Below are 72,089 nucleotides of genomic sequence, written 5' to 3' on the forward strand. Positions count from 1 at the left end.
TAACGTCCAGCGGGGGGCAGTCTTGTACCACGTTCTCACACCTTCCCCACCTGTCTGTATATACTGTAACCTCCAGCGGGGGGCAGTCTCATACCACGTTCTCACACCTTCCCCACCTGTCTGTATATACTGTAACCTCCAGCGGGGGGCAGTCTCGTACCATGTTCTCACACCTTCCCACCTGGCTGTATATACTGTAACCTCCAGCAGGGGGCAATCTCGTACCACGTTCTCACACCTTCCCCACCTGTCTGTATATTGTGTAACCTCCAGCGGGGGGCAGTCTTGTACCACGTTCTCACACCTTCCCCACCTGTCTGTATATTCTGTAGCCTCCAGCGGGGGGCAGTCTCGTACCACGTTATCACACCTTCCCCACCTGTCTGTATATTGTTTAACCTCCAGCGGGGGGCAGTCTCGTACCACATTCTCACACCTTCCCCACCTGTCTGTATATTCTGTAACCTCCAGCTGGGGGCAGTCTCGTACCACGTTCTCACACCTTCCCCACCTGACTGTATATTGTGTAACCTCCAGCGGGGGGCAGTCTTGTACCACGTTCTCACACCTTCCCCACCTGTCTGTATATTCTGTAACCTCCAGCGGGGGGCAGTCTCGTACCACGTTTTCACACCTTCCCTACCTGTCTGTATATTCTGTAACCTCCAGCGGGGGGCAGTCTCGTACCACGTTCTCACACCTTCCCCACCTGTCTGTATATTGTGTAACCTCCAGCGGGGGGCAGTCTCGTACCACGTTCTCACACCTTCCCCACCTGTCTGTTTATTGTGTAACCTCCAGCGGGGGGCATTCTCGTACCACGTACTCATAACTTCCCCACCTGTCTGTATATATTGTAACCTCCAGCGGGGGGCAGTCTCGTACCACGTTCTCACACCTTCCGCACCTGTCTGTATATTGTGTAACCTCCAGCGGGGGGCAGTCTCGTACCACGTTCTCACACCTTCCCCACCTGTCTGTAATATTGTATAACCTCCAGCGGGGGGCAGTCTCGTACCACGTTCTCACAACTTCCCCACCTGTCTGTATATTGTGTAACCTCCAGCGGGGGGCAGTCTCGTACCATGTTCTCACACCTTCCCCACCTGTCTGTATATTGTGTAACCTCCAGCGGGGGGCAGTATCGTACCACGTTCTCACACCTTCGCCCACCTGTCTGTATATTGTGTAACCTCCAGCGGGGGGCAGTCTCGTACCACGTTCTCACACCTTCCCCACCTGTCTGTATATTGTGTAACCTCCAGCGGGGGGCAGTCTCGTACCACGTTCTCACACCTTCCCCACCTGTCTGTATATTGTGTAACCTCCAGCAGGGGGGCAGTCTCGTACCACGTTCTTACACCTTCCCCACCTGTCTGTATATTCTGTAACCTCCAGCGGGGGGCAGCCTCGTACCACGATCTCACACTTTCCCCACCTGTCTGTATATTGTGTTACCTCCAGCGGGGGGCAGTCTCGTACCACGTTCTCACACCTTCTCCATCTGTCTGTAATATTGTATAACCTCCAGCGGGGGGCAGTCTCGTACCACGTTCTCACACCTTCCCCACCTGTCTGTATATTGTGTAACCTCCAGCGGGGGGCAGTCTCGTACCATGTTCTCACACCTTCCCCACCTGTCTGTATATTGTGTAACCTCCAGCGGGGGGCAGTCTCGTACCACGTTCTCACAACTTTCCCACCTGTCTGTATATTGTGTAACCTCCAGCGGGGGGCAGTCTCGTACCACGTTCTCACACCTTCCCCACCTGTCTGTATATTCTGTAACCTCCAGCGGGGGGCAGTCTCGTACCACGTTCTCACACGTTCCCCACCTGTTTGTATATTGTGTAACCTCCAGCGGGGGGCAGTCTCGTACCACGTTATCACACCTTCCCCACCTGTCTGTATATTGTGTAACCTCCAGCGGGGGGCAGTCTCTTACCACGTTCTCACAACTTCCCCACCTGTCTGTATATTGTGTAACCTCCAGCGGGGGGCTGTCTCGTACCACGTTCTCACACCTTCCTCACCTGTCTGTATATTGTGTAACCTCCAGCGGGGGGCAGTCTCGTACCACGTTCTCACACCTTCCCCACCTGTCTGTACTATTGTATAACCTCCAGCGGGGGGCAGTCTCGTACCACGTTCTCACACCTTCCCCACCTGTCTGTATATTGTGTAACCTCCAGCGGGGGGCAGTCTCGTACCACGTTCTCACACCTTCCCCACCTGTCTGTATATTGTGTAACCTCCAGCTGGGGGCAGTCTCGTACCATGTTCTCACACCTTCCCCACCTGTCTGTATATTGTGTAACGTCCAGCGGGGGGCAGTCTCGTACCACGTTCTCACATCTTCCCCACCTGTCTGTATATTGTGTAAACTCCAGCAGGGGGGCAGTCTCGTACCACGATCTCACACCTTCCCCACCTGTATGTATATTGTGTTACCTCCAGCGGGGGGCAGTCTCGTACCACGTTCTCACACCTTCCCCACCTGTCTGTAATATTGTATAACCTCCAGCGGGGGGCAGTCTCGTACCACGTTCTCACACCTTCCCCACCTGTCTGTATATTGTGTAACCTCCAGCGGGGGGCAGTCTCGTACCATGTTCTCACACCTTCCCCACCTGTCTGTATATTGTGTAACCTCCAGCGGGGGGCAGTCTCGTACCACGTTCTCACACCTTCCCCACCTGTCTGTTTATTGTGTAACCTCCAGCGGGGGGCATTCTCGTACCACGTACTCATAACTTCCCCACCTGTCTGTATATATTGTAACCTCCAGCGGGGGGCAGTCTCGTACCACGTTCTCACACCTTCCTCACCTGTCTGTATATTGTGTAACCTCCAGCGGGGGGCAGTCTCGTACCACGTTCTCACACCTTCGCCCACCTGTCTGTATATTGTGTAACCTCCAGCGGGGGGCAGTCTCGTACCACGTTCTCACACCTTCCCCACCTGTCTGTATATTGTGTAACCTCCAGCGGGGGGCAGTCTCGTACCACGTTCTCACACCTTCCCCACCTGTCTGTATATTGTGTAACCTCCAGCGGGGGGCAGTCTCGTACCATGTTCTCACACCTTCCCCACCTGTCTGTATATTGTGTAACCTCCAGCGGGGGGCAGTCTCGTACCACGTTCTCACACCTTCCCCACCTGTCTGTATATTGTGTAACCTCCAGCGGGGGGCAGTCTCGTACCACGTTCTCACACCTTCCTCACCTGTCTGTATATTGTGTAACCTCCAGCGGGGGGCAGTCTCGTACCACGTTCTCACACCTTCGCCCACCTGTCTGTATATTGTGTAACCTCCAGCGGGGGGCAGTCTCGTACCACGTTCTCACACCTTCCCCACCTGTCTGTATATTGTGTAACCTCCAGCGGGGGGCAGTCTCGTACCACGTTCTCACACCTTCCCCACCTGTCTGTATATTGTGTAACCTCCAGCGGGGGGCAGTCTCGTACCATGTTCTCACACCTTCCCCACCTGTCTGTATATTGTGTAACCTCCAGCGGGGGGCAGTCTCGTACCACGTTCTCACACCTTCCCCACCTGTCTGTATATTGTGTAACCTCCAGCGGGGGGCAGTCTCGTACCACGTTCTCACACCTTCCCCACCTGTCTGTATATTGTGTAACCTCCAGCGGGGGCAGTCTCGTACCACGTTCTCACACCTTCCCCACCTGTCTGTATATTGTGTAACCTCCAGCGGGGGGCAGTCTCGTACCACGTTCTCACATCTTCCCCACCTGTCTGTATATTGTGTAAACTCCAGCAGGGGGGCAGTCTCGTACCACGATCTCACACCTTCCCCACCTGTCTGTATATTGTGTAACCTCCAGCGGGGGGCAGTCTCGTACCACGTTCTCACAACTTTCCCACCTGTCTGTATATTGTGTAACCTCCAGCGGGGGGCAGTCTCGTACCACGTTCTCACACCTTCCCCACCTGTCTGTATATTGTGTAACCTCCAGCGGGGGGCAGTCTCGTACCACGTTCTCACACCTTCCCCACCTGTCTGTATATTGTGTAACCTCCAGCGGGGGGCAGTCTCGTACCATGTTCTCACACCTTCCCCACCTGTCTGTATATTGTGTAACCTCCAGCGGGGGGCAGTATCGTACCACGTTCTCACACCTTCCCCACCTGTCTGTATATTGTGTAACGTCCAGCGGGGGGCAGTCTCGTACCACGTTCTCACACCTTCCCCACCTGTCTGTATATTGTGTAAACTCCAGCAGGGGGGCAGTCTCGTACCACGATCTCACACCTTCCCCACCTGTATGTATATTGTGTTACCTCCAGCGGGGGGCAGTCTCGTACCACGTTCTCACACCTTCCCCACCTGTCTGTAATATTGTATAACTTCCAGCGGGGGGCAGTCTCGTACCACGTTCTCACACCTTCCCCACCTGTCTGTATATTGTGTAACCTCCAGCGGGGGGCAGTCTCGTACCATGTTCTCACACCTTCCCCACCTGTCTGTATATTGTGTAACCTCCAGCGGGGGGCAGTCTCGTACCACGTTCTCACACCTTCCCCACCTGTCTGTATATTGTGTAACCTCCAGCGGGGGGCAGTCTCGTACCACGTTCTCACACCTTCCCCACCTGTCTGTATATTGTGTAACCTCCAGCGGGGGCAGTCTCGTACCATGTTCTCACACCTTCCCCACCTGTCTGTATATTGTGTAACCTCCAGCGGGGGGGCAGTCTCGTACCACGTTCTCACACCTTCCCCACCTGTCTGTATATTGTGTAACCTCCAGCGGGGGGCAGTCTCGTACCATGTTCTCACACCTTCCCCACCTGTCTGTATATTGTGTAACCTCCAGCGGGGGGGCAGTCTCGTACCACGTTCTCACACCTTCCCCACCTGTCTGTATATTGTGTAACCTCCAGCGGGGGGCAGTCTCGTACCACGTTCTCACACCTTCCCCACCTGTCTGTATATTGTGTAACCTCCAGCGGGGGGCAGTCTTGTACCACGTTCTCACACCTTCCCCACATGTCTGTATATTGTGTAACCTCCAGCGGGGGGCAGTCTTGTACCACGTTCTCACACCTTCCCCACCTGTCTGTATATTGTGTAACGTCCAGCGGGGGGCAGTCTCGTACCACGTTCTCACACCTTCCCCACCTGTCTGTATATACTGTAACCTCCAGCGGGGGGCAGTCTCGTACCACGTTCTCACACCTTCCCCACCTGTCTGTATGTGCTGTAAGGATTCGCAGTATATCTCTGGGATGAGGGGATGAAAGCTTGAAAGGGAAAAATTAAAAACATTTTACATTTAAAACACCAAAATGTATCGATCGTTCTGCAGCTTAAATGGCGCAATACCAATGGTTAATTCAGCGGTGAAATATTGTATCGCGTCAAACTTTTCAAGTGCTGTAATTCTCTCATTTACAAAGATTTACATTCAAACCGTCCGTTAATGAAATAATAATTTCTCCTCACATCTAAGTTCTCTCCCGCTGATTCTCGCTGCTGTTTGCTTCTGACTCAATGTTTAATTGAAATAAATATCAAATACTGATAAAATGATGAATAAATAATGCAATTTACATTAGATTAGTCGTGCGGGGAGATCCCAAACACTGCGCGTTCCAGCGGACACAACAGAATACTGATCTGGAGTCATCACTAGTCAAAGCCGATCAGATACTGTAATATATATATATATATATATATAGTACTCAAAGGTTGATAGTTGGCGCACAGAACCTTCCTCTAAATGTTCATATAGTTTGTAGAATCTTTTATTTTGTCCTATGCTTTCCGGGGTGGCTGCCTAGTCTCCAGATGATCCGCTGTTCAGACAGATCTTAATGAATTCTAAAAAACGAAAGATGAGAAAGGCGCCTCCTAGTGCAGTATAGACAGAAAAATTAACCTCCACCAAAGAGCACCCTAAAATAGGATGTGTACCGTATTTAGTGGTCTTATAACCTCTTTTAAGCAACGTGTTAAAAGATCCAGATATTCCCCGCTTCTGACAATAAATTCCTGGATGTAACGGTCACTCAGGTTTCTATAGCTTCAGCTCGCACAATGCAAGAGGTGAGAAAACTTAAAAACCATAGTGTAATACAATTTTTAACATTTTATGGACATTACACAAAGTAGTAGTTGCCCGTACCATAAAAAAGTTTTAAAACAGCTCATCTGATTGCAAGTGTCTTAATCCGTCACTCAACGCGTTTCGTCCGTCGCTATACTGCAGGACTTCCTCAGGAGAGTATACAGAAAGACCCACCAGGGACTCTATTTCTGCTGCGGGGTACACTGGGCTCCACAAGGAATGGACAATGGGGTGTAGAGTAGGATCTTGATCCGAGCCACCAACAGACTCAAAGCTTTGACTGTTCCCAGAATGCACAGCGCCACCTCCTCTATAACCCCGCCTCCCAGCACAGGAGCTCAGTTTTGTAGTTGGTGCTGCAGTAGCAGGCACATAACAGAGGGGCTGCTCCAGGCAGCACTAAGAAGAGCTTTTTTTCTGAGGAAAAAAGTGAAGACTTCAAGGGCAGCAGCAGTGTTATATGTCAGAAGACATTCACTGCTGCAGCTCCAGCTCTCCCCAGCGGCGCTGTACACTCCCGAGCCCTGGTTGCCGGGTAATTACAGCAGGAGGCTCCGGTTTTCTTTTGTCAGGCACACACGACGGGGGCTCTCCGGGATCGCGTGGCCGCGCTTCGGGAGGTGGTAAGTGGGCCCCGCTGTTGTCTTTATCGCGATCCGGCGTAGTCAGTGGGAGGCGGGCCGCGCGCACTGGCGGTGGACACTTTGGCAGTACAGGCGATCCCACTAGATCACCAGGGCTTGGGTGCAGGTCAGGTTTTCTCTATAAACCGTTTTATTAGAGCCCGCAGTACCCGGTGGTTTTGCCAGCAGGGGGATAGAGCTTGGACCTGAAGCCCCTCCCCCAGCCCCAGGGCACCATTTCCAGCAAGTGTTTCCGCCCTGGAGCTGCATATCTGTCTCTCCCTCACTCCCTGTCAGTGTCTGGGCACCATTATTCCTCAGCTCACTGTTCCTGGGACTGCTTGGGCAAATCCTCCTATGTAAAGCCGCCTGGTTGTCAGCGCTGTGACTTTACATGACACTTAAGTATTCTACCTGCCTATTAGTCAGTGTTAGTAAGAAAGAGTGTACTTAGTCAGGGTTTATAGTACAATTACCCTGTGATATACATCCAGTTCTTACTGTGTAGTGTTATATCTATTGTTATATAGCTGTGTAAGCTGGTCCAGTGCAGTATTATTGTTAGTAATAACCTCTGCATTGTACAGACTGTGACTATCTGTGTGCGCATTGATAGCTGAGTGGTGTCCATTTCGTGTCTTTCACTCATCCTGCTATCCCTATATTCTATAACCTGAGGGGGCTTGGTGCGTCAGATTTTATATTGATATAGGATTTTCACAAAGATGTACTTTAATACGTATTTTTCTCTGTGATTTAGTCACCATATCTCTCCTTTATCTCTGCTGGTGCTGACTACACTGCGCAGGGGTTTGGGTAAGAGGTATTGTGCTACTGATAATTGTACTGTGTTACCTGATACTGCAAGTGATATCATGTCTGCTTCTGAGGGTAACGGTTCTGGGGCTGAACACACTGCCGGTGTTGCTGAAGCCACAGATCCCTTTGAGGAGAATATAGCAGCTGTGGGCTCTGGTTCTGGGGGCTCCTTGCCACCCAGTGGGACGGTGGCAACGGGGGCAAATAATGATCTGCCGTGGGCCGCTTTTTCCACGCTTCTGCATACGCTAGTTCATAAACTGACACCCCATATGGGACCCCCAATGCCGATACAACTGTTTGTGGTCCCTGCAGCTAACCCGCCGTGGGCGGACGATTTATCTGCTCAATTAAAGAAGTTGAACCAGTCTCTGACTACTAAAAAGTCTGACCGTCTCTCGCCTACGTCCAAGGGGTCCTCTAAGCGAGCGCTCGTCTCCTCACAATCCACTGCTGTCACTGACACCTCGTCGGATGAAGACGGAACTTACACTGACTCCACAGGTTCTGACTCAGATACGGCTGATGGGGAGGGTAGTTCACATGTGGATGTTCCTGATCTTTTGGAGGCTGCCTGCACAAAAGACATAGGTATGATCCTTTTAATTATATACAAAGTCAGTTTGGGGGTGAGCTTTTGGGGCGTGGAGCTCCCTATATTGCTCTGGCTGGGCCACCTTGGGGCATCACCACCTTACATTTACTTTTAACACTTATATCACATTGTGTTTGTTTTATATTTATGTAGCTTTTTTCACATATTTTTTACACTTATAACACTGCTCAGCTAAACTTCACATTCTAACACTTTACTGCTGTCCTCTTCTTTTCTTTTACATTCAGCAGCCTCTTTCATTTGCTTAACACTGATCTTTCACTCCTATCCTTTTTTTCTGTGTGAGGCCCTGGGGTGGTTTGGCTGGGGTGGTCTGGGGGTGCTCTGCGTCCCAGAGGTGAACCCCTATAGTGTTAGGGACCTGTCCGATGAGGTCACCGTGAAGCAGGTGGGCAGGCTCATATACTGGCCAATATATGCCAAGAACCTCAAATATTATATTATGGTTATAATAATTTTAATGGTGTATGGTGCACCTGCACCCTTTGTTCCTATGTTGTAGTATTACAGTACTTAGTCCCAGCAAGGTAGCACATCCCATTATAATAAGCTAGGGTGTGTAGTCCAGGCCCCGTTTCCATATAGTCTTTTGGAGGCTATTAAGTTAATTTTACAGATTACGGATGATCCCGAGCCATCCGTTCCTCCTAAGAAACCAGATAGGTTCAAACATCAGAAGGTGATTAAACTAGTTTTACCTCACTCTGACCACCTAATTGATATACGTTAGGAACCTTGGGAAAACCCGGGTACGAAGTTTGTGCCTCAAAAGAAGATGCTGGCTCGCTATTCCCTCCCGCCGGAGCTGTCTAAGAATTGGGAAACGCCTCCTCCAGTAGACTCGCATGTGGCTAGGATGGTGGTTTCCTCAGCTCTACCTGTCATTACCGTCACGTCTCTAAAAGAGCCTACGGATAAACATGTGGAGGGTTGTCTTAAAGCGATTTACACCCTCACGGGTGCTGCACAAAGGCCCACTATTGCAGCTACTTGGGCTGCAGAGGCCATTGAAGCATTTGCCTTGGAGTTAGATCCTGAAATCTCCTCTGACCATGCTAGACAATGCTTGTCTTATATTGTCACAGCTTCTCGTTATATTAAAGAGGCGGCTTCTGATGCCGGTATCCTGGCAGCCAAGACCTCTACTACGTCAGTCCTGGCTCTCCGGATATTGTGGTTGAGATCCTGGTCTGTGGATCTGGACTCTAGAAAAACCCTGGAGGTACTCCCTTTTAAGGGAGATATTCTGTTTGGGGAGGACTTGAATAAGATAGTGGCTGACTTGGCTACTGCCAAAACTGCCTGCCTGCCAAGTACTGCTCCTTCGGCGTCGAAGGCTAAAGGTATTCGCCCCTTTCGTCCTTCAGGTAAAGCAAAAGGTCAGGCGTACAACAAGCAGGCCCGCACTTCCAAACCTGATAAGCCTAAGCCCAAAAGAGCCTGGGCAGCCCGTCAGCCAGCTTCCAAGACAGATAAGCCTGCCGCATGATGGGGCGGACCTCCCCCTGGGGGATCCCAGGGTAGGGGTCCGGCTTCTAGGGTATACCCAGGAATGGTTGAAGACCACTTCAGATGCCTGGGTACGGGAAGTCGTCACTCGAGGTTACGCCATAGCCTTCAAAAACCGACCCCCTCATCGATTTTGCCAGACAGATGTCCCGTTGGACAAGACAAAGGCAAACACTCTACATTCGGTGGTACAGACCCTCCTGGATACAGGTGTCGTAGTACAGATGCCCCTTGCTCAGAGGGGCCGGGGGTACTATTCTCTGCTGTTTCTAGTCCCGAAACCGAATGGGTCCTCCCGGCCCATTCTCAACCTCAAGGCATTGAACAGGTTTGTGAAGGTTTCCAAGTTCCGGATGGAAACCCTTCACTCTATAGTTCTGGCCTTGGAACCTGGGGACTTCATGGTCTCCCTGGATATACAGGATGCTTACCTGCATATTCCTATAGCAGTGTCTCATCAGCAATACCTGAGATTTGCGATTGGCAACTGCCATTACCAGTTTCAGGCGTTACCTTTTGGTTTAACAACGGCTCCGCTTCTTTACAAAAGTCATTGCGGTGATGACGGTGGTACTCCGCCGTCAAGGGGTCAGGATACTGCCGTATTTGGATGACTTGTTAATCCTGGCAAATTCCCCAGAACTTCTCCTGCGTCATCTAGATATGACGGTCCGGTTTCTGCAAGCCCACAGGTGGCTCATCAACTGGAAGAAGTCATCCCTGATCCCTGCTCAGAGCATGGTGCATCCGGGGACCACTATTGGACACTCACAACCAGCGGTTATTTCTGTCTCATGAGAAAGTCTTGAAAATTCAGGACAGGATTCGTTGCTTCCTATCTCGTCCGCAAGTGTCGATACATTCGGCAATGCAGGTGCTGGGCTTCATGGTGTCAGCATTCGACATGGTGGAGTATGCTCAGTTTCACTCTCGCCCTCTCCAGAGGCTGATTCTAGCCAAATGGGATGGCCTGCCTCACCGGATCCGGTCTCAAATGATCTCATTGACTCCGGAGGTCCGTCTGTCGCTGCTCTGGTTGCTCCGGGACCATCAACTGTGCAAGGGACGTCCGTTCTGGATATCCAACTGGGTCCTGTTGACGACAGATGCCAGTCTAAGAGGTTGGGGCGCGGTGCTGGAGCAACACTCCCTTCAGGGGCGGTGGACTAAGGAGGAGTCCCTCCTCTCGATCAATATTCTGGAGTTGCGGGCGGTCTTCAATGCCTTGAACCTAGCCCAGCATTTAATTCAGAACCGTCCTGTTCAAGTACAGCCGGACAATGCCACCACAGTGGCTTACATAAATCATCAAGGTGGCACTCGAAGCCGCCTAGCAATGAAGGAAGTCTCACGGATTCTACAGTGGGCAGAACGCCATCTACCGGCCATATCGGCAATATTCATTCCGGGAGTCCTGAATTGGGAAGCGGACTTTCTCAGTCGTCAGGACGTACATGCCGGCGAGTGGGGCCTCCATCCAGAAGTGTTTCAACTCCTAGTAGGGAAAGGTGGGGCCTTCCAGACGTAGATCTGATGGCGTCTCGACACAGTCACAAGGTTCCGGTCTTCGAAGCAAGAACAAGGGATCCTCAAGCAGCATTCATGGATGCGCTGGCGGTACCGTGGAGGTTTCGGCTGCCGTACGTGTTCCCTCCGGTGTCACTCCTGCCCAGGGTAATTCGGAAGTTCAAGCAAGAAAAAGGAATTCTGCTTCTCATAGCTCCAGCGTGGCCCAGACGGCACTGGTTCTCAGACCTGCAGGGCCTATCGTCAGAGCGTCCAATTCTACTTCCACAACGCCCAGACCTCCTCGTTCAGGGCCACTGTGTCTACCAGGACCTAGCCCGGCTGTCTTTGACGGCGTGGCTCTGGAAGCTTCCGTCTTAAGGGCTAAAGGGTTTTCTGAGGCGGTCATTCAAACTATGTTGCGGGCCCGGAAACCAGCTTCGGCTCGGATTTACTATAGGGTCTGGCATTCTTACTTTTGTTTGGTGCGCATCTAACGATTATGACACTTCCAAGTTTAGTATAGCCAAGTTGTTGGCTTTTCTTCAGCAGGGCCTGGACTTAGGCCTGCGTCTGGCCTCCCTCAAGGTTCATATTTCTGCCTTGTCGGTGTGGTTTCAGAGAAAAGTTGTGACCTTACATGATGTGCATACCTTTACTCAGGGTGTGTTGCGTATCCAGCCTCCCTATGTCCCGCCTGTGGCTCCTTGGGACTTGTCGGTGGTTTTGGAGGCGTTACAAGAGTCTCCGTTTGAACCTCTTGGTTCAGCTGATCTTAAGTGGCTTTCCCTTAAGGTGTAGTTTCTGCTGGCTATTGCCTCTGCTGGAAGAGTGTCGGATTTGGGTGCCTTGTCCTGTAGTTCCCCATATCTGATATTTCACCGTGACCGGGCGGTTCTTAGGACTTGTCCCGGCTATCTACCTAAGGTGGTTTCTTCGTTCCACCTTAATCAGGAGATTGTAGTTCCAGCACTTGTTTCTCCTGCTCTGTCTCCCAAAGAGAAGTCTTTGGATGTGGTACGGGCTCTCCGTATCTATGTGAAGAGAACTGCTTCTATTAGGAAATCTGATTCTCTCTTTGTACTGTTTGGTTTTCACAAACGTGGCTGGCCTGCTTACAAGCAGACCCTGGCCAGATGGATTAGAATGGTGATTGCACATGCTTATGTGAAGGCTGGTCTCTCTGCTCCTGTTCACATTAAGGGCCATTTTACTCGGTCTGTTGGACCTTCTTGGGCGGCCCAACGTGGTGCGACCCTTGAACAATTGTGCAAGGCGGCTACGTGGTCCTCTGTGAACACGTTCATAAGGTTCTATGCCTTCGATACTGCCGCTTCCCAGGATGCTTCCTTTGGACGCCGGGTTCTTGTGCCCGTTACAGTGCGTCCCCTCCCATAAGGAACTGCTTTAGGACATCTTCATTGTCCATTCCTTGTGGAGCCCAGTGTACCCCGCAGCAGAAAACAAGTTTTATGGTAAGAACTTACCTTTGTTAAAACTCTTTCTGCAAGGTATTTGTTCGATTCTTGGGGATGCTAAAATTTGAGGCAGTGACGTGTCACCGGTTGGTCCACGTCTCTGCCACTGAAAATCAATTTCAATGCAGATCTATGCGCTCCTTAAATTTCCATGTGGTCTGTCCAATGTAGTATAAACCACAAGGACAGACCACCACATACACGACAAAAGATGTATTACATGTCAGTACATATCTAATATCATAGACCTTCTCAGAATGCAGACGTTTACATTTCTTACATTGTAATAAAAACTTACAGTCGTTGCAACTATAGCAACCAGGGCGGTTTCCTATATATATTAGGTAATACCAATTCATTGCGGCCAGAAATATCCGACATAACCAGTCTGTTCCACAGATTGGTGCCACGTCTGAACGCAGCCACTGGTCTAAAGGCCCATACACACTGGTCGATATATTGGCTGTTCTCTTGAACGGCCGATATATCGCGGGACCGTCGGCCAGTGTGTATGGCCGATACGTCTGTGAACTCCGTCGTTCACAGACGTATCGCGTCGGCAGCGCTGCACAGCCGATGGCCAATATATCGAACTATATATTGGCGCGTCGCTGTGTGTGTACGGGGCGGTCGGCCGACCGCCCGTACACATGCTGCGGCGGCCGGCGGTGATTGACAGCTGAACTGGGCGGGCGTGTGTACACGCCCGCCCAGTTCATGACGTCAGTCCCCGACGGATCAGGCAGTGTGTATGCACAGCACACTGCCCGATCCGTCCATAGATATATCTGCAGATCAATTGATCTGCAGATATATCTATTAGTGTGTACCCACCTTTAGATTACAAAACACTGGCAATTCTCTATCCGAAGGAACAATAGGCCATAATGCCTCTGATGCTCTCTTGATGATAGAACTATCCGTAGTGTAGTCACTACTCCAAGGTAAAATAGTATCAGGGTCCCTACGGGCTGGATTCAATAATTGATCCCTAGACATATTTAATACTTTTTCTTTCTGCATTTTCAAAGTTTTCAGATCATAACCTTTATCTCAGAAATGATAAATTACATCCATATGCAGTCGGTATTACAGGCAGTAGCATACAGGCACTCTCAGCATAGCAGACTCTTGATAGGGTCCAGTGGTCCCTAGTCTAACCCACACAACCCGGCCTATCACTTGGGTAGCTATTCCACCGTCAAGAGCAAGGTGTCTGTCCTGGAAACCCTTGCATCAGGAATCCAAGGTGCTGCTGATCACACACCTGGGATTCTGCTACTGCTTCCAAAACCTGGTCTGGATCCTCCACATTACTTCCACATGGAAAACTGCTGTCTCTGCCACAATCTCTCTCTCTCTCTCTCTCTCTCTCTCTCTCTCTCTCTATCTATCTATCTATCTATCTGTACACACAGCCATCGCACATTGTAGTATTATAGTGTCTTCACTAGTGTAACCAGCACCATAATCTCACTAGTGTAACCAGCACCATAATCTCACTAGTGTAACTACCACTGTAACCTCACCAGTGTAACTACAGTACCACAATAACCTCACTAGTGCAACCACCACCGTGACCTCACTAGTGTAACCAGCACCATATTCTCACTAATGTAACCAGCACAATAATTTCAATAATGTAACCACCACCATAACCTCACTAGTGTAACTACCACTAGAGAAGTGCACCAACCCCTGTGTTTTGATTTTGGATCTGTATTAATTTTGGGGGTCATTCATACACATTGGGGTACAGAGTCACAATACTTATACAGTATGTTATGGATATACAGTGGGGTACAGCACAAAAGCAACAACTTTTTTTTAACATTTTTAACTTTTTAAAACCTGTTTTTACTTTTTTATATTTCTTTTTTTTAACTTTTTTAAAACTTTTTGCAAATAACAGCTCACACTTATTTATGTGATGTGTAAACACCACCATAACTTTCCTCGTGTAACCACTATAGCCTTACTACTGTAACTGCCGCCATAACTTCACTAGTGCAACCACCACTATAAACCTATAACTACCAGCACATAACCTCACTAGTGTAACCGCCACTATAAACCTATAACTACCAGCACATAACCTCACTAGTGTAACCACCACTATAGCCTAACTACTATAACTGCTGCCATAACTTCACTAGTGCAACCGCCACTATAAACCTATAACTACCAGCACATAACCTCACTAGTGTAACCACCACTATAGCCTAACTACTATAACTGCTGCCATAACTTCACTAGTGCAACCGCCACTATAAACCTATAACTACCAGCACATAACCTCACTAGTGTAACCACCACTATAAACCTATAACTACCAGCACATAACCTCACTAGTGTAACCACCACTATAGCCTAACTACTGTAACTGCCGCTATAACTTCACTAGTGCAACTGCCACTATAAACCTGTAATTACCAGCACATAACCTCACTAGTGTAACCACCACTATAGCCTAACTACTGTAATTGCCGCCATAACTTCACTAGTGCAACCGCCACTATAAACCTATAGCTACCAGCACATAACCTCACTAGTGTAACCACCACTATAGCCTAACTACTGTAACTGCCGCCATAACTTCACTAGTGCAACCGCCACTATAAACCTATAACTACCAGCACATAACCTCACTAGTGTAACCACCACTATAGCCTAACTACTGTAACTGCCGCCATAACTTCACTAGTGCAACTGCCACTATAAACCTATAACTACCAGCACATAACCTCACTAGTGTAACCACCACTATAGCCTAACTACTATAACTGCTGCCATAACTTCACTAGTGCAACCACTACTATAAACCTATAACTACCAGCACATAACCTCACTAGCGTAACCACCACTATAGCCTAACTACTGTAACTGCCGCCATAACTTCACTAGTGCAACCGCCACTATAAACCTAGAACTACCAGCATATATCCTCACTATTGTAACCACCAGTATAGCCTAACTACTGTAACTGCCGCCATAACTTCACTAGTGCAACCGCCGCTATAAACCTATAACTACCAGCACATAATCTCACTAGTGTAACCACCACTATAGCCTAACTACTGTAATTGACTCCATAACTTCACTAGTGCAACCGCCACTATAAACCTATAACTTCCAGCACATAACCTCACTAGTGTAACCACCACTATAGCCTAACTACTGTAACTGCCGCCATATCTTCACTAGTGCAAACGCCACTATAAACCTATAACTACCAGCACATAACCTCACTAGTGTAACCACCACTATAACCTAACTGCTATAACTGCTGCCATAACTTCACTAGTGCAACCGCCACTATAAACCTATAACTACCAGCACATAACCTCACTAGTGTAACCACCACTATAGCCTAACTACTGTAACTGCCGCCATAACTTCACTAGTGCAACTGCCACTATAAACCTATAACTACCAGCACATAACCTCACTAGTGTAACCACCACTATAGCCTAACTACTGTAACTGCCGCCATAACTTCACTAGTGCAACCGCCACTATAAACCTATAACTACCAGCACATTACCTCACTAGTGTAATCACCACTATAGCCTAACTACTGTAACCGCCACCATAATTTCACTAGTGCAACCACCACTATAAACCTATAACTTCCAGCGCATAACCTCACTAGTGTAACCATCACTATAGCCTAACTACTGTAACTTCCGCCATAACTTCACTAGTGCAACTGCCACTATAAACCTGTAATTACCAGCACATAACCTCACTAGTGCAACCACCACTATAGCCTAACTACTGTAACTGCCGCCATAACTTCACTAGTGCAACCACCACTATAAACCTGTAACTACCAGCACATAACCTCACTAGTGTAACCACCACTATAGCCTAACTACTGTAACTGCCGCCATAACTTCACTAGTGCAACCACCACTATAAACCTGTAACTACCAGCACATAACCTCACTAGTGCAACCACCACTATAGCCTAACTACTGTAACTGCCGCCATAACTTCACTAGTGCAACCGCCACTATAAACCTATAACTACCAGCACATAACCTCACTAGTGCAACCACCACTATAAACCTATAACTACCAGCACATAATCTCACTATTGTAACCCCCACTATAGCCTAACTACTGTAACTGCCGCCATAACTTCACTAGTGCAACCGCCACTATAATCCTATAACTACCAGCACATAACCTCACTAGTGTAACCACCACTATAGCCTAACTACTATAACTGCCGCCATAACTTCACTAGTGCAACCGCCACTATAAACCTATAACTACCAGCACATAACCTCACTATTGTAACCACCAGTATAGCCTAACTACTGTAACTGCCGCCATAACTTCACTAGTGCAACCGCCACTATAAACCTATAACTACCAGCACATAACCTCACTATTGTAACCACCAGTATAGCCTAACTACTGTAACTGCCGCCATAACTTCACTAGTGCAACCGCCACTATAAACCTATAACTACCAGCACATAACCTCACTAGTGTAACCACCACTATAGCCTAACTACTGTAACTGCCGCCATAACTTCACTAGTGCAACCGCCACTATAAACCTATAACTACCAGCACATAACCTCACTAGTGTAACCGCCACTATAAACCTATAATTTCCAGCACATAACTTCACTAGTGCAACCGCCACTATAAACCTATAACTACCAGCACATAACCTCACTAGTGTAACCGCCACTATAAACCTATAACTACCAGCACGTAACCTCACTAGTGTAACCATCACTATAGCCTAACTACTGTAACTGCCGCCATAACTTCACTAGTGCAACCGCCACTATAAACCTGTAACTACCAGCACATAATCTCACTAGTGTAACCACCACTATAGCCTAACTACTATAACTGCTGCCATAACTTCACTAGTGCAACCACCACTATAAACCTATAACTACCAGCACATAACCTCACTAGTGTAACCACCACTATAGCCTAACTACTATAACTGCTGCCATAACTTCACTAGTGCAACCACCACTATAAACCTATAACTACCAGCACATAACCTCACTAGTGTAACCACCACTATAGCCTAACTACTGTAACTGCCGCCATAACTTCACTAGTGCAACTGCCACTATAAACCTGTAATTACCAGCACATAACCTCACTAGTGTAACCACCACTAGAGCCTAACTACTATAACTGCTGCCATAACTTCACTAGTGCAACCGCCACTATAAACCTGTAATTACCAGCACATAACCTCACTAGTGCAACCACCACTATAGCCTAACTACTGTAACTGCCGCCATAACTTCACTAGTGCATCCGCCACTATAAACCTATAACTACCAGCACATAACCTCACTAGTGCAACCACCACTATAGCCTAACTACTATAACTGCTGCCATAACTTCACTAGTGCAACCGCCACTATAAACCTGTAATTACCAGCACATAACCTCACTAGTGCAACCACCACTATAGCCTAACTACTGTAACTGCCGCCATAACTTCACTAGTGCAACCGCCACTATAAACCTATAACTACCAGCACATTACTTCACTAGTGCAACCACCACTATAAACCTATAACTACCAGCACATAACCTCACTAGTGTAACCACCACTATAGCCTAACTACTATAACTGCTGCCATATCTTCACTAGTGCAACCGCCACTTTAAACCTGTAATTACCAGCATATAACCTCACTAGTGCAACCACCACTATAGCCTAACTACTGTAACTGACGCCATAACTTCACTAGTGCAACCGCCACTATAAACCTATAACTACCAGCACATAACCTCACTAGTGTAACCACCACTATAGCCTAACTACTGTAACTGACGCCATAACTTCACTAATGCAACTGCCACTATAAACCTGTAATTACCAGCATATATCCTCACTAGTGTAACCACCACTATAAACCTATAACTACCAGCACATAACCTCACTAGTGTAACCACCACTATAGCCTAACTACTATAACTGCTGCCATATCTTCACTAGTGCAACCGCCACTTTAAACCTGTAATTACCAGCATATAACCTCACTAGTGCAACCACCACTATAAACCTATAACTACCAGCACATAACCTCACTAGTGCAACCTCCACTATAAACCTATAACTACCAGCATAATCCCAGCAGTGTAGCTACCACCATAACATTTGGGGATATGCGGATGTGGTGCGGAGAGACATAGAGTGAGGTAAGTACACATATAGGGAGCACTTACAGCCAGCACCGGTCACAGAGGACCTGCAGGGGAGATCAGGACACGTGGATGGGCCCAGGGCTATGCCCTGTATCAGCCAATATCTGCCCAGATGAGTTGCCCAGTAATACTGAAACTGGAAGGATGAAGGTGGCGCTTCCGGTAACGACTCGTCCTCTGCTCACCACAGGCCGGAGCACTGACCCCTGACCCCAGCATTACATCCGTGGAATGACATTGCTCTCATTAATGCTGTGGAGATATTTAGCAGAGGCCGGGGATCAGTAGCCAGCGAGGGCCGTCTACTCAATCAGCAGATGTTCCTATGACAGAGCAGACGTCTCCTATGATAAATTGCCTACAATTGTACTCATTAAAACAAGGGCACTCTGCAAAATGAAAATTGCTAGTCATGTAGAGTAACCAAATGATTCAAGGTTTAGCATTTAGGGAATAATTAAGTAGACTGGCTGCGCACAATCTCAGTACAGAGACCAATGAGGATCTCGCTGAACTATACCAGATCCCAGTAGAACCGGAGGAATGAATTAACGTCTGTGAGCTGCGAGCGGCTGTGGATAACTCAACAACAAAAGGTCACGCGTGAGAGACGAGCGCTTGTCAGCACTTATTCCTAGTTATCTCCGCACACGCCGCGCTTACCTGATGCAGCAGCGTCCGCCGTGTACAGAGAACAACGCAGCAAGTGCCGGAGAGATATAATACAGAAATAAAGACACATTGGGCCTAATTATTATTATTATTATTATTATTATTACCAGTTATTTATATAACGCACACATATTCCGTAGCGCTTCCCTGATGCAGCAGCGTCCGCCGTGTACAGAGAGCAACGCAGTAAGTGCTGGAGAGAGATAATACAGAAATAAAGACACATTGGGCCTAATTATTATTATTATTATTATTACCAGTTATTTATATAACGCACACATATTCCGTAGCGCTTCCCTGATGCAGCAGCGTCCGCCGTGTACAGAGAGCAACGCAGTAAGTGCCGGAGAGAGATAATACAGAAATAAAGACACATTGGGCCTAATTATTATTATTATTATTATTATTACCAGTTATTTATATAACGCACACATATTCCGTAGCGCTTCCCTGATGCAGCAGCGTCCGCCGTGTACAGAGAGCAACGCAGTAAGTGCTGGAGAGATATAATACAGAAATAAAGACACATTGGGCCTAATGAAGATGTTCGTACAGCCGACGTTTCTGCACATTCCCGTGTTATTTATATCTGGGCTGCGATATCGCTCTCAGTGCCCCAAACACCGATGACTGACAGGCTGCCGGCATTTGGCGATGATGACAGGCCGTGTCCCAGAAAATGAGGGAGTGTCGGCAGCTTCCCTGGCTCAGGATTCAGCTGCCGATCACAGAAGCCGGCAACTGGCGACTCCTGCGGATTTGTTCCTCTGCAAATGCGTCAAATTCACTTTATGCACCGTATAACACGAGGATGATGAAGGTGACGATCACTGGGGGATAGCGGCGGCCATGACTCAGGCGGATTATCCCGTCAGATGAACATTGTCTGGTGCAATGTGAAATAAAGGGTTTTAACCATTTTTTTTTACTCAAAACCGCTTAGAAATTGCTTTAGTGAAAGTATTAGTTATTTTTAATTTATTTACATTTTATTTTTAAAGTTATACAACAAGGCGGTGTTTTGCACCCACCCATGCCCCCCGTGTCCTTAGGCCCCCCTTTATAAAATAACTTCCCACCTCCCATTGGCAATAGACCCCCCAGTGGTCTTAAATCCTAATAACAGTAGTAATAATAATAACAATAACAATAATAATAATAATAATCATCATCATCATCCTAATAACAGTAATAGTAGTAGTAATAATAATAATAATAATAATAATAATAATAATCCTAATAACCGTAATAATAATAATAATAATAATAATAATAATAATCCTAATAACAGTAATAATAGTAATAATAATAATAATTCTAATAACAGTAATAATAATAATCCTAATAACAGTAATAATAATAATAATAATAGTAATAATAATAATAATCCTAATAGTAATAATAATAATAATAATCATCATCCTAATAACAGTAATAATAATAATAATAATCCTAATAACAGTAATAATAGTAATAATAATAATAATAATAATCCTAATAACAGTAATAATAATAATAATAATAATCCTAATAATAATAATAATAATAATAATCCTAATAGTAATAATAACAGTAGTAATAATAATAATAATCCTAATAACAGTAATAATAATAATAATAGTAATAATAATAATAATCCTAATAGTAATAATAATAATCATCCTAATAACAGTAATAATAATAATAATAATAATCCTAATAACAGTAATAATAATAATCCTAATAACAGTAATAATAATAATAATAATCCTAATAACAGTAGTAATAACAATAATAATAATAATAATAATCCTAATAACAGTAATAATAATAATAATAATAATCCTAATAACAGTAATAATAATAATAATCCTAATAACAGTAATAATAATAATAATAATAATAATCCTACAGTACCCCCCACCCACATACTTAGTAGTAAAAAAAAAAATCCATGTTTTATTTATTGTGAAAGCCCGTCCGCTCCAGCATTATTTATCTTTCTTCTTCCCCCCCGCTAGTAATAAATCCCCCTGGACGGAATAGTCAATGCACGGATGAGATGGCACCTAATGGGGGGGATACAGAACACTAAGGTGAGATACAGAATCAGCAGATCTGTGTTCATCTAAGGTTACGGTATGTGAGACCAGCAAGACATGAAGGGAAGACATACGTGGGTGACCAGCAGTGAATAAACAGTTCCACGTGTTGTACATTCTGCCCATGAAGGTATCTGCTGAAGACGCCAGCTACCAGTGGCGTTTTTAGGCCAAGGCCAGCGGTGCCAGCCCGCAGCTATTCTGTGCAGTATTCTATGACGCCTGGCTGGCCGCAATACTGTGAAAACGTGTGTGGGCGACTCCTGTGCTCCTTCCCAATCGCCTCTCCAACACTAAGCCCCTCCCACAGCTCTTTGTGCAGTGACAGATGTTGCAGCAATGTCTACACCCCCTACGCCTGACTCCTCCCACATACAGGTGAGTAGTGCAGGTACTGAGTGTGGCCTCCCCATAGGGCCTCAGAGAGGAGATTCTGCCCCACACATGGTACATCAGCTGCTGCATTCCCCTCAACGGAACATCAAGCCTCGGAGAGAGATAATAGCACGGTGATAAAGTACCAGCCAATCAGCTCATTACTGTCATTATTTAAACACAGCATGTAACATGACAGCTAGAAGCTGATTGGTTGGTAGTTTACCACCGTGCTATTTATCACTCTCCGAGGCTTGATAAATGGGGACCTAAATCTGAATTTTCTCTACAATATCCTGTACTGATAAATGAGTGATTACAGTCGGATATAGCGCTATTGTTTCAGTGATATAACACCAGCAGTGCCTGAATGTAATATAATAACACAGGTGAGAGCAGACGCTTGTAGCGCGGGGTCACACCAAACTGCGGATTACCGTGTTCTTCTGTCTGCCACACAGATCCCCTTATCTGTAATCCCTGCGCACTTATATGTACCGAGTGCATTATGTGGTGATAATATGTAATATATACAGCGTCACTCCTTATGTACAGAGCTATTATAAATGTGTACTCACCCGTAATATCCCATAATACGGTAACCGCCATCCTCGTGTATCCGCGCTACTTTCAGGTAGTTTTAAACAATTTGTGATATATTAAAATCTAATTTCTTCATTTTATTACTAATCAATCATAAAAAATGTCTATCAATACGTGCAGGGATTTACCTACAGCTGACATTCTCCTGTCGCAGTCCGGCCAGCGCTGTCATTAAATAGATGACATCAGTCATTCGCTGTTTAATGTCGTTACATATTCCTCTATGACTTGTTACTGGCTGGGACCATCATTCTTACATAAAGGGGACACGTCAGTGTCTGACACTTCTCTTCAGTGATGAGAATAGATTTTTTTATTCTGCGGGATGTACTTAATCGTTTTGACCTTTACTCAGTTGTCATTATCCATCTTTATAATATGCAATCAATCATTTTTCACCTTCCATGTTACAGTCATTTCTTGGAAAGTAAAATAAGTTTTAGTCTTAGTAAAACTTTGTAGAAGTGTGAGAGAGGGTTCTGGCCATTTACGGCTCTTAAACGTTTGTCCAGAGGAAAGCAGAGAAAATTGCGGCGTGTTGTCGCATGTAAACACTCTGGATTTACCCCAGCAGATGACCTAAGCAATTGTCACAGCGTAACAGCAGACAGCGAAGGGGGGTGATTTCTCCCCCCCCCCTCCTCCCCCCGCTTCCCCCTGGTATTCCCCCAGCACACTAATAGATACCTGTAACCATACCTGAACCTATATGGTAATAGAAATTCAGAGAATTAGTCACACATGTTTAGCTGCTGAGCCACTTCACGGCTTCTCCGATATCAGCAGTCCTAACACTACATAACAGCAGTGCCCACATTTGTCACAGTAGGCCTCATGATAAAGGCTATTACTAAAACACATCCAGACAGAGAGCTAACTTACCCGGGAGCCACCCCCAGGATCTCCCATTGGCACTGTAAGGAACAGCATGCCTTCCAAATACTGCTCCCATTTAATGCCTCTCACACATGCAGACAAACAGTGGCAGTTGCTCGGTCATTCCTGGAGATAATTATATATACTAATTGTCACAGCGTAGAAGGAATAAACATTAGTGGGCACCCGGCTTATCCTGTGCAGGGTGCCACGCACCGGAGAAACACCTTACAAAGCTCCCACACTTCACTGAGGAAGCAGAGGTGATATGGGAGTGTTCCCCTCTGTTGCAGGACTCTGGCAGCGGTGGGTTTACACATCAAGCTCTTGCTAACACATGGCTTTCAATGGTTCCAGACGAATTGTGGACAGGAGCTTTGCAAGGAATGGAAATTGGAGGTCGGTAATGATATTGGAAGTGTTTGGAATAGATACAAAAGCCATGGGAGGATATTCACTGTATTGCGGTAAATCAGCCTTTCCTAGAAATATAGTATTTATGCATTTGGCAAGAGATCCTTTTTTGTTGGGCAATGATATTGGCAGATGCCTATAAGTTGGTAGGTAAAAAAGGATGCAAGTTTAGTCCACACGTTGATTCCAACCTAGAGTAGGTTTTATTGAATATAACAGTATACACATGATAGACAACAAACAGCAGTCAATATGACAAGGCATCAATCTCTATTGGGCTAAGTACTGCACAACTGTTCAGCACTGTGGCTCTCCAATAACACAGTGACAGACTTGTGCACATGCAGTTACTTTTATAGAGACAAGTAAACATGTCCTGCACCTGGAGTATAGACAGGCTGCCCTTTATGTTTGGTGTGTAAGATTTTCTCAGACATGTGTTGTGATTTAGACAGATGAGTCATGCACAATAAGACACAGTTCAGAGACAGCACTTAGTGATTATCCATTTATCTACATATCAACAAATGAGAGAGGGGTAGTTGATTTTGTATAGTTAGGGGGTGTTTTTGCGCAGAAGAGCAAAAAGAAGACTGTTTTGTTGTCTCTCTGGGGCACACTTTGTATCAATATAATTGCTGGTAAGGTTATAATATGGGGTACACTGTGAGTGTGAAAGTAAAACTTAACTTTTATTATTCAAGACAGATGAAAAATATTGTTGTATATATCCACAACAATGACTTAAAAAAGTATTAAATAACAATGTGACGATATGTTACTCACTTTTTAGTGAGTGTTGATATTTGACGTTCATCAAAGCGAAAGTTTAAAATCTCTATTCTCTTGAGAAAACAAGAGATTTCAAACTTTCGCTTTGATGAACGTCAAATATCAACACTCACTAAAAATACAGTGGGTGTGCAGATAAACCTCCTGCCACCCACCCCAGAAAAAGTGAGTAATATATCGTCACATTGTTATTTAATACTTTTTTAAGTCATTGTTGTGGATATATACAACAATATTTTTCGTCTGTCTTGAATAATAAAAGTTAAGTTTTACTTTCACACTCACAGTGTACCCCATATTATAACCTTACCAGCAATTATATTGATACAAAGTGTGCCCCAGAGAGACAACAAAACAGTCTTCTTTTTGCTCTTCTGCGCAAAAACACCCCATAATATTTTGCTCTGAACTAATGTCCGGGAGCACCGCCAACTCAGCTCTACCTCAAAAGCCTAGTAGGCAAAGTCGGTAGCTTCATGTTGGTCACTACTTATGCCTTTTATGATATAAAAATTGTTTGATATTTACTTACGTTCCAGTGCAGATTCCAAAACCCCAATCCGATTTTGTATAGTTGCCATATGATGTAGCAGTATAGATGCCCAGGTATTTGAGTCAAAGTTAAGTGTTAGGAACCTCTTGAAGAGGGTCAGGTAGGTGATATGTGAGGGCTTCGGATTTATAATAGTTAATTTAGTAGCATGATTTGTGCCCTGATAACTGCCTCATGGGTATCCCAGACAAGGGGAGAGCAGGGGAGACCATGAGTGTTGGTGAAAAGTCTGTAGATCGTCCACAATTATGTATTGGAAGTTGGTGATCTTCAGGAGGCTTACAGTCAGTCTTCTGGAAGGCCTACCTGACGGAGAGTCCGGGACGTTAAAAAGAGTAATGACCACAGAGTGATCTGGCCATTGGTCATTTGTTGAAGGTCAGTAGGCTGTGTGAGAAGTAAGAGCAGAAAATCATGTGTAATCTATACAGTATGTGGTCATGAATAGAAAGTGTAGTTGTGCAAAGTCGGGTTACCTACTCGCCAACAGTCTAGAGGACTAGCCTCACGAAGGTGTCTGTTCTGATACCTATAAGTGAGTCGAGAGCCAGAGGCACCGGTGGAGATGGAGCGATCCAAGTTAGCATTGAGCACAGCGTTAAAGTCACCCCTCAACAGAAGAATGCCATGATGAGTTTTGTGTAACGTGGAGAAGAATTTTGCTTAGAAATGTGTTTGTCACGGAGTTTGGACATACAGGATGGCGACAGTAACTTCAGGGAGGCCCAATTTGCCCACTAAGATGACAGAGCATCCGTCTTGTCAGAGGTGATGGAGGGGAGAGTTAGGGGGACACAGCAAGAAGGCAACACTTCATGGAGCTGCATGAATAGCTTACGGTGGGGTAGTGTTTAGGGGCGATGAGGGATGGTTCCTGCAGATCTTTTTAATGATATGGCGAGCCATATGTATTGTTGTAAACCTCCAAAAATGGTTTTACCACATTGTACCTAATGATACATCCTGACCCTTGTCCTAATCATCTAGGAAACTCCAAAACCCATTTGTAATGCCCTTTGCCATGCTGCTGGGTCAGTTACTGTGCCCGCCTTCCAGGGCACAGGTGCAGCCGGTGATTTCATCACTGAGGTTTCTAAGTTGGCTCTTCCCACTCATGTTCTTCAGGCTCCTGTCTCTCCACTGATGGCAGGAAGTTCCACCAGACCACAGCAGGGTGATTGTCCTGTGCTGTCCCCGCACCTGATCATAATGAGGGGTAGACTGCTGGGGTAAGAAGTTGCTGACTGCCGAGAGCGTCCTTAGTACACTCTGGGGGTCTCTGCAGTGGTTTTCTAGGTTGCAGGGAAAGTGACGGTGCTAGCCTCTGGACTCTGCACCCTGGGCAACAATACTGCTCGTCTAGCCCTATGAGAGATGTAACCTCCTCACTGGCAGGGGATGGAGCATAGATGTTCTGCTAGGACACGTACCACTGCAATGGCCACACCTGTCTGAATTCCATTAACATCCCAAAACGCCTTACAAGCTACAGTATGAGATCACATAAAGGTGTCTCATCCTTCCCAAGTAACCTTTATATGAAGTACGGGATGAGCGGGACAATACTGCGGACACCAAAGTTGGACATAAGCGTCTTGTCCTGCACTAAGGAATATACTGTGCTATGGCGGTTTCCCATCACTGCATAAATTACACATTTCTGGATGTTTTAGACTCATTCGTGGTGGTTTATGTAGAGGATATTTCTAAAGCTTGCCATGATAAAATGCACAGGGAGCACATTCTGCCCATAGGGACTCACTTAGAGCCACCCGTCCCCCTGATGAAGTCTAGAACCCATTATATGGGCAAAACGCGTGAGGCAGTTCTCCTGTTTGGGATCTTCCTTTCCTCTGGCTACGTTGCTCCAGTTGTTCAGACAAACTCTTTATACACTAAAAACTGTTCCTATTTTAAATGTACACGTCATATGTTTTCTTTTGTGTAATCAATGTATTTTGAAAATGTATGACGCTATATTATAACAGTTCCCTGCTGTATGCTATGGAGCTCCTGAGACTTGCTACACCTGCGGAAAGGTCACCTGTAACAAACAAGTTCTTCCTGGGGCAATCCTGTGTGCGAATCACATGGTGAGTATTACCTTACTCGTATTCCCACATATCAGTAAGGAGGCGCCTGTTGTTCTAATTCCTCTCAGAATTGTCCTATGTGAAATGGATATATATGTATATGTATGTATGTATGTATGTATGTATGTATGTATGTGTATATATATATATATATATATATATACATATGTGAATATATATTTATATATATATATATATATATATATGTATATATATATATGTGTATGTATATATATATATATATATCTATCCAGGCTTGCCATAATATCCCTTTAATCCGGGTCACCTATGATTACACAGGTTCCCTGGCTGGCTAATTTAGATCCTGTTTTTCACCTGGATGGTAATCAGCCCCAGAACCTGTGTACAATTACAAGCCTATGGGGTATATTCAATAACTGTCGGAAGCTGCCGTCTTGTCGGAAAGACGGCAGCTTCCGACAGTTTTAGGTCGGAAGGGGTTCCGACCTATTCATTAGGGCCCCGTTTATTCCGACAAGTCGAGAAACCCGACTTGTCGGAATGCACACTGGCCCTCATTCCGAGTTGTTCGTTCGCAAGCGGATTTTAGCAGATTTGCTCATGCTAAGCCGCCGCCTACTGGGAGTGAATCTTAGCATCTTAAAATTGCGAACGATGTATTCGCAATATTGCGATTACACACCTCGTAGCAGTTTCTGAGTAGCTTCAGACTTACTCGGCATCTGCGATCAGTTCAGTGCTTGTCGTTCCTGGTTTGACGTCACAAACACACCCAGCGTTCGCCCAGACACTCCCCCGTTTCTCCGGCCACTCCTGTGTTTTTTCCGGAAACTGTAGCGTTTTTTCCCACACGCCCATAAAACGGCCTGTTTCCGCCCAGTAACACCCATTTCCTGTCAATCACATTACGATCGCCAGAACGATGAAAAAGCCGTGAGTAAAAATCCTAACTGCATAGCAAATTTACTTTGCGCAGTCGCAGTGCGGACATTGCGCATGCGCATTAAGCGGAAAATCGCTGCGATGCGAAGATTTTTACCGAGCGAACAACTCGGAATGAGGGCCACAAGTCGGATTGAGGTGAGGAGACGGGGAGTGGTGCGGCGGGCTACGGGGATCGGGGATGAGAGGTACCTTGACGGCCGTCCCCGGCCAGGCACCTCTCTCCCTGCAGCGCCTCCCCCCACCACCACAGACATCATCCTCCTCCGCCGGCTGCCGCTGGAAGCTCCCAACGCCGCATGCAGCCGCCCAGCTCCTTCCGCAGCCATCCAGCTCCCACCGCAGCAGCCCAGCTCCCCCCGCAGCCATCCAGCTCCCACCGCAGCAACCCAGCTCCCCCCGCCGCTGCTGTCAGCGCACCCGGCAGCCGCTGACAACAGCAGCAGGACAAGATCCCGGTACGGCCAAGTCTGACAGTGGGATTTGGCCATCCATTGAATAGGGGTTGTAGAGTCCATTCCGGCAACTGCATGTCGGAATGGAGCCGACTCTTTTTGAATATACCCCTATGTATGAGTGTACATACTGTATACATGAGCAGTGAGTGGCCGTTGTAGGGTGGTTCTTGCTGCAAGCGCTGAGTTGGGGCGACTCTCAGTCCTGGGCAGCCACCCATAGTCCTGGTGATTCCCCAGTGGTGCCTGGTATGAGGTGTCCCCGGGCTCGGAGAACGATGCTCCGTACAGTAATCATTAATGCTGGATACCACCTGATACGCTCATTCATACCCTGCACATTTCTATCTAGAACTATTTACCCAAATCACGTCTATTCTACTAATCAACAAGAACATGCAATTACACTGAACGCTGTCTCTTTATCTGGATTGCGTCCCTTCAGATTAGGCGTCTCCAGTAAGCTGCTTTGTTGTCATCGTGACAGTTGTGTTGTTGCCAATTAATTTCTTAACATTTGTGTAATCATCTCATTTCGGCATCTACGGCGCGCAAGCTGTTCATGGAGTTGGCTTATTTAGGCGACAATCCTACGTGTGACATTATGTTACGCTCGTCGCTTCTTCCAATTCTGCAGATGACAACAGGAGAAAGTTTTCAAGCAAAACAAAACAGTGTGAGCGGCTTTATCCAGGCCGTCGTAGGCGTCGTCGGCAGGCCCCTACTGCTCAGAGTCTTCTCCGAGGCTGGAGGTAGCGGGGAGGCTGAGGCACCGGCCCATTTACAGGAATGAGCTGTATTATGTGACAATGGCCTTTATCACACCGTCAGTATATACACCATTAGTGACACCAGCTCTACAGTCAGTACAACTAGAACATAAGTCGGCGCCATACAACAGACTAACAACCAGGGACAAGGGGCATGACCAATTCTCTTGGCACAGGGCACCAAAAAGTCTAGTTACGGCTCTAGGTGGTCATTCCGAGTTGTTCGCTCGCTAGCAGTTTTTAGCAGCCGTGCAAACGCTATCCCGCCGCCCACTGGGAGTGTATTTTAGCTTAGCAGAAGTGCGAATGAAAGGATCGCGGAGCGGCTACAAAGTTTTTTTTGTGCAGTTTCAGAGTAGCTCAAAACCTACTCAGCGCTTGCGATCACTTCAGACTGTTCAGTTCCTGTTTTGACGTCACGAACACGCCCTGCGTTCGCCCAGCCACGCCTGCGTTTTTCCTGGCACGCCTGCGTTTTTTTGAACACTCCCTGAAAACGGTCAGTTGACACCCAGAAATACCCACTTCCTGTCAATCACTCTGCGTCCAGCAGTGCGACAGAAAAGCTTCGCTCGACCCTGTGTGAAACTACATAGTTCGTTGTAATATTACTTCGCGCATGCGCATTGCGCCGCATACACATGCGCAGAAGTGCCATTTTTTGCCTCATCGCTGCACAGCAAACTAATGCAGCTAGCGATCAACTCGGAATGACCTCTCTAGTACGATTTATAAGACTGAATAGAAGCACAATGGAAAGGAAAGAAGAGCTGACAAGACATTGTAATATAGTTGTCTGGAGGTGGAAATGTAAAAGTTCCTCTGCAGGGGGAGGTAGTTATAGGAAACTGCACTAGAGGTAAGTTACAAGGTTCCGCAAACAGCATTATTGGCCCCCTGACCTGACCCTGGTGTCAGGGCCATATTATCCATTAGGCTAACTTGGCTGAAGCCTAGGGGCCTGCAAGGACTAGGGTCCATCATTTATGTATTTTCCTGATGCAATGTTACCTGCGTCCTAGGGTGCAAGGGCCGGATTAAGCCTTGGGGGGGCACATAGGACAGGGGGGCCCTGGTGGAGGGGGAGGGTGTATATTAGATTGTGCATACCTCTCATCATGACCCATTCTGGGAGGGACAAAATACTCTCTACCTGAACTTCCCTTTTAATACATGATTGGCGTCGCATGTGTTGAACTATTTCATTGATAAAAAGGGTATTTCAACAAAAATTATTACAATCATAAATTTAGAAGGAAGTCCAGGTAGATAGCATCTTGTCCCTCTTGGAGGGAGGTATGGATTGTGTATTTTAAATATAAACCAATGGTGTATATTAGATTTAAACTAATAGTTTAATAATGCCTGGGGACGGTTTATATCTCCACCTAATAGAGAAACAACTATTTTATTATGTTTTCCTGTAGTGGAACAAAGACAATTTAAGCTTAAAATACACATAGAAAAATAAAATCTATAATTTATTTTACAAAAATGCAATAGCAGAAGCATCTGTGCTACTAACACACTGGGACAGGACTCAGGAGGATGCTCTGTGTGTGTCTCTCTAGACATGCAGCCTCTGTACTACTAACACACTGGGACAGGACTCCGGAGGATGCTCTCTGTGTGTCTCTCTACACACGAACGCTCTCATTAGATAACAGGCTACACAGGACTCAGACACCCAGGCGGGGAGGAGAAGCTGGAATCCCTGGGTCACTCACAGCTCTCCCCTCTGCTATCTCTCCTCTGGTTAGGAAGCTCTGTCAGTATCACATGAAACCTGATACTCCTGTGTCTCTGCCTGCACTGCATAGTGTCCTGCTCACATTCTGACGGCCTGGTTCTGCTGCGGCACAAGAGGGAGAGCTAGTGAGGTCAGTGTGCTCTGGCTGGTGGGCCCCTTGACAGAGGGGGGCCCGGGGTACAGTACCGTAACAAGGCGCACTCGTATTCAGCTGAGTTTGTTTTGAGACAATGGTGGGGAAGGGGGAGAGACAGGGGACCAATAGAAATATGGCACTAGCGCTAATTCAAAGGAGAAAAGAAAAGGAAGCATGATTGCGCTGTGAGAAGAGAGGTCAGCAGACTTTATTTCATCTGGGTATCAGTGTCTGTGTGCAGGGTCGCCCCAAGGCCAAATTATTTGGTAAGCGAATAAATACTTCAGTGCCCCCCTAAGTACTATAAAAATTAAGGGGTCTCATGGGAAAAACCCAGCTGTAGCGCTCCTTACACATTATGCCCACTGTAGTAGTGTCCCTTACCCATTATTCCATCTGTAGTAGTGCCCTTTGCACATTATTCCCACCATACTAGTGCCCTTTACACATTATGCCCACCATACTAGTGCCCTTTACACATTATGCCCACCATAGTAGTGCCCTTTACACATTATGCCCACCATAGTAGTGCCCCTTACACATTATGCCCACCATACTAGTGCCCTTTACACATTATGCCTACCATAGTAGTGCCCCTTACACATTATGCTCACCATAGTAGTGCCCCTTACACATTATGCCCACCATACTAGTGCCCTTTACACATTATGCCTACCATAGTAGTGCCCCTTACACATTATGCCCACCATAGTAGTGCCCCTTACACATTATGCCCACCATAGTAGTGCCCCTTACACATTATGCCCACCATAGTAGTGCCCTTTACACATTATGCCCACCATAGTAGTGCCCCTTACACATTATGCCCACCATACTAGTGCCCTTTACACATTATGCCCACCATAGTAGTGCCCCTTACACATTATGCCCACCATAGTAGTGCCCCTTACACATTATGCCCACCATAGTAGTGCCCCTTACACATTATGCCCACCATAGTAGTGCCCTTTACACATTATGCCCACCATAGTAGTGCCCCTTACACATTATGCCCACCATAGTAGTGCCCCTTACACATTATACCCACACGTAGTAGTGCCCCATACACATTATGCCCACACGTACTAGTGCCCCTTACACATTATGCCCACCATACTAGTGCCCTTTACACATTATGCCCACCATAGTAGTGCCCCTTACACATTATGCCCACCATAGTAGTGCCCCTTACACATTATGCCCACCATAGTAGTGCCCTTTACACATTATGCCCACCATAGTAGTGCCCCTTACACATTATGCCCACCATACTAGTGCCCTTTACACATTATGCCTACCATAGTAGTGCCCCTTACACATTATGCTCACCATAGTAGTGCCCCTTACACATTATGCCCACCATACTAGTGCCCTTTACACATTATGCCTACCATAGTAGTGCCCCTTACACATTATGCCCACCATAGTAGTGCCCCTTACACATTATGCCCACCATAGTAGTGCCCCTTACACATTATGCCCACCATAGTAGTGCCCTTTACACATTATGCCCACCATAGTAGTGCCCCTTACACATTATGCCCACCATACTAGTGCCCTTTACACATTATGCCCACCATAGTAGTGCCCCTTACACATTATGCCCACCATAGTAGTGCCCCTTACACATTATGCCCACCATAGTAGTGCCCCTTACACATTATGCCCACCATAGTAGTGCCCTTTACACATTATGCCCACCATAGTAGTGCCCCTTACACATTATGCCCACCATAGTAGTGCCCCTTACACATTATACCCACACGTAGTAGTGCCCCATACACATTATGCCCACACGTACTAGTGCCCCTTACACATTATGCCCACCATACTAGTGCCCTTTACACATTATGCCCACCATAGTAGTGCCCCTTACACATTATGCCCACCATAGTAGTGCCCCTTACACATTATGCCCACCATAGTAGTGCCCTTTACACATTATGCCCACCATAGTAGTGCCCCTTACACATTATGCCCACCATAGTAGTGCCCCTTACACATTATGCCCACCATAGTAGTGCCCCTTACACATTATGCCCACCATAGTAGTGCCCCTTACACATTATGCCCACCATAGTAGTGCCCTTTACACATTATGCCCACCATAGTAGTGCCCCTTACACATTATGCCCACCATACTAGTGCCCTTTACACATTATGCCCACCATAGTAGTGCCCCTTACACATTATGCCCACCATAGTAGTGCCCCTTACACATTATGCCCACCATAGTAGTGCCCCTTACACATGCCCACCATAGTAGTGCCCTTTACACATTATGCCAATCATAGTAGTGCCCCTTACACATTATGCCCACCATAGTAGTGCCCCTTACACATTATGCCCACCATAGTAGTGCCCCTTACACATTATGCCCACCATAGTAGTGCCCCTTACACATTATACCCACACGTAGTAGTGCCCCATACACATTATGCCCACACGTACTAGTGCCCCTTACACATTATGCCCACCATAGTAGTGCCCCTTACACATTATGCCCACTGTTGTAGTGCTCCTTAAACATTAATTGAATACCTGATATGCCGGCAGGCAGTGAAGTTGGCGCCCCCGCACCGCGCCCGACACTACAGTACCATAAAGAATCTTAAAATAAAGTACCGCTCTTAGTGGCCCTTGCTGTCCGGCAGCAATGGCTTCTGGGGCTGGTAGTTTATTTTGTGTTCACAGTACTGTAGGGATACGCTGACGGACACGGCGTGGCGGCACAAACACCACTGCCTTCTCTGCAAGTCTCCCGGGGGGGCATATCCAATAAGGATGGTTTTACACATGTCGCTGTCGCAGCTGAGCCAGGGCGCCCTCCTCTACGCTGCATCCTACTCAGCTGCGTACCCAGCGTATGCGGAATACCGGCCCTGTCCGTGTGATTACTGACAGAACAAATGACGGTATAAGCGTCCGCTGTGGTGGGGTGAAAGATTGGGGCCCGGCCCTGGGATGATACGGCCCTGCCCGGTGTGTGTGCTCACATTCAGGTATAAAGAGGAAATGATATTAGGAGATATCGGATTTCCCGTCCATGATCCTTTATCCCCAGTTACATAATGTGACGCATTACACGCCCGGCCATAGGAACATGGTATCCCGTTCAGTAATACATTCATATTCTCTGCATGTTCTCCTTTTATGACAAACTTTTGTAAATGAAATATTAGGATTTGTGCTGGGCAACAGATATGAGCGTTCCCATCAGATATATTGTTATTTACAGACGTTCTACGGCTGGATCTGCGCGGTTTATTCTCATTACATCAGTGCAGTCACCTTTCTGCATCGCTTATTATCACTCACAATAACCCATAATAGAAAACAAGTTTTGATTTGGGAATGATTTGTGTTTATGAAGATGAATGTACCGGAGCAGTCAGCGGATATTCAGCTTTTACACTGAGCCCAGAGCAGTGATTAGCGGGAACCTGAGCAGACATGACAGGGGAGAGAGGACGCATCTATCTGCCCCGTAGCTCAGTGGTCGCTGCCATAAATTGGATGTATTGTCGTATTGATTGGAAAATATGTAACAAGTATATTCCAAGAGCGTCCGGGAGCTGCCTCTGATCTCTTATCTTATGGCTCCCCACACTTCTAATATACTGCTGGTGACAGGACAGCAACACTGACGTGTGTCACCCAACTGCATTCACCAGAGGAAGAGGTGTGCCGCGAGGAAGGGCCATGGACAACCCCAATAGATAGTGGGGGAGGGGGGTCAGATGGTGATCAGTGTGTGTGTGTGTGTGTGTGTGTGTGCGCAATTCTGTATGTATGATTGTGTGTCTATGTAGGAGTGTGTGTGAGTCTATGTAGGATTGTGTGTGTCTATGTAGGATTGTGTGTGTATGGGATTGTGTGTGTCTATGTAGGAGTGTGTGTGTGTCTATGTAGAATTGTGTGTGTGTGTGTGTGTGTGTGTGTGGGATTGTGTGTGTCTATGTAGGATTGTGTGTGTGTGTCTATGTAGGATTGTGTGTGGGATTATGTGTGTTTGTGTGAGGACCCCGGGTTAGTGTGTGCATTATTCTCGCCTATCGCTCATCTCCACCCTGAGAAATGCCGCGTTCACAGCTCCGCGGTGGGTTCGGGAATCACAGCAGTGAGCACACAATAGCAAGTCATTACATACACACACCTCCCAACTTTCCTTTCTTCCAGGGAGGGCCGAAGGTGCGTGCCTGAAATTAAGGGGTGTGACCTATCGGCCAGGGGGCGTGCTCTCATGACAAGTGCCACGACCCTGTTTTTGTCATTATGGGGGCATGAATAGCACTCAATGAGCTACTGCTTTCCCCCTGCCCCTGTCTGCCAGGAACAGACGCTGTGCGCACAGTATCTATTCACCATTACTCTACTCACAGCAGCGAGTGATGGGGGGGTCTCCCAACTGCCGCCTCCCACCGCGGGACACTGCGACACGAGGGGTGGGACAGCGGAACAGACCATGAAAAACAGGTGGGAGGTATGCATACACCCTAATTATTGCTGTAGCTGTAAGTATACCTCACAACTGTCCCAATTTTAGAGGGACAGTCCCATTTTCTGTGCACTGTCCTGTTGCCCCACCCTTTGAAAGAGTTGGGAGGCCCTGCACGTCATATTTTCTTCCAGAGCAGTGGGCATGCTCCCACAGAGATGGAAAATTGGGGCGTGGCTCATGGACATGATATTTTCTGTGAGGTCATGCCCCCTAGCTTTGAGCCCATGTCCCCCAATTTTCAGTGTGTGCCTTTGGTGCGCACAAATGTCCCAGTTAGTTCTGAGATAAAGGTGGGAGGTATGAGTAAAGGTGGGAGGTATGAGTAAAGGTGGGAGGTATGAGTAAGCAGGATATTTTGGAGCAGATTGTAATTATGTTGGAACTGGGTGTCAGGAGCACAACTAAGACAGACTGCAGGAAACACTGGAACTGGGTGCTGGAGCACTAATAGAGCAGCCTGCAGAGATATGTGCTGTGAAGAAATACTGGAGCAGGTGTGCTGGATTATACTGGAGAGAAGCGCTGTAAAGCAATACTGGAGCAGGTGTGCTGGATTATACTGGAGAGAAGCGCTGTGAAGCAATACTGCAGCAGGTGTGCTGGATTATACTGGAGAGAAGTGCTGTAAAGAAATACTGGAGCAGGTGTGCTGGATTATACTGGAGAGAAGCGCTGTGAAGCAATACTGGAGCAGGTGTGCTGGATTATACTGGAGAGAAGCGCTGTGAAGCAATACTGGAGCAGGTGTGCTGGATTATACTGGAGAGAAGTGTTGTGAATCAATATTGGAGCAGGTGTGCTAGATTATACTGGAGAGAAGCACTGTGAAGCAATACTGGAGCAGGTGTGCTGGATTATACTGGAGAGAAGTGTTGTGAATCAATATTGGAGCAGGTGTGCTAGATTATACTGGAGAGAAGCACTGTGAAGCAATACTGGAGCAGGTGTGCTGGATTATACTGCAGAGAAGCGATGTGAAGCAATGCTGGAGCAGGTGTGCTGGATTATACTGGAGAAAAGTGCTGTGAAGCAATACTGGAGCAGGTGTGCTGGATTATACTGGCGAGAAGTGCTGTGAAGCAATACTGGAACAGGTGTGCTGGATTATACTGGCGAAAAGTGCTGTGACGCAATACTGGAGCAGTTGTGCTAGATTATACGGGAGAGAAGCGCTGTGAAGCAATACTGGAGCAGGTGTGCTGGATTATACTGGAGATAAATGCTGTGAAGCAATACTGGAGCAGGTGTGCTAGATTATACTGGGGAGAAGCACTGTGAAACAATACTGGAGCAGATGTGCTAGTTCAGGGCTGGCCAAACCGGTCCTCGAGATCTACCAACAGTAATTACCGGCCTGCAGCAGCCTCCTCACAGGCGTGTATGTGTGTACAGTAATTGCCGGCCGGCAGCAGCCTCCACACAGGCGTGTATTCGCGTACTGTAAATGCCAGCTGGCAGCAGTCTCCTCACAGGCGTGTATGTGTGTACAGTAATTGCCGGCCGGCAGCAGCCTCCTCACAGGCGTGTATGTGTGTACAGTAATTACCGGCCTGCAGCAGCCTCCTCACAGACGTGTATGTGTGTACAGTAATTACCGGCCTGCAGCAGCCTCCTCACAGGCGTGTATGTGTGTACAGTAATTACTGGCCGGCAGCAGTCTCCTCACAGGCGTGTATGTGTGTACAGTAATTACTGGCCGGCAGCAGTCTCCTCACAGACGTGTATGTGTGTACAGTAATTACCGGCCTGCAGCAGCCTCCTCACAGACGTGTATGTGTTTACAGTAATTACCGGCCTGCAGCAGCCTCCTCACAGGCGTGTATGTGTGTACAGTAATTACCGGCCTGCAGCAGTCTCCTCCCAGGCGTGTATGTGTGTACAGTAATTACTGGCCGGCAGCAGTCTCCTCACAGGCGTGTATGTGTGTACAGTAATTACCGGCCTGCAGCAGTCTCCTCACAGGCGTGTATGTGTGTACAGTAATTACCGGCCTGCAGCAGTCTCCTCCCAGGCGTGTATGTGTGTACAGTAATTACCGGCCTGCAGCAGCCTCCTCCCAGGCGTGTATGTGTGTACAGTAATTGCCGGCCTGCAGCAGTCTCCTCACAGGTGTTTGTGTGTACAGTAATTACCGGCCGGCAGCAGCCTCCTCCCAGGCGTGTATGTGTGTACAGTAATTACCGGCCTGCAGCAGCCTCCTCACAGGCGTGTATGTGTGTACAGTAATTACCGGCCTGCAGCAGCCTCCTCCCAGGCGTGTATGTGTGTACAGTAATTACCGGCCTGCAGCAGCCTCCTCCCAGGCGTGTATGTGTGTACAGTAATAACCGGCCTGCAGCAGTCTCCTCCCAGGCGTGTATGTGTGTACAGTAATTACCGGCCTGCAGCAGTCTCCTCCCAGGCGTGTATGTGTGTACAGTAATTACTGGCCAGCAGCAGTCTCCTCACAGGAGTGTATGTGTGTACAGTAATTACCGGCCTGCAGCAGCCTCCTCACAGGCGTGTATGTGTGTACAGTAATTACCGGCCTGCAGCAGCCTCCTCACAGGCGTGTATGTGTGTACAGTAATTACCGGCCTGCAGCAGCCTCCTCACAGGCGTGTATGTGTGTACAGTAATTACCGGCCGGCAGCAGTCTCCTCCCAGGCGTGTATGTGTGTACAGTAATTACCGGCCAGCAGCAGTCTCCTCCTAGGCGTGTATGTGTGTACAGTAATTACCGGCCTGCAGCAGCCTCCTCCCAGGCGTGTATGTGTGTACAGTAATTACTGGCCTGCAGCAGTCTCCTCCCAGGCGTGTATGTGTGTACAGTAATTACCGGCCTGCAGCAGTCTCCTCCCAGGCGTGTATGTGTGTACAGTAATTACCGGCCTGCAGCAGTCTCCTCACAGGCGTGTATGTGTGTACAGTAATTACCGGCCTGCAGCAGTCTCCTCACAGGCGTGTATGTGTGTACAGTAATTACCGGCCTGCAGCAGTCTCCTCACAGGCGTGTATGTGTGTACAGTAATTACCGGCCTGCAGCAGTCTCCTCACAGGCGTGTATGTGTGTACAGTAATTACCGGCTGGCAGCAGCCTCCTCCCAGGCGTGTATGTGTGTACAGTATTTGCCGACTGCAGCAGTCTCCTCACAGGCGTGTATGTGTGTACAGTAATTGCCGGCCGGCAGCAGCCTCCTCACAGGCGTGTATGTGTGTACAGTAATTACCGTCCGGCAGCAGCCTCCTCCCAGGCGTGTATGTGTGTACAGTAATTACCGGCCTGCAGCAGTCTCCTCTCAGGCGTGTATGTGTGTACAGTAATTACCGGCCTGCAGCAGTCTCCTCTCAGGCGTGTATGTGTGTACAGTAATTGCCGGCCGGCAGCAGTCTCCTCTCAGGCGTGTATGTGTGTACAGTAATTACCGGCCGGCAGCAGTCTCCTCACAGGCGTGTATGTGTGTACAGTAATTACCGGCCTGCAGCAGTCTCCTCTCAGGCGTGTATGTGTGTACAGTAATTACCGGCCGGCAGCAGTCTCCTCTCAGGCGTGTATGTGTGTACAGTAATTACCGGCCTGCAGCAGTCTCCTCACAGGCGTGTATGTGTGTACAGTAATTACCGGCCGGCAGCAGTCTCCTCTCAGGCGTGTATGTGTGTACAGTAATTGCCGGCCGGCAGCAGTCTCCTCTCAGACGTGTATGTGTGTACAGTAATTACTGGCCAGCAGCAGCCTCCTCACAGGCGTGTATGTGTGTACAGTAATTACCGGCCGGCAGCAGCCTCCTCACAGGCGTGTATGTGTGTACAGTAATTACCGGCCGGCAGCAGCCTCCTCACAGGCGTGTATGTGTGTACAGTAATTGCCGGCCGGCAGCAGCCTCCTCACAGGCGTGTATGTGTGTACAGTAATTACCGGCCTGCAGCAGTCTCCTCACAGGCATGTATGTGTGTACAGTAATTACCGGCCGGCAGCAGTCTCCTCTCAGGCGTGTATGTGTGTACAGTAATTGCCGGCCGGCAGCAGTCTCCTCTCAGACGTGTATGTGTGTACAGTAATTACTGGCCAGCAGCAGCCTCCTCACAGGCGTGTATGTGTGTACAGTAATTACCGGCCGGCAGCAGTCTCCTCACAGGAGTGTATGTGTGTACAGTAATTACCGGCCTGCAGCAGTCTCCTCACAGGCGTGTATGTGTGTACAGTAATTACCGGCCTGCAGCAGTCTCCTCACAGGAGTGTATGTGTGTACAGTAATTACCGGCCTGCAGCAGTCTCCTCACAGGCGTGTATGTGTGTACAGTAATTACCGGCCTGCAGCAGTCTCCTCACAGGAGTGTATGTGTGTACAGTAAATACCGGCCGGCAGCAGCCTCCTCCCAGGCGTGTATGTGTGTACAGTAATTACCGGCCTGCAGCAGTCTCCTCACAGGTGTTTATGTGTGTACAGTAATTACTGGCCTGCAGCAGTCTCCTCACAGGAGTGTATGTGTGTACAGTAAATACCGGCCTGCAGCAGTCTCCTCACAGATGTTTATGTGTGTACAGTAATTACTGGCCTGCAGCAGTCTCCTCACAGGCGTGTATGTGTGTACAGTAATTACTAGTGATGAGCGGGTTCGGTTTCTCGGAAACCGAACCCCCCCGAACTTCAGCCTTTTTACACGGGTCCGAGCCGTGCTCGGATTCTCCCGTGTGGCTCGGGTAAACCGAGCGCGCCCGAACGTCATCATCCCGCTGTCGGATTCTCGCGAGACTCGGATTCTATATAAGCAGCCGCGCGTCGCCGCCATTTTCACACGTGCATTGAGATTGATAGGGAGAGGACGTGGCTGGCATCCTCTCCGTTATAGTAGAAAAGACACAGAGTGACTTAGTTATAATTGTGGGGAGGATTGGGGACGGGGAGCAGCTGTTAGGGAGTACAGTGCAGGGTTTTGATTATAATAGTAGTGACCACCAGTTTAATCCGTTGGTTCTCTGCCTGAAAAAAACGCTCCACCATATCTGTGCTCAGTGTGCTGCACTGCTGCATGATATATCTGTGCTGAGTGCACTGCTCACACTGCCTAATTGTGGGGACTGGGGAGCAGTTATAGCAGGAGTACAGTGCACAGTTTTGCTGACAGTGACCACCAGTCCAGTATACGTTTGTCTGCCTGAAAAACACTCCTGTGGTGGCTTTTTTTTTCTTCATACTAGTTTAGCAGTCTGCTGACAGTGTCCACCAGGTCCGTTATTATTATACAGTATATTATATATATATATATAGCAGTACGGTAGGCCACGGCTGTACCTACCTCTGTGTCGTCACTCGTCGTCCATAAGTAATATAATACTATACTATCCATCTACATTGTATACCTGTGGTGGCTTTTTTTTTCTTCATACTAGTTTAACAGTCTGCTGACAGTGTCCACCAGGTCCGTTATTATTATGCAGTATATTATATATATATATAGCAATACGGTAGGCCACGGCTGTACCTACCTCTGTGTCGTCAGTCACTCGTCGTCCATAAGTAATATAATACTATACTATCCATCCATCTACATTGTATACCTGTGGTGGCTTTTTTTTTCTTCATACTAGTTTAGCAGTCTGCTGACAGTGTCCACCAGGTCCGTTATTATTATACAGTATATTATATATATATATATATATATATATATATATAGCAGTACGGTAGGCCACGGCTGTACCTACCTCTGTGTCGTCAGTCACTCGTCCTCCATAAGTAATATAATACTATACTATCCATCCATCTACATTGTATACCTGTGGTGGCTTTTTTTTTCTTCATACTAGTTTAGCAGTCTGCTGACAGTGTCCACCAGGTCCGTTATTATTATACAGTATATTATATATATATATATATATAGCAGTACGGTAGGCCACGGCTGTACCTACCTCTGTGTCGTCAGTCACTCGTCCTCCATAAGTAATATAATACTATACTATCCATCCATCTACATTGTATACCTGTGGTGGCTTTTTTTTTCTTCATACTAGTTTAGCAGTCTGCTGACAGTGTCCACCAGGTCCGTTATTATTATACAGTATATTATATATATATATATATATATATAGCAGTACGGTAGGCCACGGCTGTACCTACCTCTGTGTCGTCAGTCACTCGTCGTCCATAAGTAATATAATACTATACTATCCATCCATCTACATTGTATACCTGTGGTGGCTTTTTTTTTCTTCATACTAGTTTAGCAGTCTGCTGACAGTGTCCACCAGGTCCGTTATTATTATACAGTATATTATATATATATATATATATATATATAGCAGTACGGTAGGCCACGGCTGTACCTACCTCTGTGTCGTCAGTCACTCGTCCTCCATAAGTAATATAATACTATACTATCCATTCATCTACATTGTATACCTGTGGTGGCTTTTTTTTTCTTCATACTAGTTTAGCAGTCTGCTGACAGTGTCCACCAGGTCCGTTATTATTATACAGTATATATTATATATATATATATATATATATAGCAGTACGGTAGGCCACGGCTGTACCTACCTCTGTGTCGTCAGTCACTCGTCCTCCATAAGTAATATAATACTATACTATCCATCCATCTACATTGTATACCTGTGGTGGCTTTTTTTTTCTTCATACTAGTTTAGCAGTCTGCTGACAGTGTCCACCAGGTCCGTTATTATTATACAGTATATTATATATATATATAGCAGTACGGTAGGCTACGGCTGTACCTACCTCTGTGTCGTCAGTCACTCATCCTCCATAAGTAATATAATACTATACTATCCATCCATCTACATTGTATACCTGTGGTGGCTTTTTTTTTCTTCATACTAGTTTAGCAGTCTGCTGACAGTGTCCACCAGGTCCGTTATTATTATACAGTATATTATATATATATATAGCAGTACGGTAGGCCACGGCTGTACCTACCTCTGTGTCGTCAGTCACTCGTCCTCCATAAGTAATATAATACTATACTATCCATCCATCTACATTGTATACCTGTGGTGGCTTTTTTTTTCTTCATACTAGTTTAGCAGTCTGCTGACAGTGTCCACCAGGTCCGTTATTATTATACAGTATATTATATATATATATATAGCAGTACGGTAGGCCACGGCTGTACCTACCTCTGTGTCGTCAGTCACTCGTCCTCCATAAGTAATATAATACTATACAATCCATCCATCTACATTGTATACCTGTGGTGGCTTTTTTTTTCTTCATACTAGTTTAGCAGTCTGCTGACAGTGTCCACCAGGTCGGTTATTATTATACAGTATATTATATATATATATATATATATATATATATATATATATAGCAGTACGGTAGGCCACGGCTGTACCTACCTCTGTTTCGTCAGTCACTCGTCGTCCATAAGTAATATAATACTATACTATCCATCCATCTACATTGTATACCTGTGGTGGCTTTCTTTTTCTTCATACTAGTTTAGCAGTCTGCTGACAGTGTCCACCAGGTCCGTTATTATTATACAGTATATTATATATATATATATAGCAGTACGGTAGGCCACGGCTGTACCTACCTCTGTCGTCACTCGTCGTCCATAAGTAATATAATACTATACTATCCATCTACATTGTATACCTGTGGTGGCTTTTTTTTTCTTCATACTAGTTTAGCAGTCTGCTGACAGTGTCCACCAGGTCCGTTATTATTATACAGTATATTATATATGTATATAGCAGTACGGTAGGCCACGGCTGTACCTACCTCTGTGTCGTCAGTCACTCGTCCTCCATAAGTATATAATACTATACTATCCATCCATCTACATTGTATACCTGTGGTGGCTTTTTTTTTCTTCATACTAGTTCAGCAGTCTGCTGACAGTGTCCACCAGGTCCGTTATTATTATACAGTATATTATATATATATAGCAGTACGGTAGGCCACGGCTGTACCTACCTCTGTGTCATCAGTCACTCGTCCTCCATAAGTAATATAATACTATACTATCCATCCATCTACATTGTATACCTGTGGCGGCTTTTTTTTTCTTCATACTAGTTTAGCAGTCTGCTGACAGTGTCCACCAGGTCCGTTATTATTATACAGTATATTATATATATATAGAGGTACAGTAGGCCACGGCTGTACCTACCTCTGTGTCGTCAGTCACTCGTCGTCCATAAGTAATATAATACTATACTATCCATCCATCTACATTGTATACCTGTGGTGGCTTTTTTTTTTCTTCATACTAGTTTAGCAGTCTGCTGACAGTGTCCACCAGGTCCGTTATTATTATACAGTATATTATATATATATATAGCAGTACGGTAGGCCACGGCTGTACCTACCTCTGTGTCGTCAGTCACTCGTCCTCCATAAGTAATATAATACTATACTATCCATCCATCTACATTGTATACCTGTGGTGGCTTTTAGTTGTGCGCATTAAAATATGGAGAACAAAAATGTGGAGGTTAAAAAAATAGGGAAAGATCAAGATCCACTTCCACCTCGTGCTGAAGCTGCTGCCACTAGTCATGGCCGAGACGATGAAATGCCATCAACGTCGTCTGCCAAGGCCGATGCCCAATGTCATAGTACAGAGCATGTAAAATCCAAAACACAAAAGATCAGTAAAAAAATGACCCAAAAATCAAAATTAAAAGCGTCTGAGGAGAAGCGTAAACTTGCCAATATGCCATTTACGACACGGAGTGGCAAGGAACGGCTGAGGCCCTGGCCTATGTTCATGGCTAGTGGTTCAGATTCACATGAGGATGGAAGCACTCATCCTCTCGCTAGAAAACTGCAGTGCCACTCCTAGATGGGCCAGGTGTTTGTGTCGGCCACTTGTCTTAGTCACACAGCTACCTCATTGCGCCTCTTTTTTTCTTTGCGTCATGAGCTGTTTGGGGAGTATTTTTTTGAAGGGCCATCCTGCGTGACACTGCAGTGCCACTCCTAGATGGGCCAGGTGTTTGTGTCGGCCACTTGGGTCGCTTATCCGAGTCACACAGCTACCTCATTGCGCCTCTTTTTTTCTTTGCGTCATGTGCTGTTTGGGGAGTATTTTTGGGAAGGGCCATCCTGCGTGACACTGCAGTGCCACTCCTAGATGGGCCAGGTGTTTGTGTCGGCCACTTGGGTCGCTTATCTTAGTCATCCAGCGACCTTGGTGCAAATTTTAGGACTAAAAATAATATTGTGAGGTGTGAGGTGTTGAGAATAGACTGGAAATGAGTGTAAATTATGGTTATTGAGGTTAATAATACTATGGGATCAAAATGACCCCCAAATTCTATGATTTAAGCTGTTTTTTAGGGTTTTTTGAAAAAAACACCCGAATCCAAAACACACCCGAATCCGACAAAAAAAATTCGGTGAGGTTTTGCCAAAACGCGTTCGAACCCAAAACACGGCCGCGGAACCGAACCCAAAACCAAAACACAAAACCCGAAAAAATAAGAATTTACTCACCGGTAATTATATTTCTCGTAGTCCGTAGTGGATGCTGGGGACTCCGTAAGGACCATGGGGAATAGACGGGCTCCGCAGGAGACTGGGCACACTATAAGAAAGATTTGGTACTACCTGGTGTGCACTGGCTCCTCCCTCTATGCCCCTCCTCCAGACCTCAGTTAGGATACTGTGCCCGGAAGAGCTGACACAATAAGGAAGGATTTTGAATCCCGGGTAAGACTCACACCAGCCACACCAATCACACCGTATAACTCGTGATATTAAACCCAGTTAACAGTATGAAATATAACTGAGCCTCTCAACAGATGGCTCAACAATAACCCTTTAGTTAGGCAATAACTATATACAAGTATTGCAGACAATCCGCACTTGGGATGGGCGCCCAGCATCCACTACGGACTACGAGAAATAGAATTACCGGTGAGTAAATTCTTATTTTCTCTGACGTCCTAGTGGATGCTGGGGACTCCGTAAGGACTATGGGGATTATACCAAAGCTCCCAAAAGGGCGGGAGAGTGCGGATGACTCTGCAGCACCGAATGAGAGAACTCAAGGTCCTCCTCAGCCAGGGTATCAAATTTGTAGAATTTAGCAAACGTGTTTGCCCCTGACCAAGTTGCAGCTCGGCAAAGTTGTAAAGCGGAGACCCCTCGGGCAGCCGCCCAAGATGAGCCCACCTTCCTCGTGGAATGGGCTTTCACTGATTTAGGATGCAGCAATCCAGCCGCAGAATGCGCCAGCTGAATTGTGCTACAAATCCAGCGAGCAATAGTCTGCTTAGAAGCAGGAGCACCTATTTTGTTGGGTGCATACAGGATAAAAAGCGAGTCAGTTTTCCTGACTCCAGCCGTCCTGGAAACATAAATTTTCAAGGCCCTGACTACGTCCAGTAACTTGGAATCCTCCAAGTCCCTAGTAGCCGCAGGCACCACAATAGGTTGGTTCAAGTGAAAAGCTGATACCACCTTAGGGAGAAACTGAGGACGAGTCCTCAATTCTGCCCTATCCATATGGAAAATCAGATAAGGGCTTTTACATGACAAAGCCGCCAACTCTGACACACGCCTGGCCGAAGCCAAGGCCAATAACTAGAGATGAGCGGGTTCGGTTCCTCTGAATCCGAACCCGCCCGAACTTCAGGTTTTTTACATGGGTCCGAGCAGGCTCGGATCTTCCCGCCTTGCTCGGCTAACCCGAGCGCGCCCGAACGTCATCATCACGCTGTCGGATTCTCGCGAGGCTCGGATTCTATCGCGAGACTCGGATTCTATATAAGGAGCCGCGCGTCGCCGCCATTTTCACACGTGCATTGAGAGTCATAGGGAGAGGACGTGGCTGGCGTCCTCTCCGTTTAGAGAAGAGAGAGACACAGTATTTTGGGGAGCATTATTAGGAGGAGTACTACTATACTGTATACTACTATACTACTTGCTGAAGTGATATTTATAGATTAGATAGTGTGACTGTAAGTGTATTATCTGACTTGTGGGGGAGACACTGACAGTGGGGAGCAGTTAGAGTCTGAGAGCAGGACTCAGGAGTACATATAACGTACCGTGCACACTTTTGCTGCCAGAGTCAGTGCCACACTGCCATTGTTGTGACCACACTGACCACCAGTATAATAATATATTTTGTGATTGTCTGCTTAGGACTCGGAGTACTAGTTGCAAGTTGCAACGTGACCTGAAGTGACCACCAGTTTAATAATCAATCACCACCAGTTTAATATATATATATATATATAATTGTATATAATATATATATATATATATATATATATAATATTGTGTACCACCTACCCGTGGTTTTTTTTTTTTCATTCTTCTTTATACATATTACTATAGTAGCTTACTGTAGCAGTCTGCGGTGCTGTGCTGACCTGACAGTGTCCAGCAGGTCCGTCATCAGTCATTACATAATAAATATATATAGTACCTGTCCGGCTGCAGTACTAGTGATATTATATTGATTTCATCTCATTATCAATAATTTATCATCCAGTCTAGACTCTATATTAGCAGCAGACACAGTACGTTAGTCCACGGCTGTAGCTACCTCTGTGTCGGCACTCGGCAGTCCATCCATAATTGTATACCACCTACCCGTGGTTTTTTTTTTTCTTTCTTCTTTGTACATACTACTATAGAGTATAGTAGCTTACTGTAGCAGTCTGCGGTGCTGCTGAGCTGACAGTGTCCAGCAGGTCCGTCATCAGTCATCATTACCTAATAAATATATTATCTACCTGTCCGGCTGCAGTACTAGTGATATTATATATACATACATATATATATTGATTTCATCTCATTATCAATCATCCAGTCTATATTAGCAGCAGACACAGTACGTTAGTCCACGGCTGTAGCTACCTCTGTGTCGGCACTCGGCAGTCCATCCATAATTGTATACCACCTACCCGTGGTTTTTTTTTTTCTTTCTTCTTTGTACATACTACTATAGAGTATAGTAGCTTACTGTAGCAGTCTGCGGTGCTGCTGAGCTGACAGTGTCCAGCAGGTCCGTCATCAGTCATCATTACCTAATAAATATATTATCTACCTGTCCGGCTGCAGTACTAGTGATATTATATATACATACATATATATATTGATTTCATCTCATTATCAATCATCCAGTCTATATTAGCAGCAGACACAGTACGTTAGTCCACGGCTGTAGCTACCTCTGTGTCGGCACTCGGCAGTCCATCCATAATTGTATACCAACTACCCGTGGTTTTTTTTTTTTCTTTCTTCTTTGTACATACTACTATAGTATAGTAGCTTACTGTAGCAGTCTGCGGTGCTGCTGAGCTGACAGTGTCCAGCAGGTCCGTCATCAGTCATCATTACCTAATAAATATATTATCTACCTGTCCGGCTGCAGTACTAGTGATATTATATATACATACATATATATATTGATTTCATCTCATTATCAATCATCCAGTCTATATTAGCAGCAGACACAGTACGTTAGTCCACGGCTGTAGCTAACTCTGTGTCGGCACTCGGCAGTCCATCCATAATTGTATACCACCTACCCGTGGTTTTTTTTTTCTTTCTTCTTTGTACATACTACTATAGAGTATAGTAGCTTACTGTAGCAGTCTGCGGTGCTGCTGAGCTGACAGTGTCCAGCAGGTCCGTCATCAGTCATCATTACCTAATAAATATATTATCTACCTGTCCGGCTGCAGTACTAGTGATATTATATATACATACATATATATATATTGATTTCATCTCATTATCATCCAGTCTATATTAGCAGCAGACACAGTACGGTAGTCCACGGCTGTAGCTACCTCTGTGTCGGCACTCGGCAGTCCATCCATAAGTATACTAGTATCCATCCATCTCCATTGTTTACCTGAGGTGCCTTTTAGTTGTGCCTATTAAAATATGGAGAACAAAAATGTTGAGGTTCCAAAATTAGGGAAAGATCAAGATCCACTTCCACCTCGTGCTGAAGCTGCTGCCACTAGTCATGGCCGAGACGATGAAATGCCAGCAACGTCGTCTGCCAAGGCCGATGCCCAATGTCATAGTACAGAGCATGTCAAATCCAAAACACCAAATATCAGTAAAAAAAGGACTCCAAAACCTAAAATAAAATTGTCGGAGGAGAAGCGTAAACTTGCCAATATGCCATTTACCACACGGAGTGGCAAGGAACGGCTGAGGCCCTGGCCTATGTTCATGGCTAGTGGTTCAGCTTCACATGAGGATGGAAGCACTCAGCCTCTCGCTAGAAAACTGAAAAGACTCAAGCTGGCAAAAGCACCGCAAAGAACTGTGCGTTCTTCGAAATCCCAAATCCACAAGGAGAGTCCAATTGTGTCGGTTGCGATGCCTGACCTTCCCAACACTGGACGTGAAGAGCATGCGCCTTCCACCATTTGCACGCCCCCTGCAAGTGCTGGAAGGAGCACCCGCAGTCCAGTTCCTGATAGTCAGATTGAAGATGTCAGTGTTGAAGTACACCAGGATGAGGAGGATATGGGTGTTGCTGGCGCTGGGGAGGAAATTGACCAGGAGGATTCTGATGGTGAGGTGGTTTGTTTAAGTCAGGCACCCGGGGAGACACCTGTTGTCCGTGGGAGGAATATGGCCGTTGACATGCCTGGTGAAAATACCAAAAAAATCAGCTCTTCAGTGTGGAGGTATTTCAACAGAAAAGCGGACAACAGGTGTCAAGCCGTGTGTTGCCTTTGTCAAGCTGTAATAAGTAGGGGTAAGGACGTTAACCACCTCGGAACATCCTCCCTTATACGTCACCTGCAGCGCATTCATAATAAGTCAGTGACAAGTTCAAAAACTTTGGGTGACAGCGGAAGCAGTCCACTGACCAGTAAATCCCTTCCTCTTGTAACCAAGCTTACGCAAACCACCCCACCAACTCCCTCAGTGTCAATTTCCTCCTTCCCCAGGAATGCCAATAGTCCTGCAGGCCATGTCACTGGCAATTCTGACGATTCCTCTCCTGCCTGGGATTCCTCCGATGCATCCTTGCGTGTAACGCCTACTGCTGCTGGCGCTGCTGTTGTTGCTGCTGGGAGTCGATGGTCATCCCAGAGGGGAAGTCGGAAGACCACTTGTACTACTTCCAGTAAGCAATTGACTGTCCAACAGTCCTTTGCGAGGAAGATGAAATATCACAGCAGTCATCCTGCTGCAAAGCGGATAACTGAGGCCTTGACAACTATGTTGGTGTTAGACGTGCGTCCGGTATCCGCCGTTAGTTCACAGGGAACTACACAATTTCTTGAGGTAGTGTGCCCCCGTTACCAAATACCATCTAGGTTCCACTTCTCTAGGCAGGCGATACCGAAAATGTACACAGACCTCAGAAAAAGACTCACCAGTGTCCTAAAAAATGCAGCTGTACCCAATGTCCACTTAACCACGGACATGTGGACAAGTGGAGCAGGGCAGGGTCAGGACTATATGACTGTGACAGCCCACTGGGTAGATGTATGGACTCCCGCCGCAAGAACAGCAGCGGCGGCACCAGTAGCAGCATCTCGCAAACGCCAACTCTTTCCTAGGCAGGCTACGCTTTGTATCACCGCTTTCCAGAATACGCACACAGCTGAAAACCTCTTACGGCAACTGAGGAAGATCATCGCGGAATGGCTTACCCCAATTGGACTCTCCTGTGGATTTGTGGCATCGGACAACGCCAGCAATATTGTGTGTGCATTAAATATGGGCAAATTCCAGCACGTCCCATGTTTTGCACATACCTTGAATTTGGTGGTGCAGAATTTTTTAAAAAACGACAGGGGCGTGCAAGAGATGCTGTCGGTGGCCAGAAGAATTGCGGGACACTTTCGGCGTACAGGCACCACGTACAGAAGACTGGAGCACCACCAAAAACTACTGAACCTGCCCTGCCATCATCTGAAGCAAGAAGTGGTAACGAGGTGGAATTCAACCCTCTATATGCTTCAGAGGTTGGAGGAGCAGCAAAAGGCCATTCAAGCCTATACAATTGAGCACGATATAGGAGGTGGAATGCACCTGTCTCAAGCGCAGTGGAGAATGATTTCAACGTTGTGCAAGGTTTTGATGCCCTTTGAACTTGCCACACGTGAAGTCAGTTCAGACACTGCCAGCCTGAGTCAGGTCATTCCCCTCATCAGGCTTTTGCAGAAGAAGCTGGAGACATTGAAGGAGGAGCTAACACGGAGCGATTCCGCTAGGCATGTGGGACTTGTGGATGGAGCCCTTAATTCGCTTAACAAGGATTCACGGGTGGTCAATCTGTTGAAATCAGAGCACTACATTTTGGCCACCGTGCTCGATCCTAGATTTAAAGCCTACCTTGGATCTCTCTTTCCGGCAGACACAAGTCTGCTGGGGTTGAAAGACCTGCTGGTGAGAAAATTGTCAAGTCAAGCGGAACGCGACCTGTCAACATCTCCTCCTTCACATTCTCCCGCAACTGGGGGTGCGAGGAAAAGGCTCAGAATTCCGAGCCCACCCGCTGGCGGTGATGCAGGGCAGTCTGGAGCGACTGCTGATGCTGACATCTGGTCCGGACTGAAGGACCTGACAACGATTACGGACATGTCGTCTACTGTCACTGCATATGATTCTCTCACCATTGAAAGAATGGTGGAGGATTATATGAGTGACCGCATCCAAGTAGGCACGTCACACAGTCCGTACTTATACTGGCAGGAAAAAGAGGCAATTTGGAGGCCCTTGCACAAACTGGCTTTATTCTACCTAAGTTGCCCTCCCACAAGTGTGTACTCCGAAAGAGTGTTTAGTGCCGCCGCTCACCTTGTCAGCAATCGGCGTACGAGGTTACATCCAGAAAATGTGGAGAAGATGATGTTCATTAAAATGAATTATAATCAATTCCTCCGTGGAGACATTGACCAGCAGCAATTGCCTCCACAAAGTACACAGGGAGCTGAGATGGTGGATTCCAGTGGGGACGAATTGATAATCTGTGAGGAGGGGGATGTACACGGTGATATATCGGAGGATGATGATGAGGTGGACATCTTGCCTCTGTAGAGCCAGTTTGTGCAAGGAGAGATTAATTGCTTCTTTTTTGGTGGGGGTCCAAACCAACCCGTCATTTCAGTCACAGTCGTGTGGCAGACCCTGTCACTGAAATGATGGGTTGGTTAAAGTGTGCATGTCCTGTTTATACAACATAAGGGTGGGTGGTAGGGCCCAAGGACAATTCCATCTTGCACCTCTTTTTTCTTTAATTTTTCTTTGCGTCATGTGCTGTTTGGGGAGGGTTTTTTGGAAGGGACATCCTGCGTGACACTGCAGTGCCACTCCTAGATGGGCCCGGTGTTTGTGTCGGCCACTAGGGTCGCTTATCTTACTCACACAGCTACCTCATTGCGCCTCTTTTTTTCTTTGCGTCATGTGCTGTTTGGGGAGGGTTTTTTGGAAGGGACATCCTGCGTGACACTGCAGTGACACTCCTAGATGGGCCCGGTGTTTGTGTCGGCCACTAGGGTCGCTTATCTTACTCACACAGTCAGCTACCTCATTGCGCCTCTTTTTTTCTTTGCGTCATGTGCTGTTTGGGGAGGGATTTTTGGAAGGGACATCCTGCGTGACACTGCAGTGACACTCCTAGATGGGCCCGGTGTTTGTGTCGGCCACTAGGGTCGCTTATCTTACTCACACAGTCAGCTACCTCATTGCGCCTCTTTTTTTCTTTGCGTCATGTGCTGTTTGGGGAGGGTTTTTTGGAAGGGACATCCTGCGTGACACTGCAGTGACACTCCTAGATGGGCCCGGTGTTTGTGTCGGCCACTAGGGTCGCTTATCTTACTCACACAGTCAGCTACCTCATTGCGCCTCTTTTTTTCTTTGCGTCATGTGCTGTTTGGGGAGGGTTTTTTGGAAGGGACATCCTGCGTGACACTGCAGTGACACTCCTAGATGGGCCCGGTGTTTGTGTCGGCCACTAGGGTCGCTTATCTTACTCACACAGTCAGCTACCTCATTGCGCCTCTTTTTTTCTTTGCGTCATGTGCTGTTTGGGGAGGGTTTTTTGGAAGGGACATCCTGCGTGACACTGCAGTGCCACTCCTAGATGGGCCCGGTGTTTGTGTCGGCCACTAGGGTCGCTTATCTTACTCACACAGTCAGCTACCTCATTGCGCCTCTTTTTTTCTTTGCGTCATGTGCTGTTTGGGGAGGGTTTTTTGGAAGGGACATCCTGCGTGACACTGCAGTGCCACTCCTAGATGGGCCCGGTGTTTGTGTCGGCCACTAGGGTCGCTTATCTTACTCACACAGCTACCTCATTGCGCCTCTTTTTTTCTTTGCGTCATGTGCTGTTTGGGGAGGGTTTTTTGGAAGGGACATCCTGCGTGACACTGCAGTGCCACTCCTAGATGGGCCCGGTGTTTGTGTCGGCCACTAGGGTCGCTTATCTTACTCACACAGCGACCTCGGTGCAAATTTTAGGACTAAAAATAATATTGTGAGGTGTGAGGTATTCAGAATAGACTGAAAATGAGTGGAAATTATGGTTTTTGAGGTTAATAATACTTTGGGATCAAAATGACCCCCAAATTCTATGATTTAAGCTGTTTTTTAGGGTTTTTTGAAAAAAAACACCCGAATCCAAAACACACCCGAATCCGACAAAAAAAATTCGGTGAGGTTTTGCCAAAACGCGGTCGAACCCAAAACACGGCCGCGGAACCGAACCCAAAACCAAAACACAAAACCCGAAAAATTTCCGGCGCTCATCTCTACCCAAAACACGGCCGCGGAACCGAACCCAAAACCAAAACACAAAACCCGAAAAATTTCCGGCGCTCATCTCTACCAATAACATGACCACTTTCCACGTGAGATATTTCAGATCCACTGTTTTAAGTGGTTCAAACCAATGTGATTTTAGGAAACTCAACACCACATTGAGATCCCAAGGTGCCACAGGAGGCACAAAAGGGGGCTGAATATGAAGCACTCCCTTTACAAAAGTCTTAACTTCAGGCAGTGAAGCCAGTTCTTTCTGGAAGAAAATCGACAGAGCCGAAATCTGGACCTTAATGGAACCCAATTTTAGGCCCATAGTCACTCCTGACTGTAGGAAGTGCAGAAAACGACCCAGCTGAAATTCCTCTGTAGGGGCCTTCCTGGCCTCACACCACGCAACATATTTTCGCCAAATGCGGTGATAATGGTTTGCAGTTACTTCTTTCCTGGCTTTTATCAGCGTAGGAATGACTTCCTCCGGAATGCCCTTTTCCTTTAGGATCCGGAATTCAACCGCCATGCCGTCAAACGCAGCCGCGGTAAGTCTTGGAACAGACAGGGCCCCTGCTGTAGCAGATCCTGTCTGAGCGGTAGAGGCCATGGGTCCTCTGATAACATTTCTTGAAGTTCCGGGTACCAAGCTCTTCTTGGCCAATCCGGAACCACGAGTATCGTTCTTACTCCTCGCCTTCTTATTATTCTCAGTACCTTTGGTATGAGAGGCAGAGGAGGGAACACATAAACCGACTGGTACACCCACGGTGTCACTAGAGCGTCCACAGCTATCGCCTGAGGGTCCCTTGACCTGGCGCAATATCTCTTTAGTTTTTTGTTGAGGCGGGACGCCATCATGTCCACCTGTGGCCTTTCCCAACGGTTTACCAACAGTAGGAAGACTTCTGGATGAAGTCCCCACTCTCCCGGGTGTAGGTCGTGTCTGCTGAGGAAGTCTGCTTCCCAGTTGTCCACTCCCGGAATGAACACTGCTGACAGTGCTAGTACGTGATTTTCCGCCCATCGGAGAATCCTTGTGGCTTCTGCCATCGCCACCCTGCTTCTTGTGCCGCCCTGTCGGTTTACATGGGCGACTGCCGTGATGTTGTCTGATTGGATCAGAACCGGCTGGTTTTGAAGCAGGGGCCTTGCCTGACTTAGGGCATTGTAAATGGCCCTCAGTTCCAGAATGTTTATGTGTAGGGACGACTCCTGACTTGACCAAAGTCCCTGGAAATTTCTTCCCTCTGTGACTGCGCCCCAGCCCCGAAGGCTGGCATCCGTGGTCACCAGGACCCAGTCCTGTATGCCGAATCTGCGGCCCGACAGGGTTATCAGTTGATGCATCTGAAGATGCGATCCCGACCACTTGTCCAAGAGGTCCCACTGGAAGGTCCTTGCATGGAACCTGCCGAATGGAATTGCTTCGTACGAAGCCACCATTTTTCCCAGGACTCGTGTGCAGTGATGCACCGATACCTGTTTTGGTTTCAGGAGGTCTCTGACTAGAGATGACAGCTCCTTTGCTTTCTCCTGCGGGAGAAACACTTTTTTCTGTTCTGTGTCCAGAATCATCCCCAGGAACAGTAAGCGTGTGGAAGGAACCAGTTGTGACTTTGGAATGTTTAGAATCCAGCCATGCTGTTGTAGCACTTCCCGAGATAGTGCTACTCCGACCAGTAACTGCTCCCTGGACCTCGCCTTTATTAGGAGATCGTCCAAGTACGGGATAATTAAAACTCCCTTTTTTCGAAAGAGTATCATCATTTCTGCCATTACCTTGGTAAACACCCTCGGTGCCGTGGACAGTCCAAACGGTAGTGTCTGGAATTGGTAATGGCAATCCTGTACCACAAATCTGAGGTACTCCTGGTGAGGAAGGTAAATTGGGACATGCAGGTAAGCATCCTTGATGTCCAGGGATACCATGTAATCCCCCTCGTCCAGGCTTGCAATAACCGCCCTGAGCGATTCCATCTTGAACTTGAATCTTTTTATATATGTGTTCAAGGATTTCAAATTTAAAATGGGTCTCACCGAACCGTCCGGTTTCGGTACCACAAACAGTGTGGAATAGTAACCCCGTCCTTGTTGAAGTAGGGGTACTTTGACTATCACCTGCTGGGAATACAGCTTGTGAATTGCCTCTAGTACAGCCTCCCTGCCTGAGGGAGTTGTCGGTAAGGCCGATTTGAGGAAACGGCGGGGGGGAGGCGCCTCGAATTCCAGCTTGTACCCCTGAGATACTACTTGAAGGATCCAGGGATCCACCCGTGAGCGAACCCACTGATCGCTGAAAACGTACCTGGCTCCGCCTGTGGAGCCCCACCGTCATGCGGCGGATTTGGAAGAAGCGGGGGAGGACTTTTGTTCCTGTGAACCTGCTGCGTGTTGCAGCTTTTTCCCCTACCTCTGCCTCTGGACAGAAAGGACCCGACTTTTCCACGCCTGTTTTTCTGGGGTCGAAAGGATTGTACCTGATAATACGGCGCTTTCTTAGGCTGTGAGGGGACATGGGGCAAAAATGCTGACTTCCCAGCTGTTGCTGTGGAAACAAGGTCTGAGAGACCATCCCCGAATAACTCCTCACCCTTATAAGGCAAAACTTCCATGTGCCTTTTAGAATCTGCATCCCCTGTCCACTGGAGTCCATAAGCCTCTCCTAGCAGAAATGGACAATGCACTTATTCTAGATGCCAGCCGGCAGATCTCCCTCTGTGCATCTCTCATGTACAAGACTGAGTCTTTTATATGCTCTACGGTTAGCAATATAGTGTCCCTGTCTAGGGTGTCAATATTTTCTGACAGGGAATCTGACCACGCAGCAGCAGCACTGCACATCCATGCTGAAGCAATAGCTGGTCTCAGTATAACACCAGTGTGTGTATATATAGACTTTAGGATAGCCTCCTGCTTTCTATCAGCAGGTTCCTTTAGGGCGGCCATATCCGGAGACGGTAGTGCCACCTTTTTAGACAAACGTGTGAGCGCTTTATCCACCACCCTAGGGGGAGTTTCCCAACGTGACCTATCCTCTGGCGAGAAAGGGTACGCCATTAGTAATTTTTTTGAAATCACCAATTTTTTATCAGGGAAAGCCCACGCTTCTTCACACACATCATTCAATTCCTCAGATGGGGGAAAAACTATTGGTAGTTTTTTCTCCCCAAACATAATACCCTTTTTCGAGGTACCTGGGTTTATATCAGAAATGTGTAAAACCTCTTTCATTGCCTCAATCATGCAACGAATGGCCCTAGTGGACATTAAATTTGACTCATCGTCGTCGACACTGGTATCAGTATCCGTGTCGACATCTGTGTCTGCCATCTGAGGTAGTGGGCGTTTTAGAGCCCCTGATGGCCTTTGAATTGCCTGGGCAGGCACGAGCTGAGAAGCCGGCTGTCCCGCATTTGGCATGTCGTCAAATTTTTTATGTAAGGAGTCGACACTTGCACGTAATTCCTTCCATAAGTCCATCCACTCAGGTGTCTGCCCCGCAGGGGGTGACATCACATTTATAGGCATCTGCTCCGCCTCCACATAAGTCTCCTCATCAAACATGTCGACACAGCCGTACCGACACACCGCACACACACACAGGGAATGCTCTTAAAGGAGACAGGACCCCACAAAAGCCCTTTGGGGAGACAGAGAGAGAGTATGCCAGCACACACCAGAGCGCTATATAATGCAGGGACTAACTGAATTATGTCCCCTATAGCTGCTATAATATTTACTGCGCCTCAAATTTGTGCCCCCCCTCTCTTTTTTACCCTTTTCTGTAGTGTAGACTGCAGGGGAGAGTCAGGGAGCTTCCTTCCAGCGGAACTGTGAGGGAGAAATGGCGCCAGTGTGCTGAGGGAGATGGCTCCGCCCCTTTTTCGGCGGACTTTTCTCCCGCTTTTTTCTGTATTCTGGCAGGGGTAATTACCACATATATAACCTCTGGGGCTATATATTGTGGTTATTTTGCCAGCCAAGGTGATTTTATTGCTGCTCAGGGCGCCCCCCCCCCCCAGCGCCCTGCACCCTCAGTGACCGGAGTGTGAAGTGTGTATGAGGAGCAATGGCGCACAGCTGCAGTGCTGTGCGCTACCTTGGTGAAGACTGAAGTCTTCTGCCGCCGATTTTCCGGACCATCTTCTTGCTTCTGGCTCTGTAAGGGGGACGGCGGCGCGGCTCCGGGAACGAACACCAAGGACGGGTCCTGCGGTAGATCCCTCTGGAGCTAATGGTGTCCAGTAGCCTAAGAAGCCCAAGCTAGCTGCAAGCAGGTAGGTTCGCTTCTTCTCCCCTTAGTCCCTCGTTGCAGTGAGTCTGTTGCCAGCAGGTCTCACTGTAAAATAAAAAACAAGGTAGTACCAAATCTTTCTTATAGTGTGCCCAGTCTCCTGCGGAGCCCGTCTATTCCCCATGGTCCTTACGGAGTCCCCAGCATCCACTAGGACGTCAGAGAAATTTCCGGTGCACATCACTAGTAATTACTGGCCAGCAGCAGCCTCCTCACAGGCGTGTATGTGTGTACAGTAATTGCCGGCCGGCAGCAGTCTCCTCCCAGGCTTGTATGTGTGTACAGTAATTACCGGCTGGCAGCAGCCTCCTCCCAGGCGTGTATGTGTGTACAGTAATTGCCGGCCTGCAGCAGTCTCCTCACAGGCGTGTATGTGTGTACAGTATTTGCCGACTGCAGCAGTCTCCTCACAGGCGTGTATGTGTGTACAGTAATTACCGGCTGGCAGCAGCCTCCTCCCAGGCGTGTATGTGTGTACAGTAATTGCCGGCCTGCAGCAGTCTCCTCACAGGCATGTATGTGTGTACAGTAATTACCGGCCAGCAGCAGTCTCCTCCTAGGCGTGTATGTGTGTACAGTAATTACCGGCCAGCAGCAGTCTCCTCCTAGGCGTGTATGTGTGTACAGTAATTACCGGCCAGCAGCAGTCTCCTCACAGGCGTGTATGTGTGTACAGTAATTACCGGCCGGCAGCAGCCTCCTCACAGGCGTGTATGTGTGTACAGTAATTACCGGCCAGCAGCAGCCTCCTCCCAGGCGTGTATGTGTGTACAGTAATTGCCGGCCTGCAGCAGCCTCCTCACAGGCGTGTATGTGTGTACAGTAATTACCGGCCGGCAGCAGTCTCCTCCCAGGCGTGTATGTGTGTACAGTAATTACCGGCCAGCAGCAGCCTCCTCCCAGGCGTGTATGTGTGTACAGTAATTGCCGGCCTGCAGCAGCCTCCTCCCAGGCGTGTATGTGTGTACAGTAATTACCGGCCAGCAGCAGCCTCCTCCCAGGCGTTTATGTGTGTACAGTAATTGCCGGCCTGCAGCAGCCTCCTCACAGGCGTGTATGTGTGTACAGTAATTACCGGCCTGCAGCAGTCTCCTCCCAGGCGTTTATGTGTGTACAGTAATTACCGGCCAGCAGCAGCCTCCTCCCAGGCGTGTATGTGTGTACAGTAATTACCGGCCTGCAGCAGTCTCCTCACAGGCATGTATGTGTGTACAGTAATTACCGGCCAGCAGCAGTCTCCTCCTAGGCGTGTATGTGTGTACAGTAATTACCGGCCAGCAGCAGCCTCCTCCCAGGCGTGTATGTGTGTACAGTAATTACCGGCCTGCAGCAGTCTCCTCACAGGCGTGTATGTGTGTACAGTAATTACCGGCCAGCAGCAGTCTCCTCACAGGCGTGTATGTGTGTACAGTAATTACCGGCCAGCAGCAGTCTCCTCACAGGCGTGTATGTGTGTACAGTAATTACCGGCCTGCAGCAGCCTCCTCACAGGCGTGTATGTGTGTACAGTAATTACCGGCCTGCAGCAGTCTCCTCACAGGCGTGTATGTGTGTACAGTAATTACCGGCCGGCAGCAGCCTCCTCCCAGGCGTGTATGTGTGTACAGTAATTACCGGCCTGCAGCAGTCTCCTCACAGGCGTGTATGTGTGTACAGTAATTACCGGCCGGCAGCAGCCTCCTCCCAGGCGTGTATGTGTGTACAGTAATTACCGGCCTGCAGCAGTCTCCTCACAGGCGTGTATGTGTGTACAGTAATTACCGGCCAGCAGCAGTCTCCTCACAGGCGTGTATGTGTGTACAGTAATTACCGGCCGGCAGCAGTCTCCTCCTAGGCGTGTATGTGTGTACAGTAATTACCGGCCAGCAGCAGTCTCCTCCCAGGCGTGTATGTGTGTACAGTAATTACCGGCCTGCAGCAGTCTCCTCACAGGCGTGTATGTGTGTACAGTAATTACCGGCCAGCAGCAGTCTCCTCACAGGCGTGTATGTGTGTACAGTAATTACTGGCCTGCAGCAGTCTCCTCCCAGGCGTGTATGTGTGTACAGTAATTACCGGCCTGCAGCAGTCTCCTCACAGGCGTGTATGTGTGTACAGTAATTACCGGCCTGCAGCAGTCTCCTCCCAGGCGTGTATGTGTGTACAGTAATTACCGGCCTGCAGCAGTCTCCTCACAGGCGTGTATGTGTGTACAGTAATTACCGGCCGGCAGCAGCCTCCTCCCAGGCGTGTATGTGTGTACAGTAATTACTGGCCTGCAGCAGTCTCCTCCCAGGCGTGTATGTGTGTACAGTAATTACCGGCCTGCAGCAGCCTCCTCACAGGCGTGTATGTGTGTACAGTAATTACCGGCCTGCAGCAGCCTCCTCCCAGGCGTTTATGTGTGTACAGTAATTACCGGCCTGCAGCAGCCTCCTCACAGGCGTGTATGTGTGTACAGTAATTACCGGCCTGCAGCAGTCTCCTCCCAGGCGTGTATGTGTGTACAGTAATTACCGGCCTGCAGCAGCCTCCTCCTAGGCGTGTATGTGTGTACAGTAATTACCGGCCTGCAGCAGCCTCCTCACAGGCGTGTATGTGTGTACAGTAATTACCGGCCGGCAGCAGCCTCCTCCCAGGCGTGTATGTGTGTACAGTAATTACCGGCCTGCAGCAGTCTCCTCACAGGCGTGTATGTGTGTACAGTAATTACCGGCCGGCAGCAGTCTCCTCACAGGCGTGTATGTGTGTACAGTAATTACCGGCCTGCAGCAGTCTCCTCCTAGGCGTGTATGTGTGTACAGTAATTACTGGCCTGCAGCAGCCTCCTCACAGGAGTGTATGTGTGTACAGTAATTACCGGCCAGCAGCAGCCTCCTCCCAGGCGTGTATGTGTGTACAGTAATTACTGGCCTGCAGCAGTCTCCTCCCAGGCGTGTATGTGTGTACAGTAATTACTGGCCTGCAGCAGTCTCCTCCCAGGCGTGTATGTGTGTACAGTAATTACCAGCCATCAGCAGTCTCCTCCCAGGCGTGTATGTGTGTACAGTAATTACCGGCCGGCAGCAGCCTCCTCCTAGGCGTGTATGTGTGTACAGTAATTACCGGCCTGCAGCAGCCTCCTCCCAGGCGTGTATGTGTGTACAGTAATTACCGGCCTGCAGCAGTCTCCTCCCAGGCGTGTATGTGTGTACAGTAATTACCGGCCTGCAGCAGTCTCCTCCCAGGCGTGTATGTGTGTACAGTAATTACCGGCCTGCAGCAGTCTCCTCACAGGCGTGTATGTGTGTACAGTAATTACCGGCCTGCAGCAGTTTCCTCACAGGCGTGTATGTGTGTACAGTAATTACCGGCCTGCAGCAGTCTCCTCACAGGCGTGTATGTGTGTACAGTAATTACCGTCCTGCAGCAGTTTCCTCACAGGCGTGTATGTGTGTACAGTAATTACCGGCCTGCAGCAGTCTCCTCCCAGGCGTGTATGTGTGTACAGTAATTACCGGCCTGCAGCAGTCTCCTCACAGGCGTGTATGTGTGTACAGTAATTACCGGCCTGCAGCAGTCTCCTCACAGGCGTGTATGTGTGTACAGTAATTACCGGCCTGCAGCAGTCTCCTCACAGGCGTGTATGTGTGTACAGTAATTACCGGCCTGCAGCAGTTTCCTCACAGGCGTGTATGTGTGTACAGTAATTACCGGCCTGCAGCAGTCTCCTCACAGGCGTGTATGTGTGTACAGTAATTACCGGCCTGCAGCAGTCTCCTCCCAGGCGTGTATGTGTGTATAGTAATTACCGGCCTGCAGCAGTCTCCTCCCAGGCGTGTATGTGTGTACAGTAATTACCGGCCGGCAGCAGTCTCCTCCCAGGCATGTATGTGTGTACAGTAATTACCGGCCAGCAGCAGTCTCCTCCCAGGCGTGTATGTGTGTACAGTAATTACTGGCCTGCAGCAGCCTCCTCCCAGGCGTGTATGTGTGTACAGTAATTACCGGCCTGCAGCAGCCTCCTCCCAGGCGTGTATGTGTGTACAGTAATTACCGGCCTGCAGCAGTCTCCTCCTAGGCGTGTATGTGTGTACAGTAATTACCGGCCTGCAGCAGTCTCCTCCCAGGCGTGTATGTGTGTACAGTAATTACCGGCCGGCAGCAGTCTCCTCCCAGGCGTGTATGTGTGTACAGTAATTACCGGCCGGCAGCAGTCTCCTCCCAGGCGTGTATGTGTGTACAGTAATTACCGTCCGGCAGCAGCCTCCTCACAGGCATGTATGTGTGTACAGTAATTGCCGGCCGGCAGCAGCCTCCTCACAGGCGTGTATGTGTGTACAGTAATTGCCGGCTGCAGCAGTCTCCTCACAGGCGTGTATGTGTGTACAGTAATTGCCGGCTGCAGCAGTCTCCTCACAGGCGTGTATGTGTGTACAGTAAATGCCGGCCTACAGCAGCCTCATCACACGCGTATTTGTGTGTACAGTAATTGCCGGCCGGCAGCAGCCTCCTCCTAGGCGTGTATGTGTGTACAGTAATTACCGGCCTGCAGTAGCCTCCTCCCAGGCGTCTATGTGTGTACAGCGACCTCCTCATAGACATGTATGCATGTACAGTTATTACCGGCCTGCAGCAGTCTCCTCCCAGGCGTGTATGTGTGTACAGTAATTACTGGCCTGCAGCAGCCTCCTCACAGGCATGTATGTGTGTACAGTAATTGCCGGCCTACAGCAGCCTCATCACACGCGTATTTGTGTGTACAGTAATTGCCGGCCGGCAGCAGCCTCCTCCTAGGCGTGTATGTGTGTACAGTAATTACCGGCCTGCAGTAGCCTCCTCCCAGGCGTCTATGTGTGTACAGCGACCTCCTCATAGACATGTATGCATGTACAGTAATTACCGGCCTGCAGCAGTCTCCTCCCAGGCGTGTATGTGTGTACAGTAATTACCGGCCTGCAGCAGCCTCCTCCCAGGCGTGTATGTGTGTACAGTAATTACCGGCCTGCAGCAGCCTCCTCACAGGCGTGTATGTGTGTACAGTAAATACCGGCCGGCAGCAGTCTCCTCACAGGCGTGTATGTGTGTACAGTAATTACCGGCCTGCAGCAGCCTCCTCCCAGGCTTGTATGTGTGTACAGTAATTACCGGCCTGCAGCAGTCTCCTCCCAGGCTTGTATGTGTGTACAGTAATTACCGGCCGGCAGCAGCCTCCTCCTAGGCTTTTATGTGTGTACAGTAATTACCGGCCTGCAGCAGCCTCCTCACAGGCGTGTATGTGTGTACAGTAATTGCCGGCCTGCAGCAGTCTCCTCACAGGCGTGTATGTGTGTACAGTAATTGCCGGCCTGCAGCAGCCTCCTCCTAGGCGTGTATGTGTGTACAGTAATTGCCGGCCTGCAGCAGTCTCCTCACAGGCGTGTATGTGTGTACAGTAATTGCCGGCCTGCAGCAGTCTCCTCACAGGCGTGTATGTGTGTACAGTAATTGCCGGCCTGCAGCAGCCTCCTCCCAGGCGTGTATGTGTGTACAGTAATTGCCGGCCTGCAGCAGCCTCCTCCTAGGCGTGTATGTGTGTACAGTAATTGCCGGCCTGCAGCAGTCTCCTCACAGGCGTGTATGTGTGTACAGTAATTGCCGGCCTGCAGCAGTCTCCTCACAGGCGTGTATGTGTGTACAGTAATTGCCGGCCTGCAGCAGTCTCCTCACAGGCGTGTATGTGTGTACAGTAATTGCCGGCCTGCAGCAGCCTCCTCCTAGGCGTGTATGTGTGTACAGTAATTGCCGGCCTGCAGCAGTCTCCTCACAGGCGTGTATGTGTGTACTGTAATTGCCGGCCGGCAGCAGTCTCCTCCTAGGCGTTTATGTGTGTACAGTAATTACCGGCCGGCAGCAGTCTCCTCCTAGGCGTTTATGTGTGTACAGTAATTACCGGCCTGCAGCAGCCTCCTCACAGGCTTGTATGTGTGTATAGTAATTACCGGCCTGCAGCAGCCTCCTCACAGGCGTGTTTATGTGTGTACAGTAATTACTGGCCAGCAGCAGCCTCCTCACAGGCGTGTATGTGTGTACTGTAATTGCCGGCCGGCAGCAGTCTCCTCCCAGGCGTTTATGTGTGTACAGTAATTACCGGCCTGCAGCAGCCTCCTCACAGGCGTGTATGTGTGTACAGTAATTACCGGCCGGCAGCAGTCTCCTCCCAGGCGTTTATGTGTGTACAGTAATTACCGGCCTGCAGCAGCCTCCTCCCAGGCGTGTATGTGTGTACAGTAATTACCGGCCTGCAGCAGCCTCCTCACAGGCGTGTATGTGTGTACAGTAATTACCGGCCGGCAGCAGTCTCCTCCCAGGCGTTTATGTGTGTACAGTAATTACCGGCCTGCAGCAGCCTCCTCCCAGGCGTGTATGTGTGTACAGTAATTACCGGCCGGCAGCAGTCTCCTCCCAGGCGTTTATGTGTGTACAGTAATTACCGGCCTGCAGCAGCCTCCTCCCAGGCGTGTATGTGTGTACAGTAATTACCGGCCGGCAGCAGTCTCCTCCCAGGCGTTTATGTGTGTACAGTAATTACCGGCCGGCAGCAGTCTCCTCCCAGGCGTTTATGTGTGTACAGTAATTACCGGCCTGCAGCAGCCTCCTCCCAGGCGTGTATGTGTGTACAGTAATTACCGGCCGGCAGCAGTCTCCTCCCAGGCGTTTATGTGTGTACAGTAATTACCGGCCTGCAGCAGCCTCCTCCCAGGCGTGTATGTGTGTACAGTAATTACCGGCCGGCAGCAGTCTCCTCCCAGGCGTTTATGTGTGTACAGTAATTACCGGCCGGCAGCAGTCTCCTCCCAGGCGTTTATGTGTGTACAGTAATTACCGGCCTGCAGCAGTCTCCTCACAGGCGTGTATGTGTGTACAGTAATTACCGGCCTGCAGCAGCCTCCTCCCAGGCGTGTATGTGTGTACAGTAATTACCGGCCGGCAGCAGTCTCCTCCCAGGCGTTTATGTGTGTACAGTAATTACCGGCCTGCAGCAGCCTCCTCCCAGGCGTGTATGTGTGTACAGTAATTACCGGCCGGCAGCAGTCTCCTCCCAGGCGTTTATGTGTGTACAGTAATTACCGGCCGGCAGCAGTCTCCTCCCAGGCGTTTATGTGTGTACAGTAATTACCGGCCTGCAGCAGCCTCCTCCCAGGCGTGTATGTGTGTACAGTAATTACCGGCCGGCAGCAGTCTCCTCACAGGCGTTTATGTGTGTACAGTAATTACCGGCCTGCAGCAGCCTCCTCCCAGGCGTGTATGTGTGTACAGTAATTACCGGCCGGCAGCAGTCTCCTCCCAGGCGTTTATGTGTGTACAGTAATTACCGGCCTGCAGCAGTCTCCTCACAGGAGTGTATGTGTGTACAGTAATTACCGGCCGGCAGCAGTCTCCTCCCAGGCGTTTATGTGTGTACAGTAATTACCGGCCTGCAGCAGTCTCCTCACAGGCGTGTATGTGTGTACAGTAATTACCGGCCTGCAGCAGCCTCCTCACAGGCGTGTATGTGTGTACAGTAATTACCGGCCAGCAGCAGCCTCCTCACAGGCGTGTATGTGTGTACAGTAATTACCGGCCAGCAGCAGTCTCCTCACAGGAGTGTATGTGTGTACAGTAATTACCGGCCAGCAGCAGTCTCCTCCCAGGCGTGTATGTGTGTACAGTAATTACCGGCCTGCAGCAGCCTCCTCACAGGCGTGTATGTGTGTACAGTAATTACCGGCCTGCAGCAGTCTCCTCACAGGCGTGTATGTGTGTACAGTAATTACCGGCCTGCAGCAGCCTCCTCACAGGCGTGTATGTGTGTACAGTAATTACCGGCCAGCAGCAGTCTCCTCACAGGAGTGTATGTGTGTACAGTAATTACCGGCCTGCAGCAGCCTCCTCACAGGCATGTATGTGTGTACAGTAATTACCGGCCAGCAGCAGTCTCCTCACAGGCGTGTATGTGTGTACAGTAATTACCGGCCAGCAGCAGTCTCCTCACAGGAGTGTATGTGTGTACAGTAATTTCCGGCCTGCAGCAGTCTCCTCACAGGCGTGTATGTGTGTACAGTAATTACCGGCCTGCAGCAGTCTCCTCACAGGCGTGTATGTGTGTACAGTAATTACCGGCCTGCAGCAGTCTCCTCACAGGCATGTATGTGTGTACAGTAATTACCGGCCAGCAGCAGTCTCCTCACAGGCGTGTATGTGTGTACAGTAATTTCCGGCCTGCAGCAGTCTCCTCACAGGCGTGTATGTGTGTACAGTAATTACCGGCCTGCAGCAGTCTCCTCACAGGCGTGTATGTGTGTACAGTAATTACCGGCCTGCAGCAGTCTCCTCACAGGCGTGTATGTGTGTACAGTAATTACCGGCCTGCAGCAGCCTCCTCACAGGAGTGTATGCGCGTACTGTAAATGCCAGCTGGCAGCAGCCATTGCACATATGCACATGTTCCCTTTCTGAACACAGGTATTGGGTTTCAGTAAACCTGTCAGTAAAATCCGCTGGGTCACATAACCGGCCATATTGTACACAATCTGGAACCCACAGGGGCGGCGCTCTCAGATGTGTTAGAAGTACAGTAAGTACAGTATGTCTGGGACTGGACCCTTTGGCGTGCTCCCTCCGTAGTGCTGTACTGCGGAATCTGCGGCCGGTGACTTTCCATAGAACATTAATGAAGTCCGCGCTCTCGGCGGCTGTGGGCGGTTACACGGAGATGAAATACTGTAAAGACTTTCTAAGAGTTAGACTTTCCCCACTGACAGATTTATAAAGTCCCTGAACAGAACCAGCCCCTAATTACCAGCGGAATTGCATATTAATAGGCAGCTTCATTCTTTTTAGTAAATAATTCAAATGAATTTTAATCAAAGCAACATCAAAATAATTCACATCATGTAATTGGAAATTACCAAATCTTTAAAATATAGTGACATTAAAAGAATCACCAGGACCATCTGTTTCCTATTTACTATTAGAATTATCTGTCATTAGCAGCCTTAGAAGGAAACTTGTATAGAATCTAGTGATGTGCACCGGAAATTTTTTGGGTTTTGTGTTTTGGATTCGGTTCTGCGGCCGTGTTTTGAATTCGGGCGCGCTTTATCAAAACCTCCCTGAAATTTTTTTGTCGGATTCGGGTGTCTTTTTTCAAAAAACCCTCAAAAACAGCTTAAATCATAGAATTTGGGGGTAATTTTGATCCTATAGTATTATTAACCTCAATAACCATAATTTCCACTCATTTCCAGTCTATTCTGAACACCTCACACCTCACAATATTATTTTTAGTCCTAAAATTTGCACCGAGGTCGCTGTGTGACTAAGCTAAGCGACCCAAGTGGGCGGCACAAACACCTGGCCCATCTAGGAGTGGCACTGCAGTGGAGACAGGATGGCACTTATAAAAATTGGCCCCAAACAGCACATGATGCAAAGATAAATTAAAAAAAAGAGGTGCAAGATGGAATTGTCCTTGGGCCCTCCCACCCACCCTTATAAATAGGACATGCACCCTTTAACAAACCAATCATTTCAGTGACAGGGTCTGCCACACAACTGTGACTGAAATGATTGGTTTGTTTGGGCCCCCACAAAAATAGAAGCAATTAATTCCCCCACCAAAAAGAAGCAATCAATCTCTCCTTGCACAAACTGGCTCTACAGAGGCAAGATGTCCACCTCATCATCATCCTCCGATTCATCACCCATTTCACTGTGTACATCCTCCTCACAAAGTATTAATTCGTCCCCACTGGAATCCACCATCACAGGTCCCTGTGTACTTTCTGTAGGCAATTGCTGGTAAAGGTCTTCCCAGAGGAATTTATAATTCATTTTGATGATCATCTTCTCAACATTTTGTGGAAGTAACCTCGTACGCCGATCGCTGACAGGGTGACCGGCTGCACTAAACACTCTTTCGGAGTACACACTGGAGGGGGGGCAACTTAGGTAAAATAAAGCCAGTTTGTGCAAGGGCCTCCAAATTGCCTCTTTTTCCTGCCAGTATAAGTATGGACTGTGTGACGTGCCTACTTGGATGCGGTCACTCATATAATCCTCCACCATTCTTTCAATGGTGACAGAATCATATGCAGTGACAGTAGACGACATGTCAGTAATCCTTGGAAGGTCCATCAGTCCGGACCAGATATCAGCACTCGCTCCAGACTGCCCTGCATCACCGCCAGCGGGTGGGCTCGGAATTCTTAGCCTTTTCCTCGCAGCCCCAGTTGCGGGAGAATGTGAAGGAGGAGCTGTTGACGGGTCATGTTCCGCTTAACTTGACAATTTTCTCACCAGCAGGTCTTTGAACCTCTGCAGACTTGTGTCTGCCGGAAAGAGAGATACAACGTAGGCTTTAAACCTAGGATCGAGCACAGTGGCCAAAATGTAGTGCTCTGATTTCAACAGATTGACCACCCGTGAATCCTGGTTAAGCGAATTAAGGGCTCCATCCACAAGTCCCACATGCCTAGCGGAATCGCTCCATTTTAGCTCCTCCTTCAATGTCTCCAGCTGCTTCTGCAAAAGCCTGATGAGGGGAATGACCTGACTCAGGTTGGCAGTGTCTGAACTGACTTCACGTGTGGCAAGTTCAAAGGGTTGCAGAACCTTGCACAACGTTGAAATCATTCTCCACTGCGCTTGAGTCAGGTGCATTCCCTCTCCTTTGCCTATATCGTAGGCAGATGTATAGGCTTGAATGGCCTTTTGCTGCTCCTCCATCTTCTGAAGCATATAGAGGGTTGAATAACTTGAATTCCACCTCGTTACCACCTCTTGCTTCAGATGATGGCGGAGCAGGTTCAGGAGTGTTTGCTGGTGCTCCAGTCTTCGGCACGCAGTGGCTGAATGCCGAAAGTGGCCCGCAATTCTTCAGGCCACCGACAGCATCTCTTGCACGCCCCTGTCGTTTTAAAAAAAATTCTGCACCACCAAATTCAATGTATGTGCAAAACATGGGATGTGCTGGAATTTGCCCACATGTAATGCACGCACAATATTGGTAGCGTTGTCCGATGTCACAAATCCTCATGAAAGTCCAATTGGGGTAAGCCATTCTGCGATGATGTTCCTCAGTTTCCGTTAGAGGTTGTCAGCTGTGTGCCTCTTCTGGAAAGCGGTGATACAAAGCGTAGCCTGCCTAGGAATGAGATGGTGTTTGCGAGATGCTGCTACTGGTGCCGCCGCTGCTGTTGTTGCTGCGGGAGGCAATACATCTACCCAGTGGGCTGTCACAGTCATATAGTCCTGAGTCTGCCCTGCTCCACTTGTCCACATGTCCGTGGTTAAGTGGACATTGGGTACAACTGCATTTTTTAGGACACTGGTGAGTCTTTTTCTGACGTCTGTGTACATTCTTGGTATCGCCTGCCTAGAGAAGTGGAACCTAGATGGTATTTGGTACCAGGGACACACTACCTCAAGAAATTTTCTAAGTCCCTGTGAACTAACGCCGGATACCGGACGCACGTCTAACACCAACACAGCTGCCAAGGCCTGAGTTATCCGCTTTGCAACAGGATGACTGCTGTGATATTTCATCTTCCTCGCAAAGGACTGTTGGACAGTCAATTGCTTACTGGAAGTAGTACAAGTGGTCTTCCGACTTCCCCTCTGGGATGACTATCGACTCCCAGCAGCAACAACAGCAGCGCCAGCAGCAGTAGGCGTTCCACTCAAGGATCCATCGGAGGAATCCCAGGCAGGAGAAGACTCGTCAGACTTGCCAGTGACATAGCCTGCAGGACTATTGGCTTTCCTGGGTAAGGAGGAAATTGACACTGAGGGAGTTGGTGGTGTGGTTTGCGCGAGCTTGGTTACAAGAGGAAGGGATTTACTGGTCAGTGGACTGCTTCCGCTGTCGCCCAAAGTTTTTGAACGTGTCAATGACTTCTGATGAATGCGCTCCAGGTGACGTATAAGGGAGGATGTTCCTAGGTGGTTAACGTCCTTACCCCTACTTATTACAGCTTGACAAAGGCAACACACGGCTTGACACCAGTTGTCCGCATTTCTGTTGAAATAATTCCACACCGAAGAGGTGATTTTTTGGGTATTTTGACCAGGCATGTCAATGGCCTTATTCATCCCACGGACAACAGATGTCTCCCCGGGTGCCTGACTTAAACAAACCACCTCACCATCAGAATCCTCCTCGTCAATTTCCTCCTCAGCGGCAGCAACACCCATATCCTCATCCTGGTGTACTTCAACAGTGACATCTTCAATTTGAATATCAGGAACTGGACTGTGGGTGCTCCTTCCAGCACTTGCAGGGGGCGTGCAAATGGTGGAAGGCGCAAGCTCTTCCCGTCCAGTGTTGGGAAGGTCAGGCATCGCAACCGACACAATTGGACTCTCCTTGGGGATTTGTGATTTAGAAGAACGCACAGTTCTTTGCTGTGCTTTTGCCAGCTTAACTCTTTTCATTTTTCTAGCGGGAGGATGAGTGCTTCCATCCTCATGTGAATCTGAACCACTAGCCATGAACATAGGCCAGGGCCTCAGCCGTTCCTTGCCACTCCATGTCGTAAATGGCATATTGGCAAGTTTACGCTTCTCCTCAGACGCTTTTAATTTAGATTTTTGGGTCATTTTACTGAACTTTTTGTTTTTTGGATTTTACATGCTCTCTACTATGACATTGGGCATCGGCCTTGGCAGACGACGTTGATGGCATTTCATCGTCTCGGCCATGACTAGTGGCAGCAGCTTCAGCACTAGGTGGAAGTGGATCTTGATCTTTCCCTATTTTACCCTCCAATTTTTTGTTCTCCATTTTTTAATGTGTGGAATTATATGCCAGTAATATATCTGGAATTAGACGGCAGTAATGTCTGGAATTAGATACCACTAGATAGATACCAGATACCACTGTGTCTGGAATGATGATGACCTATGCTCAGTGACAGGACACTACCATAGCACCCTACAGCAGCAAGATGCAGCACAAGACACTGGACTTTTAGTAATGTACTGTAGTATAATGGTAACCACAATGCAGCACAAGACAATGAGTAGTGATACTGAGCACTGATGAGGATACTAGAACTGACACTGGGCAGCAAGATGCAGCACTGGACTATTGTACTGTAGTATACTGGTCACCACAATGCAACACAAGACAATGAGCTTTGATCCTGAGCACTGATGAGGATACTAGAAATGACACTGGGCAGCGAGATGCAGCACTGGACTATTGTACTGTAGTATACTGGTCACCACAATGCAGCATAGATACTGAGCAGTGATACTGAGCACTGATGAGGATACTAGAACTGACACTGAGCAGCGAGATGCAGCACTGGACTATTGTACTGTAGTATACTGGTCACCACAATGCAGCACAAGACAATGAGTAGTGATACTGAGCACTGATGAGGATACTAGAACTGACACTGAGCAGCGAGAACAGCACTGGACTATTGTACTGTAGTATACTGAGCACCGCAATGCAGCACAAGACAATGAGCAGTGATACTGAGCACTGATGAGGATACTAGAACTGACACTGAGCAGCGAGATGCAGCACTGGACTATTGTACTGCAGTATACTGGTCACCACAATGCAGCACAAGACAATGAGCAGTGATACTGAGCACTGATGAGGATACTAGAACTGACACTGAGCAGCGAGATGCAGCACTGGACTATTGTACTGTAGTATACTGGTCACCACAATGCAGCACAAGACAATGAGCAGTGATACTGAGCACTGATGAGGATACTAGAAATGACACTGAGCAGCGAGATGCAGCACTGGACTATTGTACTGTAGTATACTGGTCACCACAATGCAGCACAAGACAATGAGTAGTGATACTGAGCACTGATGAGGATACTAGAACTGACACTGAGCAGCGAGATGCAGCACTGGACTATTGTACTGTAGTATACTGGTCACCACAATGCAGCACAAGACAATGAGCAGTGATACTGAGCACTGATGAGGATACTAGAACTGACACTGGGCAGCGAGATGCAGCACTGGACTATTGTACTGTAGTATACTGGTCATCACAATGCAGCACAAGACAATGAGCAGTGATACTGAGCACTGATGAGGATACTAGAACTGACACTGGGCAGCGAGAACAGCACTGGACTATTGTACTGTAGTATACTGAGCACCACAATGCAGCACAAGACAATGAGCAGTGATACTGAGCACTGGTGAGGATACTAGAACTGACACTGAGCAGCAAGATGCAGCACTGGACTATTGTACTGTAGTATAATGGTCACCACAATGCAGCACAAGACAATGAGCAGTGAT

Source organism: Pseudophryne corroboree, chromosome 6 (genome assembly GCF_028390025.1).
Source record: "Pseudophryne corroboree isolate aPseCor3 chromosome 6, aPseCor3.hap2, whole genome shotgun sequence".
Lineage (NCBI taxonomy): Eukaryota > Metazoa > Chordata > Amphibia > Anura > Myobatrachidae > Pseudophryne > Pseudophryne corroboree.